Source organism: Gobio gobio, assembly GCF_949357685.1.
Source record: "Gobio gobio genome assembly, chromosome: 12".
Classification (NCBI taxonomy): domain Eukaryota; kingdom Metazoa; phylum Chordata; class Actinopteri; order Cypriniformes; family Gobionidae; genus Gobio; species Gobio gobio.
In genome coordinates this window covers 8159636-8231724 of record NC_137105.1, presented here as the reverse complement: position 1 = coordinate 8231724, position 72089 = coordinate 8159636, and the positions used below count along the sequence as shown (strand labels likewise).

Genomic DNA, 72089 nt, shown 5'->3' with positions numbered 1-72089 from the left:
GTTTGGATACATTCATCGACAGAAAACGAATCATTGTTATCCGCTTGTTAAGTCGTGACGTACTGAACACCGTTTCTTGGTTCAAGCCTCAACTCGTTTCACTTGAGAATGCCATCGATGGCCGTTTATGAGCGCTATTTATTCATATTAAACATCAAACATTTTAAAAAGTTAAACATATTAAATACTTACAGTCTTCACAACAGTCTCTGTGCTCACAGCGTCACAGACATTAATATTTTAACGATTTATAGAAGATGAATCACTGTCTGGCCATCTGAAATTTTGGTATGGATATAACGGTTATGATTATAATTGTTTTTTGTAGCATTAGACCACATTGTGTGTGTATATTAGCACCGTTTGTTGCTTGTGGTATGAGATAGAGCGTTTGGACCCGGAACGTCAGACTTAAAGGGTTAGTTCACCCAAAAATGAAAATTCTGTCATTAATTACTTACCCTCATGTAAGTAATTAATGACAGAATTTTCATTTTTGGGTGAACTAACCCTTTAACAACCGAAAAGCTCAACACAGTTAGTCTTATTGTTTAAATCTTGTTTTCTTGATTTACCGCAAGTACCATGTTTTACCATGCCTAATATTGATGTTACTTACTGGAGTGTGCAACAAGTCTCTTATAGTAGCCCTCGAGAGTACAGAGTAGCATTATACATAACTTTCAACACACTCAAATGTATCTAATATGGCATATAATAAGTCAAATTAAATCGCTAGTTAATACCACTAACAAGGCTCAAAATAGCCTCACACTAACACGGTAGCATTATGAGGGTCCCTACATGCAAACCGAAGCATTGAGAACTTTGTAAGCGTACAAACAGTTTAATAAGAAGATACTTTATAAAGACAGTAGCCTACATTACGCGTATACAGACAGGAGCCATCTTAGAAAACAGTCTCGACGAATCGAGCCACGAACGCTGTGGTAAGCTGAATTTAATTCCTATCGACATTGGGTTGTTTTTGCTTAAAACAACCCAATCGCTAGGTTAAAGCAACCCAATTGCTGGGTTTGTCCATTTTCAACCCAACTTGGGTTGTTTTTAACCCAGCATTTTTTTAGAGTGCATGATTGCGCGAAATCAAGGCGTCATCAAGCTACACCTTTGTTTAGAATAAGCGATTTCTAGCACTGAAAATTACATATTGTGCCTTAAAAGCACTTCTCCTAGTGCACTACTCCAAAAAACTCAAATGAAACATCCCCAAAACTGCACATCTCCACTGGGCCTAAGAGTTTGACTGTGTTTCTCTCACAATGATCTGTATGTCATCACAATGTTTTTTCTTGCCCTCTCAGTTAAAATGCAAAAAAAGTTAAATGAATTACTTTAGAACCCTTAATCAAACTCTTAATTTGTATAGATCCAACAGATGGGCTGCCACGAATAATGTCATCGTCAATCAAAGACAGAGGCGCTGCCAGTGTGAACAACAGCATTTGGGTTTTAATGCAGATCAGATGCCATTATAATGGATCTGACATCACTCAGAGGCCACTTCATGGCTGCATGCGGGTTGCTTCATTTGCAAATCAGACGCTAGACATTGACGACAAGCCTTTATACGTGACCTTCACATTTAAATTAGCTTGAGTGGGGCAAAGAGAGGAGGCTTCAAACAAACACGACTGCAGGTCCTCACATACGCCGGGTAATATCAGAAACAAAAGCATGTCCGCCCATGCACTTTTTGTCATAGGTGACAAACACAAAGAATAACCGTCAGGCAAATAATGAGACGCAAAAAGGTATGAAATGATCTGATCTGATTAAATACAGTTCACATTCATTTACATGGACAAGTGGTGTGATTAACTCTGGATGCTCCCATTGGTATTTCTAAGACTAACTGATGTAGACCGTTCACTGAATTAGAATTAGACTGGTATTCATGTAATCGAATAAAAAGGACAAGCTGGGCTCCTTTCAATCTCAATTTTGCTCTGTTTCGAGAGACTAAGTTGAATGGCCAATTTCCTTTTCTTAGGTCACTTCTGTTATAAAGCAAACTCTTAACTTTATAGTAATAATAATTAGCATTTATTGTAAATTCTATTAAAGGCTAAACAGACTTTCAGAAAAATAGTCTGTTGGTTTGCATGAGGACAAAAATGTGGCCTGGTTTCACAGATTAAGATTAAGTTAATTTAGGACATTTAAGTAGCTTTTATGAACATAAAAGCCTTAGAGAAAACAAAGGTGTGCATCTTGAGACAAAACAATGGCACTGATATATTTTAAGATATGTCAGTGTAAGTTGCTTTCAGTTAAAACAGCTCAAACATGCATTTTAGTCCGGGATTAGGCTTAAACCTTGTCTGTGAAACCCGGGTTCCCTTTCTAGGGAACTCGCACTGCGTCTAACGACCGCATCCCCAAAGTGTCGTTAGACGCAGGCTGTGTCCGAAACCTGGAAAATGCTGCCTTCGTTGGGCACATTTCAAGGTAGGAAGGCATCAAGGCACGTCCGAATCTAATCTTAGCTTCAATATCTGTCTCCAGATGTATCGATCTGATTGATTTTTGAAGCCAGCATATATGTATCCTTCGCTGCCTTTGATATCCTACAATCCTGGGCGTTCCATTCTGACAGTTGAGCTGGTAAAAAGAAGATGGTGTCCGAAAGTTGCGTTTACTGGTCAGTTTGTGCGTAAATGTATGGGGTTTTTTACCAACATTTTCCACTTCATGTCATATAGCGAGAATTTACTAAATGTAGTAATTCAATATTTGTTTAGTTCTCACCAAAGCTCTCTCTGTTTTGCTGCAGATCATTAAACGATTACACTACCTAAGTTAAGTGATTAGTTTAGTGAGGTGCCTTCATGCACAAACGCTGCCTTACAAGCCATTTTCTGATAAGGCAAGGCAACGAGTCAGCTGCCTAGCTTTTCTCAGGGAACAGTCGTAACCCGAGAAGGTTTATGTTTTATGCTATAAACATCTATATTACAGATCTAACCATATTGCATCTGAAGAGAAAATAGGAGTATGTGACCATTGTGTCATTATATATATATATATATATATATATATATATATATATATATATATATATATATATATATATATATATATATATATATATATATATATATATATATATATATATATATATATATATATATATATATATATATATATATATATATATATAGCACTTCTCTAGCTAGCATGTTTAATTTTCTAAATTAATTTTAAAAGTGTTTGTTTTCCAGTATAGATGCAGCAACCTTCCACATAGTTTATATGGCAAATTTTTCATGTCATCACCATGAATGAGAGAGAATTGTAGATCTTATTTAAGGTAAAAAGAAATAACTGACATTAACACTAGCTAGCAAGCCTTACTAGTATTGTGTACCTAGCCTACTATGCAATTATAGGTAAGCTGTTCATTCATTACATCATATTAACTCTTCTATTCTTAGAGGCTGCTGTCTTGTAATAATGCTGCTGTCTTGGCAGGCTATAATGCAAAATTATCATGTGACATGCAAGTTCAGTCATTCACAATCAGATCTGTCTGTGCATCTGTATTTTTTATGGTCTATGGGCCAGGGTCAGTCGGGTGACTAGCACTGTAGGCTAGTTTTGTTTTTGTTGGGGGTTTCGTTTTTTTTTGTAAAAGACTATTTCAAATTAATAGTATTAAAATAGTATTAGTAAAAAAAAAAAGTGTTAAAAAAAACTCAATACTTGATTCTGATTGATTCTTTCAGTGGACAGATATTTCCTAATACTCAAATTAAGCAACGCTTAGACTCGTGCTCTCTCTCGTTTTATACAAAAGCAACGTGGCGCCATCTAGAGTCTCAGTTATCGATTGCAGAGAAAATGACCTCAGAAGACCTCAATAATTGCCTAATGCCTATTATTATTTTTGTCATATTGTTGCAGTGTTCGTCTTGTTGATAGGCGGATTGTTTCTACATTGTAGGCCTAATTGACTACATTTTCTTAGCGGAAGTTTTACGAAATGTATAAATATAATTACAATTAGGCCTATAAAATATTTGATTTAAAAAAAAGATGAAATAAATCAATAGACTATTTCATGTAGGGGGAAACTGGGGGCAATTGTAACATCTCAAATTACACCAATCAGAAACCAGACTAATTTTGCATGTGCTCAGTGGAGATCTCCCTCTGCCTGCCAAAGGACAAGCTGCTGAGTGATACTTGGTAAAGTTTTTCTGCAAAGACTCATTTTTGAGGCATGAAAGTTTTTTTTTTTTTCATCTACAGAATTTTCCTCATACTGTCTTAACCATTCATGTCTATGAATTTAAATCTGTCTTGTTTTCATGACTATTCTGTTGTCTAACATTTGATATCTTTGTCAAACATTAGCTTTATTGTTTCTAGCTAGCATGGGGTGGTACAGTCAGGGGCAATTGTAACACTGCATTACAATTGCCCCCGACACCATCAAAATAGTGTCCAGCTTAATAAGGACATCAAAATAGTCCCTCCCCTCCCAATAATTTAAGAAAGGATTTTTGTGTTCAGTTTAAATATGTAATACATCTCTAAATATTGTGTTGTGGTAGCATAGTCCAGTGGTTTATAGTCATGGTGCCTCTAAATCTGGGGACCGGGCTTCAGATCCCACCAAGAGCAAATTTCTCATGCTTTCAAAATCTTCAATATCTATGAATCAGAAGTTGTCTTAACTTTAAATACAGCCATATTGGCATAAGATCAACATATTTATTAACATTTACTATTATTTTTGGCTTGTTATTATTTTTGTGTAGCCTACCATGGAAACTCAATATAGAAAATAGATGATTGTTTTTTTTCTAATGTCATAACAATAATGTGAAAAGTTTTTTGTGTTCAGTTTAAATATTTATGTATTCGAATGAACTATACCCTACTATGCTGTGTTATCATAGTCCAGAGGTTAAAGGTTTTGCCTCTAAATCTGGATCCATTTTACTGAGAAGGCCCTGTACACTCTCTGTTCACAGCATATTCAGACCAATGAGAACAGTAAGGGGAGTGTCACTGTCCTGAAGTTTATTGTGGTCCTTCGTATTTATACAAAGCTATTACATGTGTTGTTACAATTGCCCCCATTGGTGTTACAATCGCCCCCGCCTGTGTCTTTTTGACTTCTAATGTTTCAATCAATATTGTGACTCTAACATTGCTTGTATAAACATTTGGTGACTGTTAACAAGTAGAACACAGATACAAGTTACCAACGTAAAAAAATTATCCAAATATTTCAAAGGTTTTTGAGCAATGACCAAATTTGTTTCAGTTGCCCCCGGTCTCCCCCTACAAATATATATTTATTTTTGCTCAGGGATATGATTACCCTGTAATTGTTTAGGCTATTTTGCAATATGATCGGTTACATATTCATGTACTAAAAGCCAAAAAACGTAAATGTATTCCTGTGATCAAAGCTGAATTTTAAGCATTGTTACTCCACTCTTCGGTGTCACATGATCCTTCAGAAATCGTTCTAATATGATAATTTGCTGCTCAAGAAACATTTATGATTATTATCAATGTTGAAATCGGTTGTGCTGCCTCTTTTTCTGGAAACCATGATCATTTTTTTCATGATTCGGATGAATAGAAAGTTCAAAAGAGCAGCATTTATTTCAAAAGAAATCTTTTGTAACGCTATACATGTCTTTATTGTCACTTTTGATCAATTTAATGCAACCTTGCTGAACAAAACTTTTTTTTTTTTTTTTTTTACTTCCAAAACATTTTAACATTAGTGTTATATTATATTACTAATACATGTAAATCTTCCCCTCAACGTCATAAACAGCTGAATGACATGACTTTATTTTTTTTAGAGCTGATTTGCTGCAGAATTGAAACTATTTACATAACTGATTCTTTGAAACAGTCTGTATTGTATAAAGGGCTATAGACTTTTTGTAAACTTGCAAAGGTATGCATACCTGATGAAAACATCTTGTCCTTGTCTCTTTTTTTCTGGCAGAGTTGATATGAAAAGAGCCACCGCGCTTTTGGTCAACCTCACTGACAGTCATCTTTGAAAGATCTTTGCCCATCACTCCAGGACTGAACGGCGCAGTCTAACATTTACTTCTCTCTTCATTTATTTTCACTGCGCAGTGAATGCCGCAGGTCACTCTGGAACACCAGGCCGATGTTTATAATTATACCTCCTCAGATCATATTATCCAAATGGGAGTTCACATCATGGCCCGGGGCATGAGGGATCAGTCTGGTGCACAGTGTTCAAATGTCAGATCTCGGTTAAACACCTCTGCCACTGCGAGTTCTCGTCTGGATCAGGACTGCAGAGGTAATGTGTGATGTCTTATCGATTTCAGATAGGGCACCGGGGGTGCGGTCAGCTGACAAGTGTGACCTCAGAGGGTAATTGATGAATTAAAAGGGATCAGCAGGTCATCATTGATGTGAAACTTTTGGAAGGATTGGATTAAGTCACTAGATTGGCTGGCATTGTCTTTTAAGGCAGTCAGTGCTTATCAGCAACTCTCATTTCATCACTCTCTCATTTGATTATCTTAAAGACTGAAGGCTGAGATTATCACACAACTGTCTGCGACCTGTCGATCTGTCAGTTTTTCTGTGAAATACAGAATCCAATCTCACATGGTTTTGCAGAATATCACTCTTCTTAACTCATTTTTAAAGAACCCTTTAGGCTCTAAAAAAATGAAAGTTCTTAAATGGTTATTTATACTGGAAAAAAGGTTCTTTAGATTTTTTTTTTATGTTCTTCACAATAAGAAAATAATTGTTCTTTTAAGAACTGTTCACTGAAAGGTTCTTTGGGGAAACAAAATGATTCTTCTCCATGACATTACTGTGAAAAACCCCTTTTGGAACCTTAATTTTTAAGAGTGTGTAAGGAGAAATGTCTTAAATGATCGCATAATACTTTAATGTTTAATAGATTTTTTAATCTCATCCTTCTCTCGGGTCATTTTGAGATTAGATAAGAGTTAATCGGAGTGGTCCAAGACCCTAGGACTTTTATCGCACTTGAACCACGAAAAATTGACTGGATTCGAGGAGTTTTGTGCTTGAAAATTAAACAAATGTGAAGAATGTGCTTAAATTATTATTTAATTTATTATTTATTGATAAAAAAAAAGAAGAATTTTAGGGCTTCAGGTCATTTTGACCCGCGAGGAAAGGATTTGTTACAAAGTGCGAGGGAGGAATAAGGGGTTATTATTTTTCTATTGATAAAGTATCCTTACGATCTGTTTAATTCATACAATTAAAATGAATTAAACAAAATCAATTATTTTAAACTAAATCCATAAAATGATCCCATGATGCACCTCTAAAAGGTTCTGTATATGAAGCGCCTGACAGAACCCTTTAATCTTCTATATAGAACCTTTTATTCTTGCAACTGTATCTATTGTTGCATGTTGAGCAGATTTCCAGTGAGATCAAATGGAGTAGTTCACATGCACAAAATATGAAAATTATACACTTTCCCTTTCATTTTTTTCACTTCTCAATAAAAATATTTTAGATGCATATTCATGTGTCAGTTACACATTAGCATTGACTAAAAGGTAAAAGTTATTATTATTATTATTAATTTTCCTTGAATAAAAAAATAAACAAATGACTTTGAGAACAGCAACTAAAAGGAAAAGCTGAGCAAAGATATTTTTGTATTTTATTTATTAAAGTAGTTTATTGTACTTATTATGGTTATAAATTGCATTATGAGTGTGTGATAACATGCTGTAAGTCTGCTGTGCATAATGATACCCGGATGAAATTGTCATGGATTCGATTTTTAATGATGGATTGTCACTTAGTCTTCACTGCTGTATATGAAAAAGTACTTTATATTGGGGATGCACAATGTATTGGCCAGAATATCGATATAGGCCGATATGTTCATTTTTAATGGTATCTTTATCGGCCTGATAAGAAAATTTGGCTGACATATTAAAGCTGATAAATAATGTATTATTTCATTCAGCTGAGACATTTCAGATGCACACTGTTCGTCATGATTGTTTTGAATGGCTTGAAATAGGATTGGAACTTCAGTGCAACTACAGCCAACAGTAAAGTGCAACATGTGCAGCGGAAGTCTGTCATATAGGCTTCATAAACTTATAACGTGAACATTATAATTGTGTGCTTGGGACATGGTTTTAATGGTGAGACATTTGTTTTTGTAATCAGGCTCTCAAAAATTATATAAAAAATTTGATTAAAAGGTGCACTATGTAATATTTTTTTCAGTAAAATATCCCAAAACAACTAGGCCAGTGTTATATATTTTGTTCGGTTAAGTACTTACAATATCCAAAATGTTTCCAACAATTTGTAAATCGTGAGAAATTGCTGTTTTATCCAAGGAACCGGGACGTGTGAGGGAGTCGCCTGTCAATTGCGTCATATCTGCGTTACCCTCGTTTTCCGGTTTTATTTTGCAGAAACGCTTTACTCTCACTGCAGTGTGAACAAGTGTCATAGCAGCCGCCGAGCGAACGCACAGAGTAACGTTTCCAACACGCTAAAATGTGTCTAATATGATAAACAGAGCTGCGTTACCTCATACTCATGACCGGAAAAGTGGAGATGGCGCCGGCGACTGTGTCATAATAAAAGTCCCGCTGCTCGCGAGGCGTGTGTTGAGTTTATCTTATTAACAATCGCTCCAGCGGTTCCTCAGCTCCACAACACTCGTACCTGCTCTGCTTCATACTACAGTAACGTTAATAATCACATCCATGAACATGATTTCTGCCCGAGTCCAATCCCGATTCTTTTCTACCGGCTGTGAGGTGACGACCACATCTCCCAGGATTCTGCACTCAAATTTGGCGTCATCAAGCTAAGCCTTTGTTTTCAAATAGGCGACCTCTAGTGGACGGAAAAGTTACATAGTGCACCTTTAAGATTTATTGGCCAATATATTGGTTATCGGCTTTTAAATGTAAAGAGTTATCGTATCGGCCAACATTTTCGTATCAGTGCATCTCTACTTCATATATTGAAAACGACATGATATTGACCTATCGAGACCTTTGAAAGAGTTCAATAAAGAGTTGAAAGAGGACTGGACCACTTTGAGAATTAAATTTATTGACAATCTTTGGATTTTGGCGAAAGGCTTAGGCTCCAAGGTGCTCGAGCTGCCATACTAGACAGCTTGAGATACATCCTTGAGACACAAATCCCCAAGCCTTCATAATAACCAAAAGTTTCTTAGCACATAGCCTATTACAGAAGGAGATACAATGATAACATAAATACAGTTTCTACACAGAATCCATGTATGGATGTAAATGTCTGTGCGACAGACTGAGGAACATGTGTTTGAATGAGCTTGATTAGAGTAGGTAGCAGGTCATCTGAGCGTCAGCTGATATCGTTTAGCGATCGGTGTTCTGCCTGAACTACACTCGAATTCCATTCGATCACTCAAGATGTATAGAGAGAGAGAGAACTAGTTTGTTGCGATAATGAAAATCTGTTCATATCGTGATGTTCCCAGTAGGCTACATGGACCTGTTTGTTCCCAAGTGTCAAATTTTCTATTCAATGACCCCTCCATGCCCCATTAACAGTCAGCTTGAGTGTTTCTCTCTGGATGCTCAAGTACTGCACCAAAATGTGTGTGCTGTGTTGGCCTGGAACTGAACTGGTGCCTGTGTCTCGCATGAATTATAAAGCGCTTTCAGTGGGTAAAGGGAGAATAACTCCTCTGCTGAGCACTTCTGCTGTCTACTTTAGTTTCTCTATTGTAGTCAACATGATCTAGTCTGTCTGAACGCTTCAGGTCTCACACATATTCCACTCTTGGTTTTCATAATGAGGACAGGACTCAAGGCGGGAAAAGCGCAGATGTTCGCAGTCTTTCTCAGCACTTGTCTGTCTCCATTTTTTACCTCCGATTCTGTGGTACATGATCAGGACCTTTGTTGTAAAAACCTTTTAAAAAAATACTTTTTTCCCTCTATTCCCTCCCTATTCTAGCTTATGCTACTCTAAAAAATTTCCAAAACGTAGTATTTCAGGCACTTTTTGTGATTTTTTACCTCTTCATCACTTCCTGTATTCCTCAGTTGTAAGTCGCATTGGATAAAAGTGTCTGCTAAATGAATAAATATAAATGTAATACTTTAATTCGGCAAGAATGCATTAAATTAATCATAAGTGACATTAAAGATTCTATTTCACATAAACGGTGTTATTTTAAAACTTTCTATTCATCAAAGAAAAAAATGATCATGGATTCCAGGAAAAATATTAAGCAGCACAACTGTTTTCAACATGGATAATAGTAAGAAATGTTTCTTGAGCAGCAAATCATATGAAGTTTCAAAATATAAATTAATGCTGCTGAAAATTCAGCTTCGTATCACGGGAATAAATTACATTTTAAAATATATTCAAATAGAAAACAGTTATTTAATATGTTAATAATATATCTGTTTTAACTGTATTTTAGATCAAATAAATGCAGTGTGAGTGAGCGTTAGAGACTTCTTTTAAAAACATTAAAATCTTACCAACAGAAATATCAACATAAGTTATAGCTTATTAATGTAGTGATAGTGATTGACTGCTGTTTGCATCTTAGATGTGCTGAACAAAATATATCAGGGTTGAATTTAAATGACGGATCTGGCAGGGGATACTTATGATGATGAGGTCATGATCTATGTTAAAAATGATGCTGTGTTTGTGTTTTATGGGACAAGAGAGATGATGCAGAGCAACACAAAGAGCAGGTTGCAGTAGCTTCACATCACTGAATACATAAAAGAGCAGCGCGCTTTCACTGCACACCTGCAGAAGTATAATAGGCTGCCATGTGTTTTTATTTTTTTAATATACACCCTTTCAAAAGACCTAAACTCCCCCAAACTGCGGTGTGTTTCCGTTAGCTAACATCTTATATTTCTTTGTTTATAAGATACTTGTTTGATATAGATTCAATGATCACAACAAGAATATGATCTATGCATCTAATATATTTAAAGCCTGAGGCGGCATTTCCCGTTTTGCTCCATGTTTGCATCACAAACATACTTAGATATGTGGTTTTACTTGTTCTTAAATTTGATGAAGTTAAAAACAAGCATTCAAATATTATTATTTTGCATATGTTCAGGGCTGTTATGGCAACTGTGCTGTCATGCTATGTAACTTTTGGCTCTAGTGGCAAAAAAAAAAAAAACGTCATGTATTTTGCGGAAGAACATTGTTTTGATTGTGCTTCGGCTCTGTGTGATTGTGCGGAATATGACTTCACAACTGTTAGAGAGCTACATATAGTAGTTTATCTGTTCAATAAAATATCTTACTCACCTGTTGAATAATAAAAACGGCATCTCCGCATCGCTTTTACAGCATTTTACCTCAGTTCTCGCCATCTCAGAAATGCTTTTAACCTAGATTCTGTGGTACATGATCAGGACCTTTTTTAAAAAAAAAAAATTGTTAAATACTTTTTTCCCTCTATTCCCTCCCTATCCTAGCTTATGCTACTCTAAACAATGTCCAAAACGTAGTATTTCAGGCACTTTTTGTGATTTTTTGCCTCTTCATCGCTTCCTGTACTGCTCAGTTGTAAGTCGCATTGGATAAAAGCGTCTGCTAAATGAATAAATATAAATGTAATACTTTTATTCGGCAAGAATGCATTAAATTCATCATAAGTGACATTAAAGATTCTATTTAAATGGTGTTATTTTAAAACTTTCTATTCATCAAAGAAATAAATGATCACGGTTTCCAGGAAAAATATTAAGCAGCACGAATTTCAAAACATTTCAAAACAACTTTTGGCTCTCTAGTGGCTAAAAAAACAAGACAAAACTTCATGTATTTTGCGGAAGAACATTTTTTTGGTTGTGCTTTGGCTCTGTGTGACTGTGCGGAATATGACTTCACAACTGTTAGAGAGCCACATATAGTAGTTTATCTGTTCAATAAAATATCTTACTCACCTGTTGCTTTTACAGCATTTCACCTCAGTTCTCACCATCTCGGAAATGCTAATTCTCGTATTATTCTGAGCTCTGTCGCTCTGTCGACTCTCCCCTGTTTGGCATTTTTTAAAATAGGTGATTCCCCAGAGGTTGGAGATATATGGTGTGTTCAAGTCCTTTTGGGAAGTTTGTATTTACGAGGTGAGAAGTCGTGTTTATGGTGGCAGGTGCGTTCACTTTCAACGGATGAAGATGATGGTGTACTTTCCACTTCTAAAAAAATGAAGAACAAGGAATGTGCATCAAGAGTGTTTTTGCTTTTTTATGTTTTTAATTTCTTTATCTAAACTTTATTGTTACATATTATATTGTTATATTATAATGCTATCACATTTTGTGCATGCAGTTAGCTTACTTTGCTTTAAATAGAAAAGCCTGACAATATCGCTGCTAAATTGTGGTATTCTGCCACGTTTCTCACGGACACCAACTGGTAAAGATTGGGGCCAAAGTCCCTTTCAAGGAAAGTCTGTTCCCTCGGCGGCCATATTTGCAACACCTCTGGGTAGCTATTTCGGGCATGCAAGACCAAATCCTATCTATTTGAATGGGGGAATCCTGGAATCTCAAAAAACGCTTGCCGAACTCTAAATTAAATAACATAATTTCAAATCAGCAACTAAATCTAGCATGAACTGTCCCATAAATGTTGTTTCCTATTATTAGATAGCTTTAAAAAAAAAAGCTTATATTTCAGGCTAGATGAGCCAATGCGCATGTGCAGTCCTAGGCGAATCTCAGGTTTCTATGGGAACCGGAATTTCTAACAGCAGCGATACAGTACCAATTAGCGATTGTCTATTTTACTTTAGAAGGCGGGACTATTCTGCCATATTGCCATGGCAATGGTTTTCCCGCGGAATTGAGCTACTGTTGCCGCGGATTGTTTTTCATCTCTGTGGGTTGAAGCGACCCCAATTATGTGATATTTAGCCCGGGAATGCGAATTTTAGCTGGGAACCCTGCAAAAAAACACATATTTTACCCTCCCCCAAACACGATTTTTACTGGGGAACCCCCCTGAAACGCGATTGGGCTTGTTTTGGGCTAGTTTTCAGTAGCAATTGACCGGGTTTTGTTGTGAAAACCTGGCTACCCTTATAGTGGGGCTTAAAGAAAATCCAGAGCTTCCCACTCATATGTACAACATTGTGGTGGTGCCGTTCATGTGCACCATTAGTGAGCTCCATGTCAACTTTTTTTGTTGTGACAACTGACTCCTATTTACGGATATGACGAGACACAGACGAGTGACGTACACAATTTCCCGCGAAAACCCAACAGGTCTTAAATATAAAATAGGCTTATAATAGGCTCACTAGTAAATCACGGTAATTTTGAAAAAGATAACGTACATTTAAATAAAAAAATTACATTTAAAGCAGTTTGTTCTTAATATAATCTTTAATTTAAAAAAGTACAGACTTTATCTAGAATGTTTGTTAGCATATGTGTGTGTAACTTTGTAGACTACCCCACACTCATTTAACACGTAACATGATCTATTTCGATGCCAGGAGTTTCATATCGTGACATGTAGCCTAATATCTGTGTTGTGTGCTAAAGCACTTTGGAGTTTCACAGGGAAGCTTTCACACAATATATTCACAATACAACCGCCCACCCTCGACCACCAGCAATATTGAGTACAAATTCAGAAATATACCTCGTTTTATGATGCCATGGATTAAAAAAAGAAGTAGGCTAGATCTAAGCCTAACCCTGTCATAGCGCGGAGTCCTCGCGTGCACCGTGACCTCCGTCTTTTGTTTCTGTATGCAAATGCGCTTGATTAAAGCCAAACAACCCATACGAGCTGTACTCAATTAGTAAATCAAGCAGTATGTAGCCTACAAGATACTTTACACCCTGCATTTTTATCGTGTCTACATATGCGCAGCAAAGACTCGAAAAGCTTCACTTTTGACTGAATAAATGATGAACAGGGATTTCGGCTTTAGAGGCAAGATGTCTGTATAATTCATCGCATTCGAGCTTCACAGCTGAATACAAGCATGATGGATAGGGATGTGGTATTTTTCCTAAGCGTGCCAAAGGCCTGGATTTCCCAGGGGAGGGGGAGAGATGAAAATAAACATGATAAATCCTGGGATATTACTTGGTTCGTGTCGCAGTTTAAACCATAAAACAACAGTGCGTGTTGGAACCCATTAGTATTTGGTGAGAATATTCAGACAGGGCTATGCAATTATCACTTATTTATTCATGAGGCTCATTATGCTGTCTTTAATTAAAATACATCTATCAATGATTCTCAGAGCCAGTCTGACAGTATCATAGCTCAGTCAGATATCTCACATGTCAAGTGCAATTGCCAAACAGGAAGTTTAGCACTCCTAAGAAACACTGTGCAACACTTTTGAGTTATTGCTTATTTATCCAGAATTTTTTTTTGGCTTGAACCTCTGAAATTTTGCCCCAAACATCTTTCAGTGTCAACTTAATAACTTTACAAATAAATGAACTAGAAATTCGTAACACCCACACCTATATTTGCAGATGTACTGTACGTGCATAAAAGCAACATGGCTAAACTCTAGGCCTGGTTTCACAGACAAGGTTTACATTAAGCCAGGATTAGACCTTAGTTTAATTAGGACATTTAAGTAGCTTTTATCTATGTGCCTTAGAAAAAAAAACACTACTGGTGTGCATCTTGAGACGAAACAATGTCAAGTTGCTTTCAGTTAAAACAGCTCAAACATGCATTTTAGTCTGGGACTAGCTTAAGCCCTGTCTGTGAAAACAGGCCATAATGTGCTTAACCCTTGTACGGTCTTCGTTTGGGAATTACACTCAGGGTCTTTGGGGTCTCCACAGACCCCAGGCAACAAAATGTAATTTTGTAACAACAAAATTGTTTTTTTGTTTTTTTTAGAACAAATGTAATTTTACTCTGTTTTGTTTATGTTTTTACTCAACATCTATACAGTTTTTGGAGTATTTATAATAATTTTTTAATTTATATAAATAAATAAAAAATATATATTTTCACACAAAATCAGTTTTTTTTATGTAAAATTCACTTTATAAAAGACCTTTTAACTTTCATTCGTGGGGATAACATGGATAATTTGACATGGTTAAGTGTAAGATTTTGGCCCATCTTTTGGAAAATACAGTTTTAAAATAAATAAAAAAAAGACTTTTACCAGTGAATGGCCACAGAGCTCCACTATTGCTATTTGACTGGCTGAAATACATCTTTTCACAAGTATTTTTCAGTTGGATTCATATCTAAATGTTTTGAAATCACAATTATAACAATTCAAATTAATTAATTTTGTCAAAGTTTAGCATTTTTTTTGTACTGAAACATTAAAATGAAAATTACATTATGATTAGAATCAAACCTGAACAAGAGAAAAGTTGTCTTTAGAGTTTATCATTTATTTCAAACATCTGACTTTCTTATAATTCTACAAATTTAATCTACACTTCAGTTTCTAACTGTAACAGAACAAAAATTTACAGAAATGAACAGTTATTACATATTGAGTAAAAAATACACAACATGAACATCAAAATGCAATGAACTGAACAGCAATAACAAATGTATTCCTGTGTGTGTGTGTGTGAGCATGATCATTTTGCATTGCGGATGTTTTGTGCATTGTTGGAAGTGTGCCACTTCATTTGTGTATGCGTGTTCTGTGTTGTTTCTGTTTTTGAGGATGAATTTTGTCCATTTTCTAAGCTGAGTGTGACACTTTTTGTCACATGAACATGAAAAAAGACATCAATCCAACTTATTTTTTTATGTTTAGATCTAGAGTGTTGACAACCGTACAAAGTCTCATGCCATTTGGACAAAGGGAACTTTTTTATTTTTATTTGAGCAAACGTCCTTTGGGGTCAGAAAAGACCCAGAGTATAAACTAATGTTATTCAATACAAAACATCCCCAAACACTAGAAACATAGGAAACTGACAGATTTTAATAGTGATGCATGCATGTACACTGTAAACTAAACTTACTGCCCTACATTTTATGTGCAATCAATTCAACTTAATTTACATTAAACAGACTTTTTTTAAAAATGAGTTGAATCTTGTATAACTGTTACATTCATAATAAAGCAGATGTTCAGGTCAATTTAAATAGATCAATGATTAAAACAATGTATGATTTAAGTTATTATAGGTATAAAAATTATGACATGTATATAAAAAAAATGATTTCGATTTTTTAAATACTGAATCTCTATTATTTTGGGCAGAGATCGAGGACTGAAATGTTCATTTTTGAGCGTTATGATTCTACCTGTTGTCGGTCTCGCATGAAAATTTAAAGCAACATTACTGATCCTTCTCAAGCCACTGCTTCTCTGCCTGTTTTGACAGGCTAAAATGTGGCCCGTTCCTTGTTCTGCTTGAGTGGATGTTAAATCAAAGCCTCTCTTTTAACATTCTGCAGCTATGATAAACTCCAAACGCCCCATGACGGTCCCGTTGGCGTTACCACAGCAACTACAGCATCCCAGGTGCAATCCTTCTGCTGAAACTCAGAGCACCTGTACCACACATTTCAATCCCCTCATGACGCATACGAGCCATGATTGAAGTGGGTGTCTGAGAGCTGCACAACCTTCTGTCTGATTTCAAGAGAAAGGGCATTATTTTTTTATTCAATTTTGTACGATAATAAGCATCATTCAGAGATATTAATACATTCAATGAATAATATTGCAGGGAATGAACTTTACCGTTTCTTGTTGCTATATTGGACTGAAAGATTTCACATATGACTGGAAGGCCACACACAATCCCGCACACACGTTGTGTTTTCATGTTTTATGGGGACTTTCCATAGACATAATGATTTTTAGAAAACTTTCTGCAGTTTTACATTCTCAAAAAACATCACTTGGATGATTTATAAGCCGTTTTACTGATGGGGACAGAAAAATCACAAGGGACAAGGACTTTGGAAATTGCCATCTCTGTGGGGACATTTCGTCCCTATAACCAGTCCCCCTGAGCCACACACACACACACATACTTAAACAACGATCAGGCATAACATTATGACCAGGTGAAGTGAATAACATTATCTCTTCATCACGGCACCTGTTAGTGGGTGGGATATATTAGGCAGCAAGTGAACATTTCGTCCTCACAGTTGATGTGTTAGAAGCAGGAAAAATGGGCAAGCGTAAGGATTTGAGCGAGTTTGACAAGGGCCAAATTGTGATGGCTAGACAACTGGGTCAGCGCATCTCCAAAACTGCAGCTCTTGTGGGGTGTTCCCGGTCTGCAGTGGTCAGTCTCTATCAAAAGGGGTCCAAGGATGGAACAGCGATGAACCGGCGACAGGGTCGTCAAAAGGGGGATCAACACAATATTAGGATGTTATGCCTGATCAGTATACATACATATTCATATATGTACATACATACATGCATATATACATACACACACATTTATTTAATAAATTACATTATACATTCAACATAAAAAAACATTTGCAGTTAAAATTTTGATTCAAAACCTGAAAGCCCATGGGACAACTTGCTCCGATATCCTGCTTAATGTAACTCAATGCATAAAACTCCTGGACTGGAAAGTGACAAACGACACAGAAATAATTAATATAAATGAGGATATATCTATAATGCACCGGTCGACTCTATGCACAGGCTGGAGTCGAAGATTAGAAATGTTCATTTAAGTGGGGGTGGAGGGGGTCTGATTAAGGTTTCACATTAGGCGTGACGTAAGCAACCACGAACTCACGAGCTCAGACCCTGCGTGTCCCACCGCGCGCTCAAAACAGACGCAGCGCGCACTCCGAGCTGCAGCACGCGGAGCTTCTCTCTGCCTCTCGAGTCTGCAGAAGAAGACGAAAACCTTCCCGGATAAGATTACCAGCGGAAAACATCTGTGCGCACCATGAAGTTTGCGGCTTTGGTCTGCTTGGTGGTTTTCCTCGCTGCGGGTAAGTGAAATTCTCATAATGTACACAAAGAATCATCGCATAAGTCATTTCAGCACCACGGTCAGCGACACGGCAGTTTTGCTGCAGAACAAATAGTGAATCACGGTGGGAATTGTCGGGTTTCGCACAAATATAACACAAAGCTTTTACTATTCCAGATGTAGAGCCCATACCAGTTGAGCAGGACAGCCGAAGAGAGGATCTGGTATGCTGTAGCTTCAATGTTTATGAGAAAAAAAAACCCCCATTGCATTTATTTGTCTACTCGTTTTAATTATGTGCACACTTTCATTTCAGCTTACCCAGTGTTTAGTTCAGGTCCTTTCGAAGGTGCTCTACAAGACCGAAGATAATCCAGTGCATCCAGAATGCAAAAACATCCTTACACCAGGTACGTTGTTACTTTGCATTGTTCGTATTGTGTTGCTTCAATGTGTTTTTGAGGTAAAATAACATTGATTTATTAGTGGATGAACTCAAAGGTGACTTCTTATGAAAGGTTATAAGTATCTTACGTATACAGCCGGTAGGAATATCATTTGGACATATAATGTGAACACAGTCAGACTACATTATCGTCATAATGTCTAATCTCAGGACATTGTGTTTGGCGGAGGAGACAGTTATGGGTCAGTGGTTTCGTTCTAAGACTGTGGACTTATAATTGGACGTATTCATGCAGTGCATAAGCAATGGAGCGAAAATGAGTTACGAGTCATTTGCATGTTTGATTTGTGTCCATTTGTGTCCAGGTCATTCCACAGTTGAGAAAAACCAGGAATATGTTTCACAACTGGCTCAAGAGGAGCTGAAAAAACCAAGAGGAGAGTCTAAAGTCAAGGAGGAGGAACTCATTGAGGATCTTCTCAAAGCTGACAAGCGTGAAGAGCTGGATGACGAACGGAGCCAGGAAGAGTTCCCAAATGTCATGAAAAGAAGAATAAAAGACAGGCGTGAGGAAATGGACGATGAACGGAGTCAGGAAGAATTCCCAAGTTACATGAAAAGAAGAATCAAAGAAAAACGCAAGGAACTGGACGACGAACGGAGCCAGGAAGAGTTCCCTAGTTTTATGAAGAGAAGAATCAAAGAAAAACGCGAGGAACTGGATGACGAACGGAGCCAGGAAGATTTCCCAAGTTTCTATAAAAGAGGCAACAAGCTTAAAAGAGATTATGACGATGAGAGAAGCCAAGAGGAATTCCCTCAGAAAAGACATTTTTCCGTCCTTTACAAGCGTGATAACGCCGATGAGGAGCGCAGCCAGGAGGAATTCCCTCTATACGAGTATAAAAGGAGTCGTCTTCTGGCCAGCAGAGAAAAACGTGAAGAACCGGACTATGATAGAAGCCAGGAAGACTTCCCAAGCTACACCCGCAAAAGAAACTACGGGGATGGAGAGGAAGAGGACGAGGAGAGTGAGGAGATGGAAAAGCGGATCTGGAAGCCGTCGCATAGATACCACCACAAGAAAAAGCTCCACAAACGCAGTGAGGGTTTTGAAGAACCAGACTATGAGAGAAGCCAAGAAGACTTCCCAACCTACACCCACAAAAGAAACTACGGGAATGGAGAAGAAGAGGACGGGGAGAGTGAGGAGAGGGAAAAGCGCATCTGGAAGCCATCGCATAGATACCACCACAAGAAAAAGCTCCACAAACGCAGTGAGGGTTTTGAAGAACCAGACTACGATAGAAGCCAAGAAGACTTCCCAAGCTACACCCACAAAAGGAGCCATGGCGATGGTGGACACCACAAACAGAACGAGCAATCTGAGGACATGAACTCTCAGGAAAAGAGGTCTGAGGAATCTGAAGAGGTAGACGAGGATATTGCAAAACGATATTGGAAACCCACTCATAGGTACCACCATAAGAAGCATCACCACAAGCGTGGCGACTCCACAGAGCTTGAGGATGAACCCATCTCAGAGAAGACTCACAGTCTCCATGAGTCAATAGACAAGGCCATCAAGCTCCGTTCACCAGAAGAGGAAGAAAAGGAAATTGTCCATGAGCGTAATGAAAACGAGCTGAAGAAAGGACACCAGAGTTCGGCAGAGGAGCAGCAGGACAGGGAGGCAGCGTTGAGGTACCTAACAAAGAAGAAGAACGAGTTAGAGGAACGCCTACTTAACAAAGGAGACGTCTACGAAAAACGCTCCCCGTGGATTAACAGAGGATACTACCATCCAGCCTGGTACAAAAGAAGCCACAAGCTGGGTGAAAGCACTGACCAGCACCCCAACCGCAAACTAGAAGAGCTCGCCGAGACCCTCCGGTACAAAAGGGGCCTGCAGGAGGACTCACCTGGGGAGGAGAAGGGGGTCTCCCAACAGAAGCTTTTCACACCAGAGGAGGTATAGTATGATAGTTTCATCCAAGAAAAGTTTCAAGCCCCCTGAGAGTTACCAGAGGTTATGTGTCTTGCTCAAGGTTGATAGTTTATGGATTACCACTTGTTGGGTTTGAAACCACATGACCTTTAACTGCTAGGCCAATGGTTCCCAACTGTTTGTTAAAGAAACACTCCACCATTTTTAGAAATGGGGCTTATTCAACTTCTTTCCTACATTTAGATATGTGGGCAAATGCATTTTTGTCTCAATGCATGCATTGTTGGCAGGATCGCCGCTAGCTTAGTTTAGCATAATGAATGGAATCCTATGTTGCCAGCTAGCATGTCCCGAGTACAAGTGATCCAAAAAAAAGAAAACCCCACCTAATTACTTCTTGTGGCCTGCGTTTTCACAACGAATACAAATAGCGATGCAGATTAAGACTAGGCGATTTCCTAGGCAGATATTAACTATAGTATGGGGATTTCATGTGTTGCGTGATATCTCTGCGCCCAAGTAGCAGTGCTTCGCCTGTGCTTCCCCATAATATTGTCCCAAGTTAATATCTGCCTAGGAAATCGCCTAGTCTTAATCTGCATCGCTATTTGTACTCGTTGTGAATACGCAGGCCACAAGAAGTAATTAGGTGGGGTTTTCTTTTTTTTCTGGATCACTTTTACTCGGGACATGCTACCTGCCAACATAGGATTCCATTCATTATGCTAAGCTATGCTAGTGCGATCCTGCCAAACTAAAACAATGCATGCACTGAGACAAAAATGCATTTGCCCACATATCTAAATGTTGGAAAGAAGTTGAATAAGCCCTATTTCTAAAAACGGTGGAGTGTTTCTTTAAAGCCCCTTAAAAGTACGCTCTTAGAAAAAGTACCCTCAAAGGGACATCTTTTGTCTTGTTAAAAATTGAAATAACCTATTAAACATATACAAATATTATGCAATCATTTAAAGTCCCCCTGCAGTCAATAATTTATATCCCTTAAAACTAATTTTTGATCACCAAAATGACATTTCAGCATTTTTCCTGTGAAAACAAATTCTTCATGCCTTAAAATAGCTTGAATTTAATTATATAATATGCAAATTAGCCCCACCTCCACTCACTCGCACCAGCTCAGAATTCCTTATCCACTCTAAGCATATTAAAAACATCACACAGACATACAAACAACATTAAAAATTTGCACCACAGGGGGTCTTTAAGACATTTCTCCTTTTAGGAGTAGATCAAAGTACAAAGTTGTCCCTTTAAGGTTACTGCCCCAGTGAGCAATTTTTGACAATGTACACATTTTGGGTGTCTACCTATTTTGATTCAAAGGCTGCGTCCAAAATCGCATACTCTCGAGTAGGTACTTATTTTGAATTGGTAATTACTTCACGCACACTAAAAAAGTATGAATGTTATTTGGACGTACCACATTTGCCATGTTGTCCTTATCATGGGCAGGGTTTATGCAGGTTTCACCAAGTCAAATTTAAAGGTCCCATTCCGCATGATCCCATTGTTCAAACTTTAGTTAGTGTGTAATGTTGCTGTTAGAGCATAAATAATACCTGTAAAATTATAAAGCTCAAAGTTCAATGCCAAGCGAGATATTTTATTTAACAGAAGTTCCCTTTCAAAGCCTACAGTGAACGGCTGGCTTGGACTACATCCTGGTACTTCCTTCTTTAATTACGTCAGTAGAGCAGTAGAACAGACTAACCTCCGGCCACAAAGAAACGCGAAAAAGGGGGCGCGGTCTTGTTGCTGTCCCACGTGGAGAAGCGGACGTGTCGCGTGGAGAAAAGGAACTGTTGCGTTGAGTGGGTTTATCGCCTTGTCGTCGAGACGCTGTTATTTTCATCCAGGAGTCAAATCACCTTTGTTTGGCTTTCCCAGGGACGCTGTAGAGATTATTGAACGCATACATCTCTCCGTTAAGAGGCGTGACCTTTCCAACATGCGCTAAGCTGCTGTCGAATCACAACACAGGAACTGCTGGCACGTGCGCTAAGCTGCGGTCGAATTACAACACGGTAAGCGCTTGCACAATCAGAACTCGTTACGTATTTCTGAAGGAGGGACTTCATAGAAAGAGGAAATCACCAGCCGTTTTTAGGACAGTGAAAACAGCAGTATACAGATAAGTACATTGTGTGAAAAATACTGTGTTTTTTTACACGCGAAACATGAACACATGTTATATTGCACACTGTAAACACAATCAAAGCTTCAAAAAAACACGAAGAACGGGACCTTTAAGACTTTTTAAGACCATTATGAATTAAATTTAGGACCTATTTAAAGGAAATGAAGTCACAAAGTAAATTAATTTATTCAAATTGAACAAATCGATAAACTTGTATCAATAAACTTGCACTTCCCCATAGCTTAATCTCACCAGGATTTGCGCTGTATTTTTTTTAGATCAAAATGACTGAATTTGTGGTGGTAATTTCCAGAAATTTGCATAATTAGGATACCACATTTACTATATTATGTATTATATTAGATACACAATAGTCACACATGACAATAGAACAAACCACATGCATAAATCTTGCTTATTTTGGTATCTTGCCATTATTTTGCGGTGTAATTACAAATTATGCAGGATCTCAAAAAATGCATTGAGTTTTCATTGTATTTAGTAATCGCGGAAATGTGAAAAACTGGAGGACTATTTGCTGAAAAAAAAAATCCATTTAATGTGTCTGTGGTACAATCCGAAAGAGACTTGCGCCAATAACACGAAAGCTGAATAGCTGCAATATAAGTTACATATTGTTCTCATTTGTAGTCGTAATACAGCAAATTGTATTTGGACTAGCGAAAGAAAGAACTACAACAACTCGGAATGAAAAAACAATGAGCATTAGAGGTAGCGTTAAATGGACATAGGAAAATTAAGACCTGTTTAAAATGATTTAAGACCTAGAACAGAATAATTCCACGAATTTAAGACTTTTTAAGGCCTAAAGACTTTTTAAGACCCAGCGGAAACCCTGATGTGACCTACCAGCGTCAGTTGCGTCTCTTTACTGCCATTCATAAATCCTCTCCCGTGGCCTCATGGGATAGTAAAGTGTCCATTATATGCACACTTCAGAATCTGGCCAGAAAGAAGTAGGTTATCTGGGTATTTTTTGCCAACTCTTTTATGAGTACTGTGAATTCAGACATGCTTCTTTTGTCACATGTTTTTCACCTACTATATAGTAGGGAAGTATGTGATTTCGGATGCAGCCAACTTGTTAGTAGAGACACCAGGTCCTAGAGTGGGGTGTGCCAGATAACAGAGACATCCAGAACATGTACTATTGGGGAACCTTTGGGAATTGGTTTGGGAACTAGGTTACACCACCCCAGTTTAACAAATGGCCCACTGAGCTCTAAAGCCTACACTTGTAGTACAAATGGGAATAAAAACATGGACTGAGATGTTTATGAATATACAGGGATGCATTGCAAGAAAAGAATGACATTAATGCAATCAAGTGTTGCTTCATGGAGCTCTTGAAAAACAAGGGCAGATTTTCTGCCTGAAGTAGCTTATCTGTATCTCTGCTCGCTGGACTTGGGCAAGTTGAGTGACTAAGAGAGGACGTGGGTAGACTGTAAACCTTTTCTCAGTTTTTTATTACATGCAACTCAAACTGCACCAAAAAGTGGTAATTACCTCCCAGCAAAAATGCATCTCCAGTGACTACTCATGTCAAATGTTCTCCTATTACAAGGACATTTGAGTTATATGATATGCCTGCAAACTATGCAGTAACATTACTTTTAGTTGAGGGTGTAGAGGGATAGCTAGACTCTGTTCAGAGACAGAGAGTGCCAAGAGCATCATTCCTCATCATGACAGGGATATTGTATAACTAAAGGTACTCTTTTAACTCTTCTACTGGGACTGTGGAAAAAGGATACTTTGTCGACTAGAACAGGAGTGTCCAATTGTGCTGAAGGGCCACTGTCCTGCAGAGTTTAGCTACAAACCCACACTGTAATCCCAAAAAAGTTGGTAAAACTCAAAATTTGAGCCAAACAGATAAGAAATTTTAGGTAAGCAGAACTTGCAGTTTTTATACTTTGTTCTCATACATTTTAATTGCATAAATATGCGCTAAAAAATATTTGCATAAGCCAATTCATAAATTTAACTTAAAATTATCAACTTAATTTTTTTTGGTAGTGTAAACTTTGCTAGCTTTAACTAGCTAATTCAACAAATGCTACCTTGCTCATTGGTAACACAATGCTTTGATAACATTAGCATAGCACTTGCTGAATGAGTACGACAATATAAAACATCAACATACTGTATATCTGTTCTCAAACTAAGCTCATGCTCCAATAATCACCATGATGGAAACCCCCCAAAAACCCAACAGAACAGAAACTCTCCTAAACTAGTTTAGCAAAACATTCAACACTGCTAAATCTCCCACTTAACATTAATCTTGCACAATAACACTTCATTTTAACATTTACTCAACCTTTTAAAGTGTCACGGCAAAGCATGCTGGGAAATAGAAATCCCAGCCCAGTTTCAGTTAAATTTAACTTTGTCTAAATTAAAAGAAACAAGTTCATAAAACTCAAAACAATGAAACAATTCAGATTACTTAAAATGTGTCAGTTTTGTGAACTCAAAAGGAAAAAAAAAGTTCTAAGTACTCATAAAAGTTAATTTGATTGAACTAATTTATTTAATTTAAGTTGGCTCTACTCAAACAAATTCATTATTTTGAGCGTTGGGGTTTAAAGTGAATTTAAAACACTTGAACCAGTTACTAGGCGTACTAGAAACTTTACAGGTGTGTTGAGGCAAGTTGGAGCTTAACTCGGCAGGAAAGTGGCGGTCCAGGACAGAGTTTGAACACCCCCAGATTAGAGCAATGAATTGTCTTTAATTCAGAAGAAACCACCGTTCTGGCAAACTGCAAACACAAAACGGCTGTAAAGAGAAACCCCTGGGGACTGAGCAAGGCAATGGCTTTTAAGCATCACTTAAGAGTTATAAGTACTTCATTTAATTCCTGTTTTCTTTCATCAGATAAACGAACTTGAGAAACTGGGCTCTGTGGATCAACAAACGAAAGAGACAACTTAACCGTTCCAGCTGAAACATCATCTTCCTGTGCTGTCTGATTTGACTATCCATCCGCTTTATGTGTGCTCACTTGGGCTGCTTCATATGAATGCATTATTATGTGTTGTACCCAATTCCAACTGCATTAGTCTTTTGTTATTGGTGTGAGTCAGTGTACGTTTAATGCGAGTCTGAGAAAAGGCAAAACTAGCTTGATAATGTCATGCGAATTATTTCTCTCTTTATTACATAATCTAAAATGACAAACGCCCATGTACTGTTGACTGCATTTAAGAGCATGCTATGTGAAAGATGCAGTGTGTGTTTAAAAATTGCTGTTGTTCTTTATGGGCTTTAATTGAACCCCTGGATTGTTTGCATTTAATAAAATGTGTAATTATGGGACCAAAGCGGATGGATGCAGTTATCATTTGTGTTTTGATGCTTGAAGCCTTTTGAACATTATTAAAAACCGATAAATACAGTTTACCTTAGTAATGATTGACTAAACTTTATTGTGAGCAAAGCTTGGTTATTCGCCAAGTGCAGAGGATGGCGAAAAAAGTAAATGCATCTTTTACTTCCCCCACATCTTGCTAAAAAAATAAAATAAATAACTATGATGGGAACATTCTGTAGCTCTTAAATGCAAATATTGGCAAAACTAAAAAAAGAGAAGAAGAGAAGACTTTGAATAATAAAGTCGTGCAACCATACAGAGAATAAAGCACTGCTTGAATGTGTGTCAACGCTAATTTGGTTTCTTCTCACTTAAACAAGTTAAACCAAAGTAATTGCCTTGGCAGAGCTGTCACAAGATGAACTAATCTCCTCCAGTTTCTGCCTCTTGGCGGCAGGCTCCTCTGATTTGTGTGGATTCCTAGCTTTGGCCGCGTCTGTAGCGACTGTGGTTCCGGACAGCAGATACCCTCCACCTCCACTCATGAGCAGCACTGGATGAGTCCGGTTCGGCAACACCTGGAACAATGATACAGAAGTGAAGAAGTCATCAAAGTTCTTCTAGGGGTGGGCGGTATGAACAGAATCTTATTTCAGTCTTCTTATATAATAGTAATTGTATAGCAATCTAGCTGCTGGAAATGCAACAAAAAAGTTATACATAAACCAATATTTGGAAAACCCAGAGAATTAAATATATCACAAATGTTTATTTTTATATGGAACTTTATAGATGTACACTGCCATTTAAAAGTTTGGGGTTTGTAAGATGTATGTTTTTGTCAAACATAGAGTAATATTGTGAAATATCATTACAACTTAAAAGAAGGTTTGAATACATTTTAAAATGTAATTTATTCCTGTGATCAAAGCTAAATTTTAGCATCATTACTGCAGTCTTTAGTGTCACATGACCCTTCAGAAATCATTCTAATTTTGCTCAAGAAACATTTCTGATTATTATTAAATGTTGAAAGCATGCTATATATATATATATATATGAACACATTTAATAATATCCTTGATGAATAAAAGTACTAATTTCTTTCTAAAAACAGAATAAATAAATCGATAACTCTTTACAATAAGGTCACATTTGTTAGCATTAGAGAATGTACTAACTAACATGATCTAGCAATGACCAATTCATTTGTTACAGTATTTATTCATCTTTGTTAATGTTAGTTTAAAACAACCCAGTTGTTCATTGATTGTTCATGTTAGTTCCCAGTGTATTAACTTATGTTAACAAATACAACATTTGATTTTAATAATGTATTAGCAAATGTTGAAATTAACATTACCTAAGATTAATAAATATTGTAGAAGTATTGTTAATTATTAGTTGATGTTAACTAAATTAGTTTTAGTAACTAAAATGTTACCTAACGAAAGCTTATTGTAAAGTGTTACAAAAAAATTATACTGACCCCAAACAGTAGTGTAAAAAAAATATATAATTCAAAGCTTGGCATTAGAACAAAACCAACTGTGTAAAAAAATGAATGAATATTGTTCATTGAGATGAAGAGTTACCTGGTATTGCCGGAGCCAGGAATCTGTTAATCTGAGACTGATCGCTCCTCCTTGTTCCCTGAGCTTTGTGTAGCACTCAATCAGCGGCTGTCCAAAACAGATCAGATAGTAAACAGTGATAAAACAGCTATCAAAACACTTGACTCAAGCTGAATATGCTAATCATAAAAGCGATGATATGAGATATATATATATACAGTGTTGTGCCAGTTCACAGCTTTTCTGAACTAGTTAAAGTTCAGTTCATACATGCTCAAAGTGAACAGTTCACGTTCAAAGTTCACAATTTTAATTCTGAACTAGTTCAAAGTTCAGTTCATTTTACTTTTTTCGTGAGATATTCAAATAAATACTTTTTTTCACACTACGAGCTAGAAATCACTATACGTTCCTTGAAGCTGCTCATTGTAGACATTTGCTCATGACACTGCAATTGTGGGTTTCTTACCAGGTGATGAAACTTGCAGCAGTACAGACAAGGTAGACCAATTCTATACTTAGTGCAATGAAATCTACCAGCATTTAATTAACTTCTTAACCCGCACCGGTTCGTGGACGGGGGGGTTGACGGAAGTGGGGGGGTGTGTACTTTTATCTACTTTTGTTTTATACAAAATATTCAATCAACTATCACAAACTATGCATCATTTGAAAGCTAAAACACTCAAGATTCATGTTCTGAACTTGTTTTTGCAATAAATACACCAGAGAGGAAAGGGTTAAATGAAACACTAAAGGACCGGCCATGTAAACATTAGAAAAATATCAGCGTTACTCATCTTTCATCTCCTGTCGTTCAGATCAGATCGGACGAATCCAATAAACACCCGCATACATCTCTGTGTAAGAGTCCATTCTTCAAAATGCATCCCACTTTTTAATCCAAAACAACGAAAAAATAGGGAAAAAACTAAAAATCCTCCGTTGTTTGCAAGAGAGTTTTGAGTTAGCGTGATCAATCATGTCCATTTTCAATGAAATGTCGATTCTATTCCGTGTCTGGCAAACTCCCCCTGCTAGAATGGCTTCTCCCACGTATTTTAAACCCTCCCCCGTCTCTCTCCTTCAATCAGAGACTCTTCTGGGATGCATCATATAGAGGAAGTGCCTTACAGGCTTGGTGAGCTGTCAATCATTGCGCCCATGGTTTTCGTTGGATAAAGGCACTCGGTGCCCAGCCAATGCCTTTTCAACAAAGGTTTGATTGATGGACTTAGTAACCAATCAAAAGGCATTATCTTGCGCAGTTTGCGTAAGTAGGCTTTGGTGAATACTGTTTGTGCGCTGGCTGCACGTTCTCCATGGCGCAACTGCAGTGGAGCGCGCTGTCTCTCACTGACACTTATTATCAGCTAAATGAGTTTTTTACACTTTGTAATCTCTGTAAATAGTTGCTTTAGTTTTTCAGTAACTATTTATCCATTATAATTAGTAGTATATTGCAGTTTATTGCAGATTTATTTGAATGAAAAACTACTCTTTACAATAGCAAATGTTCTGAAATAAATGGCCTTTTTGAAATGACGCCTAGACTTTTCTTGACATAAAAGCTCACAGAAGCTACATTACTGAGAGAATCATCCTCATATTTGAATCATGACATGATTAGACATTCAGTTTTATATTTAAGTTATTTTCAGGCTCTTAACATTAAATTATAATATTTTTTTCCCTAATTGAAAACAAAAAACAAAAAACGTGAGTCACTTACATGTATATTTACATGTATATTACTCTGTTCCCATATTACTTTGAGTTATTATGACTCTTGGGTAGCAATATTTCAAGTGTCTAGTTTAAAATAAGACCAGGTTTATGAATATAGACCATAGGGTTTAAGAGCTGCAGACATTTTCATTTGGGTATATCGTTTTCAAAAAATTCCACAAAAATGGGGCGCTTGTTAAGAGGTTAAAAAAAGAATATATAATATGAAATATGTATATATTATTTGATATTTATGATATTATATATACATATGTGTGTGTATGAAATGAGCAAAACTCTTGAATGAAGGTAATGAAGGCAAAACTCAAAGGCACAAAAAACTTCCACTAGCCATTTTTTTTAAAAATTGCAGCGCTTTCTCTCACTCTCGTCTTTGGTCTGTCTCTCTCTCTCTCTCTCGCTCCTCTAGCCCTCCGCGCTCTCGTCGTTGCCTGCTACGCGGCGTTGCTATGCCTACCCCGCTCTGCTGCAATTCATCACGGGTAACGTTGTGCGGAAGCCAGTATGCTATTCAACTATTCTCAGCCGGACACTACGTTGCCCGCAATGCATTGCGCACACAATGTCAAAACCATTTCTGTCTGGCGATACATGATTTAAGCGGCACCAGCGAGAATACAGGAGGGAGGAACTTTCTCTCGTTGCGTTTCAAAAGAGAAAACAGATGTCACTCAGTTTTCAATGGAAAACAAATTCCAACGTTCATTTACAGTGATGTCTGCCGTTCATGACACATAATGTGAACTAATTCACGTTCAAGTTCTTTATTAAAAAATGTGTTGCGTTCAGTTCAACATTCACGAAAAAATGAGCGTGTTCAATGAACGCGTTCTTTTGAACTCGTTCACGCACAACACTGTATATATATATATATATATATATATATATATATATATATGTATGGTATTTTTAGGCCTTTGGAGAGCTTGACAATAACCCAGAAAAAAGTTGACATTTCGCTAAATGACCACTTTTGTGTTCTACAGCATGACGATGATAAAATCTTCATTTTTGAGTGAACTGCCTCTTTAACACTCTTGTCAAATCAATCACTTTACCTCTCTGTACTGGCAGTACACAACGAACGGCCGTGATGGTGCTACGAACTTCAGCAGAGACATTAACACGGGACAGGGGTGGAACCGACTAGCAATCACCAACCTGAAACAAACGTTCAAATCAGTGTCACCCGTTATTAATTAGGAGGATCACTAGAAGACTGCATACAAGTCAGCTTAAGATCAATACAAAATATGACACAAGACTCATCAATATTACAATAAATCATTTACATGCACAGTCAGCCACATGCATCATGTTATGAACCACCAGGAGATAAAGTGTTGGCCAATAGACTTAAAAATAACATTTTAGCAACACATCTAAAAGAGCATTTTTTTTAGCTCTTAACTAAACAAAAACATACCCATCTGCATTTCTCCCCTCCAACAGAGCAGCAGCTGAGGCCAACTTCTTCCTCTTCTCCTCCAGCTTCACCTTTTTCTCTTGAGCCTGTAAGGTTAGAACGGTCAATTAAATTAAGTGTGAAATGTTAGAACATTTTAAGAGACTTTTACCACCCCGAGTAGTTTAATTTGCCCAAGAAACAATGTTCAACAGTTTGTTTGTTTTTTTGCTTCTTTCTGTTTTCTTCACACATCTCATTTCACACATTTCACCTCAAGCTGCTCTTCATTTAAACTTTTGTCTCCTTGGAAACCAATTAGACTTTTGAAAATACTTTACTGAGGGCAAAACCACATTTTTAAACAGTTTGCTTTTGATTAGCTTTTTGTTTACATGATACATATAGTGAATAGTATATTATATATATATATATATATATTAGTGGTGGGCCGTTATCGGCGTTAACGTGAGACTCTTATCGGGCGATAAAAAAAATTGCCGTTAATCTATTCTCAAAGTTGGGTTGGGAGCTGGATCTATACTACGGAAGCTATGATGACTTTCACCTTGATATTTTAGCGCGGATGTATACCTAGACGAATTGCACTGTAGGGGGCGAGAGAACGAGTCTTCGACCCTGTGTGTATGCCTACTAGTGTTGTCAAAAATATCCATATTTCGCTATGTATCGATACTGAAATATCTGAAACGATACGATACTCATTTTCTACAGTATCGATACCAGCTGCGGTCTCCTCTCCGACCGACAGCGAGTTGACACACCCCCGCCTCCTCTCATTCAGTCCGGTTAACCCTCTGAACATGGCGAACGGGTCTGCTGGACTTTTGTTAGTATTGGTGTGAGCGGTCTGAATTTTGCGCGTTGTTGCACATAACGTTAATTCTACTAATTCCCGCAGATTTCGCGCTCGCATCTGAAGCGCACACACACACATACACCGTAATAAAGCCGCCTCTGACATACAAGTGCAAAAATTAGCTCCTTTTTTCCAGTTTATTAATGGTCAAATACACTCAAAAATGTCTCAATGCCCATCTTGGTGAGTTTTAACGTAAACACAGTCGTAAACAGCTCACAGGAACAGTGATTGGGATCCATGCGTGCGTCAGTTCTTAAAGGGACAGAAGTTATTTATTATTCAAACTACAAAAAGACAAACGATCACTTACGAGTACACATATTCTGAATGCCTTCGACAGAATTCAAATGAGCCATTTTAATCTAGATTAATTTTGGAATAAATCTAGATTAAAAAAATGAATCTATGCCCACCACTAATATTATTTATTTATTTATTTATTTATTTATATATATATATATATTGTTCAGTTTTAAAAGTAATCATTAATATTTATAAAATGAATATGGTTCCACATTTTACAAAGGAAAAGTTTGGTTGAGGACAAAATATAAACAGTTTTAAATAGTTTAAATTATTTTGTGAACAAAATAATTATTCAATAGATATACAATTTAAAAAATGGAAAGATTTGGTCTTGGACTAAATGCCGTTCCCTTTTAATAGTTTGAGTTTATTTAGCTTTTTGTTTAACTTATCTCTATTTTTAAGTAATATTTAATATGTATAATTATTTAAATTATATTCATATTTTTAAATGGAAAGTTTTGGTCATAGACCAAATACAGTACCTTTTTAAACCATTGGCGTTTATTTATTTTTTTGTTTAAAGAGCACCTATCATGGAATTTTGAAATTTACCTTTCAAGTAGTGTGTAACATAGATCTAAGTGAACAAAAACATCCTGTGATAGCTTGAAATATGACAGTGCACCGTATATATAGTTATTTTCTTTCAAAAGTAAGAGTCGACTCGGAGTCATTTTTAAGAATCGTTAGAAGACCGAAGCTTTTTCTCTGACTAGATGACGTCAACTTGTCAAGTTATTTGAATACGATACGCCCACTTATTGCGCTCCAAGACGCCAGTGAAAACTACAAAACATCATGGAGACGAGACGCTGTGTTCTGAAGTGCGACTCAAAAGCAAACTTTTTTCATCTGCCCAAGGATGAGCATTTGAAGACTAAGTGGCTTGAAGACAAACCATACATCGTCGCGATTGAGTGTTTATTATTAGTCGTCAAATGTATGTTTCGCGATCTCAGGAAGCTTTTATTATGGACTTTTATTATGGCACATGGTATCTTCTTCGTCTGTCTGTACCATATATGGATTACATGTGCACAGAGCGCCCTCCGGCTGCCAGTATGAATTGAAAACAACACATAAGAGACTCAATCGCTCATGATTAGGCTATTTCTGCCCATTTTGAGGAAGTATTGAATAAAAAATACTCCTCTGTTTAGAAATTTGACACAGACATATGAGAATCTATCAATATGTCTCCTCATCTGCACACTTTTGAACTAAAAGCCCTGAGGGATGTTGATTTGTCGCGAGTCTTCGTGAGGAGTTTTTTTATGAATGAGATCAGCTGAGGCTCATATTACAATCAAACAGTACCGACGCGGTTTTCATATTCATAACTCCTGACACATATTAACAAATTACTGTCATTATAAGACTTTGATGGGCGTTCCGTTTCCGAGAATATCTGCACAGACTATACCAATCACAACTGACTGGGTCATCTGACCAATCACCGCAGATTAGCGTCACGTAAAGGCGGGGTTTTGAAAAGTGAATCACTAAAGGAATAATTTGAGAATCGCTGTCAAAACAGGTAAAAATAAATGCATATTATAAGAAAACTAAAGTCTTTTTTGTCATTGCATGCATGCAAAACTGTTGTTGGGGACTTCTAAAACAATATTTGGAACATTTTAAATGCCATGATAGGTGCTCTTTAAATGATCTCTATTTTTAAATAATATTTAAAAAAGTAATAATTCATATTTATAAAAAAGCAAAAGCAACAAATATAAATGAAGGCATGGAAATATGTTTCCAAAATAAAAAAGCCTCAAGCTTTATTTAACTAATATATATATATATATATATATATATATATATATATATATATATATATATATATATATATATATTAGTGCTGTCAGTTAAACGCGTTATTAACGGCGTTAACGCAAACCTATTTTAACGGCGTCAATTTTTTTATCGCGAGATTAACGTTCTTTTTGGTCTAACAAACTTTGTAGTTTTTTCACATGCTGTTGCAACAACTAGTAACGTTAGAAAAACTACAACACCACTCCGGATGTAGCTAGACCGGAAACAAAACATCAGGCACGCTGCGCCTGCGGCTGCCCGCACTCGTTTGGGCCATTAAAAGAGTAGACGTGGATGGCAAGCGTGAGACGCCGAAATGAGAAACGTATTAAGCCATGGTTTAACTCAGGGGTCTTCAACTAAAAGTGCTTGTCTTGAGCGCTGCTTTCTGCTCTGATGGTGCGTAGCCTACACACCAGACGCGAATGAAGCGTTTTGCGCGAGTGATTTAAGTCAATGCAAAGACGCAAATAGACATTCTGCGGCGCGGATTAAGCGGTGTGCATGTCGCGTCATTCGCGTCCGGTGTGAGCGCACCATCAGTCTCTTCTTCACTGCATGCTTGACCGCGCGTCTGGGTCTGAACGTAGTAACTGAGCATTGCAACGTTAACTGTTTCATTATGTCAAAAGGCTTCGCGGTCCGGATGGACGCATCTCGCGGTCCGGATTCGGACCGGAGTTCACTAGTTGGCGACCCCTGGTTTAACTGCACTATAGGCGGAGTCCTAGTTTACCTTGCATGTGCACTTTGTAATTTTATTTTGTATCACCCTGTTTTGATCCCTTAGAAAGGGCTGTTGAAGGGGCTGTTTGTGCAACAAAGTATTTGTTTCACCCTTTTATTGATGGGCAGTGTTACATTGTGTGAGATTATTTGCTCCAAGTGAGAATGTTGGTGTGAAATCGAACACTAAAGTATGCCAATGTTGTTTTCAATAAAACAAACATTTGAACAAAGCAAGCCGATTCACTTTTCTATGTTGATAAGAGCATTAAAATAAGAAAAAATAATGGGACAAAAAGAAATCAAGGGACATTTAGAATAAATAAAAATGTGCGATTAATTGTGATTAATTGTGAGTTAACTATGACATTAATGCGATTAATCGCGATTAAATATTTTAATCGTTTGACAGCACTAATATATATATATATATATATATATATATATATATATATATATATATATATATATATATATATATATATATATATATATATATATATATATATATATATATTTATATTTATTAGGGCTGTCACGATATCAGATTTTTCACACCACGGTTATTGTGGCCAAAAAAATTCACAATATCGATATATCGCGATATCTATAGAAACCTTGGGGGAGAAAGTTATCAAATTAATTGGTAACACTTTACAAATAAGGTTGTATTAGTTGACATTAGTTAATGCATTAGTTAACGAACTAACCATGAACAACAGCTGTTCAGCATTAGTTAATCTTCTTTGTTAATGTTAGTTAATATAGAGCTGTTCATGGTTTGTTCATGTTAGTTCACAGTGCATTTTAGCAAGATTTTAATAATGCATTAGTAAATGTTAAGAAATTAACATTAACAAAGATTAATAAGTGCAGTTCATTATTAGTTCATGTTAAGTAATGTAACTAATGTTAATTAAGGAACCTTATTGTAAAGTGTTACCAATTAATTTTTACTTTGTTTATTTAGTTTTATTTTTTACCCAACAAACATAATTGGATAATGATAAACTGATGATGAATAAATATTAACAAAAATGTTATTGGCCATGACTAGATTGCAAATACAAATACAAGAATAGGCATTATTCATTAATTAAAAGAAACTATGAGACCGCGACCGTCGACTGGCTCTGACTGGTGACTCTGACCGCCGCATTCCTTCAGCGCAGCTGCAAGAGTTATGGCCTTTTTACACCTGCGTACATCATTCGTTTTCTCTGATCATATATCATCATATTGTGAAGAGATCAGGAGTAAATGTCTTCCGAAATTCTTTCTAGGCGGATTTAAATCCGATCACTCAGATGATCCACCGCTCCCACCATGCGCTGCGCGCGAGTGCTGAGGGGGCACTACAAGAAGATGCAAGAAAAGATGCAAACGGCCGCCAGTGAAACTGAAAGTAGCCAAAGGCTCAGAATCAGATGCTCAAAAACACAATAATCTCCATTAAAACGAATGAGACTAATGCTCTTACCAGTGCGTAGGTCGCTCGTTCTCCTATTACGGCCTTTGATCTTGAAATGAGCCGATAAATAATATACAACTCATATCTGTTGCTTTCGTTGTCGTAAACTGAATTTGCATAGCCTATAGAGTGGAAATTGAAGATTGGATTTATATTCATTTTGCGGAGAGGTATAAGGTAAGACAATGCATGTTTTTATTTTTATAGTTTAGATTGTGTAGCCCGTTTCGTTTGCAGGCCCCGTTGCGTGCGAGCCTGCCTCAGCTTGTCAAAAATGCGTTTGTACTGTGGTGGTGATAGTAAACATATAAACTTACATTGTGATATGCTTGAAGTGTTTTATATATATGGATTTTATTATAGGCAAGACAAGTCAAGTGTTGATTTGAGAGGATAAATTGATCAAACATGCGGTTAACTCACTGTCGGCCGCGGGCCGCTTGGTCATTAGGAAAAAAACTACAACTTTACTTTAACTAACGAAAAATTCCCCCCCCCAAACATTTTTTCTAAATTAACTTAATAAAGAAGCGAAACGAAATATAACAAATTTGACATTACAAACAAAGCTGAACTATTTTTATGGCTGCAACAGTGTGTAATAGAGAGGGAGGAAAAAACACGGCTACAGTAAGACTCGTATTTACGTGTCATGTTATCATACCAGTCCTGTTCATTTTAAATATTGTGGTTATCGCCAATACCGGTATATTGCCACACCCTAAATTAACACGATGTCGATATTTCGCGTTTTGAATATCACGGTTATCGTCAATACCGGTTTATTGCGACACCCCTAATATATATATATTTTTTTTTATTTTTTATAAACCCCTGGAACATAACAGTAGTTGCAGAAACACCTAAACATGACGTGATATATGAATGTAAAACTCTCTTACCCTCTGTTCTCGCAGTTTTTCTCTCTCCACTCTCCTCATTTCTTCTTGCGGGTCGACGCTGACCTCCATACTCTGAGATTCTGAATTCTTCTCCTGAGACACACCTGAGCTTTCCTGAGAGGAGTCAGACCCACCGATCCTGCTGCCATTGGCCTGAGAATCAGTGTCCTTCTCAGACAAATCCAGGGTTCCCGCCAGCAGAGCGTTAACTTTGCATGAAGGAAACTCATGCAGTGTCTCGTGGAAGTGTGACGGAAAACCGAAGCTCTCCATGCCGGCTCTTGTTGGCCCTCCACCGGGATACATCTGAATCACTGAGCCAAAACCTGAGAAAGGAAACATTTAAATCATCAGCATAGTGTAATAGTGGTCAGCTGATATGGGTTTATCAATGAAGCGTTTGGTATTAATATTACATGAAGATAAAACTGTGAAAGGTAAAGTGTGATTACCTCCCATTCTCTCCATCACTGAGCCCAACACAAGACCAGCACAGGTCTCAAAAACAATGATTTTACTGCCAGCGTGAATGTTACCCAGAGTCAATATCTGAGCCAATGTGTCGTACCGCAGGTGACTAAAAGAGTGTAAAACATATTTACAATACACTATAAATGCTTGTGAAACATTCAAATCCTGACATGTACTAGTACAGGGTTCAAACGAAACATTAATTAAATCATAAAATGTTTTACATTTTCAAAATACATATATTCAAGTAAATGTAGGTCAAAGGGGTTTGGATGACAAAACCTTTACTAGTATATACATCGATCAAGGCATAACAGGTGAAGTGAATAACACTGATTATCTCTTCATCACTGCACCTGTTAGTGGGTGGGACTCAAAGTTGGAAAAATGGGCAAGCGTAAGGATTTGAGCGGGTTTGACAAGGGCCAAATTGTGATGGCTAGACGACTGGGTCAGAGCATCTCCAAAACTGCAGCTCTTGTGGGGTGTTCCCGGTCTGCAGTGGTCAGGATCTATCAAAAGTGCTCCAGGGAAGGAACAGTGGTGAACCGGGGACAGAGTCATGGGCGGTCAAGGCTCATTGATGCACGTGGGGAGCGAAGGCTGGCCCGTGTGGTCCGATCAAACAGACGAGCTACTGGAGCTCAAACTGCTCAATAAGTTAATGCTGGTTCTGATAGAAAGGTGTCAGAATACACAGTGCATCGCAGTTTGTTGCGTATGGGGCTGCATAGCCACAGACCAGTCAGGGTGCTCATGCTGACCCCTGTCCACCACCGAAAGCGGCAACAGTGGCACGTGTGCATCAGAACTGGACCACAGAGCAATGGAAGAAGGTGGCCTGGTCTGATGAATCACGTTTTCTCTAACATCACGTGGATGGCCGGGTGCGTCGCTTATTTGGGGAACACATGGCACCAGGATGCACTATGGGAAGAAGGCAAGCAGGCAGAGGCAGTGATGCTTTGGGCAATGTTCTCCTGGGAAACCTTGAGTCCTGACATCCATGTGGATGTTACTTTGACAGGCTGTGGCCCTTTCAGCAGGACAATGCGCCCAGCCCCAAAGCACAAATGGTTCAGGAATGGTTAGAGGAGCAAAACGAGTTTGAGGTTTTGACTTGGCCTCCAAATTCCCCAGATCTCAATCCAATCGAGCATCTGTGGGATGTGCTGAATAAACAGTCCAATCCATGGAGGCCCAACCTCGCAACTTAAATGACTTAAAGGATCTGCTGCTAACATCTTGGTACCAGATACCACAGCACACCTTCACTGGTCTAGTGGAGTCCATGCCTCGACGGGTCAGGGCTGCCTTTAAGGGGGACCAACACAATATAGAAAATATCATAATGTTATGCCTGATCGGTGTATATCAAGTACACCTAAAGGAATGCTAAATAATAAACGGTGCAAAAATTTCAGGTAACTTGTGGGTTTGAAAATGACATGAGGGTGAGTAAATGATGGTTTTCCTAGATCTCATACCATATTTTCCCTGGTTCTCGGCCGTGGTACATCATGGCAAGGAGTCGAGTGGAGGGTTTCAGGACTTTTATGTCACTCTCGTACCTGTGCGCATAAAGGCAAAGTGCCCGTTGACATTTTTATTTTCCGAGTGATTGGTAAAATATGAAAAAAATGTTTATCAAATGTTTAAACTCACTTTTTCTTTTTCTTCTTGATGTATTTCGCTTGAGCAAATTCAGTTTTGTCCTTGAATGTTGTACTGTTGTCTATGAGCTGCTGAACAATCTCCTTAAACGCACATAAAAGGACACGTGAGAAAAATGTCTCACCTAAATATCTTCTATACGGGTATGAATAACATCACAAAATGTTAAGCTTGCTGTCAAGAACTGTGCTGTAACTTTTTTAAGCAACTGGACTTACAGTATTTGACCAGTGAATGATTAAACAGCAAAAATCCCATAGGCTTACACTGAAGGAGGGACCAGATTCATATTTGGACTAGTGTTGTCACGATACTGGAATTTCTAACTTCGATACGATACCTTAAAAAAAAATATCGATATTTGATTCCATTTTCGATACCAGGGGGAAAAAATATACTGTCAATTAGATATTTCTAATATAATTTATTTTTTTGTCCATCTATTGAAAGTCTTTCTATTTTCTTCTGAAGAGATCACTTTATATGAAAAAGCTTTTAAGGTTTTTCTCATATATAAACATTGATCAATTACCATTACAATTATCTCACAAATATTTGCTAACAAATTGTGTTGCAATAGCTTACATTCAAATTGAATTTAAAAAGACGAGTAAACAGTAATAAAATAAGAACAAATAAACAAATGACTAACAATAGCACAAATAAATACAATAGAATAAAGATACAAATGAAATAGACTGCTTTATTTTTTCAGGTAGGTCTAACAGTAATCAGGTAAAGAAACTGAATAAAAAAAAAAACCTAATTTGGACTACATTCATCCCTAGAAAAAATTGGCCACGTTCTCACAGCAACAGAATACAGTTGTCAGTCTTGTATTTGAGCCCAATATACGGCTACGTTCACATACAGTTCAGTTATGTACAGGAGTGACAACCGTAGCCCTTTACTCGGGTACATACCTGCCCCTTTAACCCTTGCTCTTTCAGTGTTTCAATATCATCTCTGGTCAGTTTTTGAGATCTGCCATCATCCACTATATGTCTGTTATCCTGGCCTGCTTCCTTAGAATCTATGACAGCGAAGAGGAAAAACGTCAGTGAAAAAATAAATGAATACAAAGATAACACAAATCTGTATTATCATTACCTAAAGAGTCTCCTGCACGTTTGACTGCCTTGAGTTTGAGTGAACCGCCGGCTTCGATTTCAAACATGGTCCCGTACAGCTGCCCAACCACATTGTCCAAGAAGAACCACTGCTTCTCAAAGATCACTTTCCTAAAACACACAATTCACAGAATGTCAAACCAAAGCAAGTGAGGTGAGCATGAGCACTTTAAAGGGTTAGTTCACCCAAAAATGAAAATTCTGTCATTAATTACTCACCCTTGTGTTGTTCCAAACCCGTGAGAGCTCTCTGACCCCACATAGAGAGCAATTTATTGAACACTTTCAAGGTCCAGAAAGGTAGTAAAGACGTTGTTAAAATAGTCCACGTGACTCCAGTGTTCAACCTTAATTTTATGAAACGACGAGAATATGTTTTGTGCTTAAAAAAAGAACAAAAGAACAACTTTATTCAACAATTTCTTCTCGTCTGTGTCTCCTACGCTGTTGATGTTGGCTAGCTCTTAAACCAGCATCACACACACACACAGCTTCAGCCAATGGTAAGCTCTCTAGCATAGCTCTGATGTAACTTGGCTGTATTTACTACAAGCGTAGGAGACTGACACAGTCACAGACATAAAGAAATAGTTAAATAAAGTTATTTTTTGCGCACAAAAAGTATTCTCGTCGCTTCATAAAATTAAGGTTGAACCACTGGAGTCACTTAATGATGTCTTTACTACCTTTTTTGGACCTTGAAAGTGGTAATTAAATTGATGTATATGGAGGGGTCAGAGAGCTCTCAGATTTCATTCAAAGTATCTTCATTTGTTGTGAAGATGAACTTACGGTTTTGGAACAACACAAGGGTGAATAATTTTCATTTTTGGGTGAACTAACCCTTTAAAATCGACATGAGACGAAGTTGCAATAGTCTTTTCTTCCTTATTGTGAAGTATATCTGAGTGAAACGGCTTCTCGAATAAAAACAAATGTAGGGCGGGACTTGATTTCGTCCCTGGGAAATTGATTGGATGGATTTGGTTTGCTATTGGTTGATTTCATGTGAGTGACAGGTTGCCCCGCCTTCGCGTCAGTAAACTAGGGGAGATTATTTTGATGAAAGATTACGAGGTTTCGAATAATGATGAGCACAAATAAGTAATTTATAATAAATACAATATAATATTCCATAAAAAAAGCAAGTCAATTTTGATTTCATGGTGCCTTTGACAGGAGTGAAATGTGAATATTATAATTGTTTATACTATCAATTGTCATATATATATATATATATATATATATATATATATATATATATATATATATATATATATATATATATAACCGATTAGATTAATAGCTGCTCATTCTATACATTATATGGCGTTACAAATAAACTGTGGTCTTCACAAGTCTAAGACCACTAGTGAAAATGCAAACATTTATTTTCTTTCGGAATAGTTTGAGTGAAAAGATGAATAAAAAAATCTGCCTTTCGCAGATTAATGACAACGAAAGCAATAACTTACATGTCTATTTGTTTTCAACGTTTCTTTTGTTTAATTTAATCATTTTATGAGCAGGTTTAATTCGTTTTTTAATCCCATCTTTTTGCAGGTGTACAAAAAAACCTGAAACCCTGCAATGACACATTTAATAAAAAGTTGTTCAACTCACTTTTTATTCTCGATCTGCACTGATTTGAAGACATCTCCTCTCTTCAGCACTACATAATCTCCGTAATTTATTGGGCTCTCAGCATCATTGACGTTTACACACTCCGCCATTTACTGTGATCAACGTGGATGAAGATAGGCCTGAGGATGTTTAAAAACTAGTTTACACTTTAACAAACCGGGAAGCAAAAGTGGCAAATTCTGCAAACAAAACAGTAATTTCCACACAAGCTATGCTCCTTTTCCCACGTGTGTTGTGTTCTGTCACTTCCTGTTCGGAGAGGCCAGTTAATCGAGTGCTGATTTCGAGAGCCACAGTCAGGAAGACTAGTAAGTCACAGATCAAAGCGATTTTAGTCAGGTAAAAATAAAAGTGTACATGTGTATGGGGTGACCATATTTTGATTACCGAAAACCAGGACACTTGGCCCGGCAATGAGATACTCAAATGATACTCGAAGTTTACTCAAAGATTCCTTGTTAATTTCAATACATTTAAAGTATAACCTTACCCCCATAGATATTTTGTATATTAGGGTCAGGACAGGACTTGAAAACAGGACATGTCTTGGGAAAACGTTTGAAGGACGTTTGGTCACCCTATTTAATATATATTTCCATTTTTAAGTGAACAAACCTCACATTAGGTTTATACTAATAAATACATGGTTGTCTGACATGTACAATGACTATATCATGGAATTATCTCTTTATAAGTCTAATTTATTATGCGTTTTAATGCTTATTATTACTACATATCAATACTTCCAACATTACAGTGCATGTATTGCAAGTACTGTGTTCAGTATGTATAATATAGGGGAAAGTGGGGTGAGTTGTGCCAGTTTTTACTCAAAGTGACTTTAAAGTGAGGCCAAGACAGTAATGTCTTCAACTTAAGAATGTACATATATTTCAGGATGTGGTGCATCCCTGTGAACAATAACTTTGGATCTGAAGTTTCAGAAATATAGCTTTTGGGGAAAAAAAGTGGTCTCAATGCCTGGTGAGGGGTAAGTTGTGCCGTTGGGGAGAATACTTTGTGGTAAATTGTGCCAGTGATTTCTGAAGTAAAACAGAACATTTTAATGTTATGAACTGTAATGCTATATGAAAGCAAGACAAATTCAATACAAAATTACTCATTTAAGATTTATTTAGATATTGTCACCCTATTAAACTGTTGGAATAAGTTGTTGGGAAAAATCAGTGTCAGTGTTAGCTAAATTAAACAAATGGCAGGTGAGTCAAGCACTGATGAGGCATGCCCATCTCCTCACTTCTCCAGATTATCCCCTGTGGGTATGTAGATCTAGGTGGTCTGGATCTGGCCTTACTTACACTTGCCAATGCTGCAGGGGAATATAAACTTCTGCTCTCTTCTGGCTGTACCACCAAGTTTTTGGGGTATGGGTAGTTTCTTGAGCACATCATCCCTAGGGATGACACCTTCATCATTTTCTTTCAATGTAAAGATGGGCTTTCCATCCACAGACTTCTTTCAACTTTGGCACAACTTAACCCAGGCCCTTTGGCACAAATCACCCCAGACCCACAAGTTTGAAAAATGAGCATGATCCAGCAGTTAAGAGCTAACATTATGTTAACTGTATAGACTCATTGTGTAGCCTGCTAAAGCACTAAAACATGTGAAATGTTTTCAAACTTGTATATAATTGTTCAGACACTACAATCAAAAAACCTTGATCAGAGAAATTTTACTTTGAAAGGAAAAAAACTTTTTTTTGAGCTAAAATGTGCTAACCTCTCATGCCACGTGTCTCCCTTCTTTAGAGGATGAGTAAAATGGATGGCCTGGCTTTTCAAAATTATGTGGTCACATGACCAATTTCTTCTATGGTTCTCCAGAAACAAAGGGTGGAACTACTTCCCCCTGGCACAAATCACCCCACTCTCCCCAACAGTTGGATCATATTTGGTTCTATTATTCAAAACTAACAGCTAATTTTATATCTAATTTACAAATACCTCATATTCAGCACACGTTTGACTATATAGTTCGTACAAACATAAATAAAACACCAAATATTCCAAATCAAGTATGCTAAATTATCAGTATTAATTATGAAATTCAGACAAAAGTCAAAATTGGACCTCATAATGGAAGTGAAGATTTATTTAGACTATTTTATGATTTCCCAGCCAACATAAAGAAAACAAAATTACATTAAAACAATAAAGGAACAATAAAAAAATAAAATAAAAAGGATTTTTTTTTTTCTTTTTTCCAGAAAACAAGCCAAAAGCCCCAAGACATTTTGGTGATGCGTTTAATGTAAACTCATTTAACATTCAAAAACGGAACTGTAAAAACACTTTATTAGTACATAACTTCAAAGAAAATGGTACAATGGTAAACTAGCAAACTCATTTAAAGCCAAACTCCACCGTAATCATACTCTTTATCTATTATACAAATTCATGGATGGAAATGTGCACCGTAAATGATGCATATTGTTCAGATGCAAAAACAAAAGAGTCAGCAAATGTTTTGTTTCAGATCCAAAATATGGATTGAATAATCTGATTTATTTTCTCTTTTGAGCACAAGGCTTGTGTGTGTCTTAATACAAATATAAAACAACTTTGGCAAATTGAAAAAACACTATACAACTTGTTTTCCTGCACCCCTAAGGGCCATGTCAGAGTCCTGCCGTGTTGACGTGAGGTCAGTCTTGTCCTCCCGTGAGTTTGTGGAAGAGTTCTTCATCTAATGTTTCATTCTGGTCTTTTGAGCGCGTTGAAAGGAAAATGTATCCTCCGATGTACTCGTGAACCACTTTGCAGTCGCAGCTCTGGCAGGAGAACGCAATGGACACGCTCTGGTCAAACTCAATGGCCACCTGTAACACGAATAAACACACTCAAAAAAAGTCATGTTTGCACCAGCCACGCAGGTTACAAAGGTAGTTTGAAGCATTTTATTCACCTGTTTAATCTCCCAGTTGACGTTCCATTGTTTAATGCTGGAAAACCTCCAGGTGGTCACAGGCAAACCAGTTGATATGTCAATGCGGATCAGCCTGTTGTAGGAAACTCCCAGGAGCTCGTCTTTCTTGCTCCCTCTGAATCTGTGGCACGCAAAAGACAAAGTTTCATGATGAAAGGGCTCAAAAACCATAGACAGACATGAGTAATACCAGGCACAAATTGATCTGTAGTTCAGCAAAATTACCTGAAGGTAACATTATGTCTAATTTCTCATTTTCAGCATGCGTTTGAATGATTCAGTGACCATATAGTTAGCTCAAACAGCTGTGAAGTATCTGGATATTACATTTCAAGCACCAAAAATGGTCAGTGCTTGATTATGAAACTGACAAAAAGTCCAAAGTGGACCTCATAATGAAGGTGGACATATTCGATGAGAACAAAATTACAATTGAAATGGAACCTTTAAATGGAAGGACAACACTATTAAATCCCAATTTTAATATATTTTTTAAAAACAAGCCGAATGCACTTGGACATTTTGATGATGTATTAATGTAAACTCACTTATTATTTGAAAAATTGAACTGTAAAAAGCACTCATTGCACAACTTCAAAGAAACCTAAGATTTGAATCACATTTCATGGTTGAAAGACTCAAAAACCCAAGGCCTAGAAAAGTCCCTGAGCAATACCAGTCACAAATTAACCTGTTGTTCAGCAAAATTACTTGACAATATGGCACTGGAAATTTGATGTCTAATTTATGTTAGAAAAAACTTGTATGCTTGAATGATTCGGTGAGTACATGTTTTGTACAAACAGCTGTACAGAATCTGTTTATATGAATTATGAAATTGACACAAAGTCAAAATTTGACTGCACAATGAAATTTATGTAGGCTATTTTCAGATTTTTCAGTCGACACACTCAATGAAAACAAAAGTACACCTTAAAATATTTCACTTTAAATGGAAAGACAACTTGATTTAAATTTTTCAGGAAAAAAAGCATAGACATTTTGATGTAAACTCGTTTAACTTTAGAAAAACTGAACTTCATTAAAGGTCCCATGGCATGGCATTTTTCTATTATTTTATAATGTTTCCTGAGCTGTACTTATATTGTTAGTATGACTTTTACATCATAAAATGTCATAATTTAGAAATAAAAGGCATTTTGTCTATACTGCTGTTTGCCCTGTGGCTGAATGCCCTGCTTCAAGAGGCGTGTCTGCTGTGAGACTTCAGTAAAAACACCCACTGTTGTGATTGGCTGACATCTTTGCATTTTATATGAGCGGAGGGGGCGTGGTTTATCGAGGCACGAGCAGGCACGAGTCTGCCAGGGAGACGGATGGACCTGAGTTCACTTCACATCAGTTCTCAGCATGTCTGAACTGTTTTAGTTACAGCATATACTTTAGGTTATTAGTCTATTTCTAGTCGGAGGGACTGTCACTCATGTCAGAAAGTTAGTAACTTTAGTAAATTATGGATCAGCGCTGACTGGAGACGCGAACCGTTTAGAACGATTCAGTCCGATTTGGTGAACTGATTCGGTTCACTAAAAAGAACTGGTTCAAAAGAAAGATCGTTCGCGAACCGGACATCACTAATGTATCAGAGACTGAGCTCAGCGATTGCTAACAAAGTTATTTATAGTAACTACTGAGTTATGAGAGCGCTGTCAGTCAGCGCGAGTTTATTGTGTTTGTATCTGAGAGTTCTGAATAAACAGTCACACCGAGTCCGTCTCTTCATCATTATTCTACCAACTTTGTAACACATGCAAAGTACCATTACAGCTGTCGAGATGAACGAGTTAAAAGTAAGTGTTGATAATAGCATTATTTTTAAAATAAAATAAAAGCGTCAGTGACGCGCGTTGAGTACACAGCGCAAACAAAGACACAACAGCAGTAATCGGATGTAATCCAGTTTATTGTGGGGCTAGGCTGGCTAGCCCGGATATGCTCAAGCTTACCCCCCTTCTGCTTAATCTCACGCCGCGTTTGGTGCCTCCGCTGTGGGCCAGATGCAGTACTGTGGGTCGGGGATGTTGAAGGCCGAGCTTCGGCGTGTGTGAGGTTTATCTCTGCTGATGTTGAGCAGAAACTCATGACTGTATGCACATTTTAGAACCGATAGACGCGACGAGGACGTACAAAAACACTGACTCACAAGATATAAAACACGAAAACACCGTTCTGTCGGGAGAGAGAAGCCGCATTGTGTGCACGAATAATAAATAATTAGCTACACATCAGAAATCACTGATCACAGATCAGAAGGAACTGAAAAAAGACTTCTGTTTTCATTTGTACATCCAAACACTGAGAAACTGCCAGCGTTCACTCGTTCACAAGCAATGATGCAATGATCTCTCGACGAGCGTTTGCATGGGCGTGCCAGATTCTCTGGGCGGAGGAAAGGGAGGAAACCGTGCCTGCTTGGACGTCAAACCAGGAGACTTCAGGATTGGCTAGTCTGGCCTGTCATTTTCTCAAAGGCAGAGAAAGACAGCCACAACTCGGTTTTACACCGATCAACATTTCTATCCACTTGGGGACAATATTCAGGCTAGGGGAACTCATATTAATGTTGAAAAACCTCATAAAATGAAAATTTCATGCCATGGGACCTTTAATACACAACTTAATCATAATTCATGGTTGAAGGGCTCAAAACCATACTCAGGTTTAGTATGTCCCTAAAAATGCATTGCACAAATCAATCTGTTGTTCAGCAAAATTACCTCACGATATAGTACTTGATGCCAAATTCAGGCAGGGACTGCCAAGCTTGGATAAAACGCATTTTAGCCTCCATGAGGGAAAGCTGGGAAATATTGTGATGGACCTCCAAGAGTCGTGTGGTCAGCTAAAATAAGAAGAAGAATAGAATAAATATACATTTGCTATTACTGTAACAGATCTCAAATAACAAATGATGTGATGGCATGGTGAAAACGAGCCATATCCTTTCCATTCTGTGTCGAGACTGTAATTTCACCTGTTTGGTCTTGTACTTCTTTGCATATCGGGGAGAAACGAAGCACTCGGCATTCATCTCCATGGACTCTACGTCAGGCGCTGCCTGGCCAGGAGGGGGCGCTAGACTCTTCATCTGCAGGAACGACTGGATGTTCTTCACCTCGGTGCGGTACGAGCTGTAAGCCATCGTCTTTCCTTTAGAGGCCAAAATACAGGCAGCTTTCCACTTGGCGTACTGCGTTTCCTGTTTGCATTTATTTTTAGCAGAAAAAACAAACAAATAAATGCAAACCCCTCAATTTAAATGCTCATAAAGCTTCTGATTGTAATTTAAGCCTGTAAAGACGTATATGAAATATGAAATATATGAAATATGAAATAATAGTCCGAAAAATCTATTTTTAAGTCGTTATATGCATATATATTATGAAATATTATTACAATGTAAAATAACTGTTTTCTATTTTAATATATTTAAAAAATATTCCTGTGATCAAAGCTGAATTTTCAGCATCATTACTCCAGTCTTCAGTGTCACATGATCCTTCAGAAATCATTCTAATATGATGATTTGCTGCTCAAGAAATATTTATGATTATTATCAATGTTGAAACTTCTGATCAATTAAATAAATCCTTGCTGAATAAAAATCTTACTGACCCCAAACTTTTGAACATTCATGTATAAACTAGTTTAAATTGACTACAGATATAGAGTAGTTTATTGAACCTTTATACAAAATATTTTTTTTGAATTCTGAAAACAGTTTGCATTTGTTTTGTTTTGTTTCATATTTGATACATCAGGTTCTTATAATGAGAATTTATATTTGAGGAGGGAAAAAAAACCCATACATTTTACTCAAAGGCCCAAACTGAGCAGAAATATGCAATTTGGTGCAGTTATCGTTATTTATATGGCCAAAAAGTATAAGATGAAATTCAAATGTTTCAAATCAGTACAGCAGACTAATTACAAAAAATGCATATAAAATACAGTTGTCACTCTGTTTCTCCCAATAATACGTCTTAATAATATGATACTAAAGCTTAGTTTTATGATCAAAGGTCTTTAGTTTTAATTATGGGGTGATTGTTCTTATTATTTATATTTATAATATAAATGGTGATATAATTATAACAGAGCGGAATATGATTACATAGATAGTAAATAATAGAGAGAAAATAATAATAATGATATTATTTGATATACATGACCACTATACTGTAATTTACAACAAAATTGCTCTATTAATTTAGTCTTAGCACTGGTAATTATGTCTTGTTATTATTATGTAGTGGAGATTGTTATTACTATTACTGTCCTTATTGTTATTGATGTTATTATAAAACTGTGATCTAACAGTTTAATACGATATGGTCATATTTTATATATTACATGATTATTATAAATACCGGGACATATTTGAATGTTTATGATAATGAGGATTATTCCATTGCATTATTGTATTTATTGAGATGGTCATAATGTAATTGGGTATTTTGTATATAAATTATAATAATATCACATAAATGATTAGTAATTTAAAAGACAATGACAGCAGCTATATGGTGTAATAAAAGGGAATTAATTGGGGGTGGGAGTAAATAAGTTCTACTTCTTTCCACTCCCTTTCGAGCAAGCATTATATGTGTAAATTTTGTGTGTATATATGTGTATATGTAGTATATGTGTGTATGTATGTGTGTATGTATGTATGTGTGTATGTATGTATGTGTGTATGTATGTATGTGTGTATGTGTGTATGTATGTGTGTATGTATGTATGTGTGTATGTATGTATGTGTGTATGTATGTATGTGTGTATGTATGTATGTATGTGTGTGTGTATGTATGTATGTATGTATGTATGTATGTATGTATGTATGTATGTATGTATGTATGTATGTATGTATGTATATATATATATATATATATATATATATATATATATATATATATATATATATATATATATGTAGTATATGTGTGTGTGTGTGTATGTGTATGTATGTATGTATGTATGTATGTATGTATGTATGTATGTATGTATGTATGTATGTATGTATGTATGTATGTATGTATATATATATATATATATATATATATATATATATATGTAGTATATGTGTGTGTGTATGTGTATGTATGTATGTATGTATGTATGTATGTATACATATATGTATATATATAAACTATTATATTTTTCTATGTATATTGTATTAGCATATTATTGTATTTTGCTCAAAATAAACTTTAATTTATCAATTGTAGGGAGCAAGCATATAATGCAATGAAATACAATGATGGTTGAGAGATGCCTGATGCCTTATATTTGACAATTTAACACAAACTTTCTAAAAACTTATAATCAAGTAGCCTAAATTCATCATGAAATATTCATAACAATATAACCGTTTACTTTATAAAAAGTAAAAAGACACGTGTGCCAAAATCTGCATGTAAAACACAAGTATAAAACTCACATTGTCACAGCGAATATAAACCTCGTTCATTCCGTCAGCTGCTGGCAATAACAGCTTAAGGCCGAACTTCCTCTCGGTGACGTTGACATCAGGAATCACCTCACACCCTGTATGATTATAGATATGGATTATCCCGCTAAAGCATGGGCTATATTAAAATGAATGATCTTCTCTCTGATTGGTAGCTCACCTCGTAGATGGAGTTGCTCAATGGGCTCTTTATTGGCAGACTCTTTGTTTTTGAAATAAGAAATGGTGGTGTCCCTAAAAACAAACCAGTACTCCTTATACGGCTTTAACGTCAATCGTTTGGGCCTGTAGAGCAAAGAAATGAACAGGTAAGTAAATATGCACTGTATAGTTATTGCAGATCTAGACACAAATGTCACTGAGCATTTTAGTTCTACTGCCAAAAAAAGGTAGCAAAAAGTACTGTTTTGCACATGGAACTATGGTATATGAATATGCTATCATCCAGTACCATGGTATGCATCTAATTGACATTATTGTATTCTCATCTGTATCATAGTCCTAAGATTTGTTTTGAATAACATGTCCTTTTTACACCTCAAATAAACCATTTTTCAAAAGATTATTTGTTAATAATTTGCTTTGCTTTCAAAGAAAAATCTGTAACATCCTACACTTTTACACTGAAATAGTAAGTTGATTTATTTTTCTTGAACAATTTTAATAACCTTAAACTCACCTAAACAGTTTAAGTCTATCTTCCAGCTTTGGAATATCAGTGATATCTTCCTGGAAAGAAAAGCACAAGTTAATATTCATACATTACTAACTCCTTTCATTTTGAAAGAAGTCTTGAAAGAAGGCTGCATTTATTTGATAAAAAAATTATGAAATATTTAAAACATTTTTTTCTATTTGAATATATTTCTAAATGCAATTTATTCCTGTGATCAAAGCTGAATTTCAGCATCATTACTCCAGTCTTCAGTGTCACACAATCCTTCAGAAATCATTCTAATAGGCTAATTTTTTGCTTAAGAAACATTCTTTTTTTTATTATCAATGCTAACATTTTTGTGGAAGGTGTGATACATTTTTCCTCAGGATTCTTTGGTGAATTGAAAGTTTAAAAAACAGCCATAAATGTATTTACTGTCACTTTTTATCAATTTAATGCATTCTTGCTGGATTAAAGTTTTAATTTCTTACTGACCCCAAAATTATGAACAGTAATATATAAACAAGCTTAAATATCAGCCAGATTCATTCCAGATATCATAAACTATCTACTATACCAGGTAACCTAATATCAGTCAGCTAACATCTTTATGAAGAAAATCTAATCATAATATCATAAAAATCACAGATACCAGGATTTTATCAGCGTTCCGTCCTTCCAGGGTGGATTCTAAGTTTGAGAGCGCAGCCTCGACTTCATCAATCTCTGGTTCATTGGAATTGGTCAGTGGTTCCGTTGACAAGGTCAGTTTACAGATGTGATACTGGAAAAGATTCAATCATTTTACATCTGAAACACCAATTAAGATGCATTGCAAAAAACAGCACCCATAACTCATTTTGGTTAGTCAATAATAGAGTTCAAGAGACTGAAAATGTATAAATTTCTCCTTTAAATATTGGTACATATAAATAGCGTTTTAATGGAGAGTTCTTAGTAAATAACTAATGAAGTAGATTACAAACTTTACTACATGCTAACCTCACAAATGCACAAATTCAATGGACATAATGCATGAGGCAGGTGTTTGAATCAATCATTTTAGAAACAAATAATGTGCTAAACGGCGGGAAAATATCTGTGCAAGCATTATTCTGTCATCTGATATTCTGTTTAGTTTTTTGTTCAGGCATGTATATCATCATCCTGCATTCAAAACAGATTTTCCCACCTCACACTGATTATAGACATAGATTACAGCACAAAACCTCAGTGTATGTCTGACTATGTGCAGATACAGATACTTCAGTTTGGTTTATTAGTGCCATGTTCACCTACACTTTACCTCACTGCGTAACTGAACGCTATCTTGTGTTGTGGAATGTGGAATGTCACATCCTTTGTCCTCGAAGTAAGTTATCTCATAGCTTCAGGTGAGAAAGGATGGCGCTAAAGAATTGACCGTTACTCAACACCATTCGAGATATGTCATGACGCTAAATACTATATGTTAGAGCATTCTTGTCGGATGAGCCAATCAGTTTTATTATAGTAAACGAAAACTAAAACCATATTTCTCATTTTTATTCATGTAGCTTAACATGAAAAAACCTAAAACTAACTAAAATGAAAACAGAAAAAATAAACAAAAATACAAAATATTAATAAAACCTATGATAGTGGAGCTAGATAGTGAATGTCTGTCTGCATAACTTTTCTTGCTCTCTGGAACTCAGAAATAAGTAGAAATTACCCAAAAATATGTTCTAAGTTCACATCAACCCCCCCAACCCCAGAAAGTTCAAAACATCTATTGTTTTAAATGATTAAAAAAATTGTTTGGTTATGCAAACATTAAGGGAAAATTACATTCTATAATTTTACAAACATTATGGGAACGTTACTTGTGAATGTTCTCTGAACGTTCTGATACAAGAAGTAGCTTTAAAAAAAATGTTAGATGAACATCTATTTTTTCAATGCATTATGTATAATACCATTTTGATGATTTTGAGAACGTTTTTAAAGACCCGATAACTCTGAATGAACTTTTTTTTTTTACATTACTGGAAGATTGTTTGCTCATAACTTTGAGAGAACTTTGCCAGAACTAAGTTCTAAGCCATAACGTTCCCTGTGAGCTGGGGAGCTGAGAACAGGTGTCCTGTACCTGCAGAGATGCAAACATGAGCATCTCTTCTTCAGTGCAGTCGATCTCCTCCAGCAGTATCGCCCATCTGGCCTGTTCGTACAGCTGTGTGATTCTCACTGCATCATACTACAAGAAGAAAAAGACCATTGCTAATTTAGACATATCAGGCCATCTAACGTTGTCGTCCATAAACATCTTACAGAGGCTATATTATGCCTTTTACAAAGTCTTGATTTTGTTTGTGTCACACACACACACACACACACACACACACACACACACACACACACACACACACACACACACACACACACACACACACACACACACACACACACAATCAAACCGTCTCCATTGACTTTGTATTGCGTGAAGTGACCTCCTTGTCATTTTTGACTTATAACAAAAACACAACAATGTCTAAAAGCTGAAATGTGAAAAGGTGTACAGCAAACAAGCTAAAAAACACAGAAGTTTTTATAAGCTGTCGACCCAAAAAATGAGTGTTCAAGGACACAAAAGTAGATACAGGCCATTGAGACAGAGCGCGACATGTTATATTACACTGAGAAGTACACCCACTGGAGGGGAACGTAATCAGCGACAGGAAATATAATATATAAAACTGACATTTGGATATTGGACTTAATAGTGACAACATATTTACTGCACACATAGGCATACTGAGTGTCCGGATCCCCAAATTTACCCATTCTTCCTGCTGAGGCATCCATCTTATTGCCTTTATCCACTTTTGTCTCCTTAAACGCTCGTTTTTTTTGGGTCGACAACTTATAAACATCAAGTTATGTGTTTATTAGCTTGTTTGCTGTACACCCTGTCACATATCAGCTTTTAGACATTGTTCTATTTTTTGTAATAAGTCAGAAATGACACGGAGGCAGCCTCACGCAATACAAAGTCAATGGAGAGCGTTGGATTGTCCCCTGTGTCCTTTAGTTTGCCGAACTTTCCACTACCATCAGCACTTTTATGGGATTGTGCTCTCATGCTAATTTGCCCTGTTGAGTAAATCTGGCCCTTATAGAATAACTCCCTTTAGACTAGGGTTGGGTACCGGTAACCGGTATGTACCGGACCGAATCAGAACGCAGATTTCGGTGCCTCATTTCGGTGCCACTTAAATTCAAACGTGCTTTGGCTGGCGTCCAGTCAGAGACAGACAACCCTCAGCGCTCGTGACATATCACAGCAATTCAGTGTTTTCAACCACATAATGTTTATTTGAGGTTTCAGACATTTAAATGCACATAAGTACTAGCAAAAACACACACTGATGTCTGTGGGAGCGGCAAAAACAATCCTTTCAGACAGTTATAACTTGACTACGTGTTTTATTCATTTCAGATACACATTATTTAGTAAACTAAAGTTTACTCTATTCTTCTCCCAGTTCAGCGGTCACTTACTTTCATGTATTTTGTGAGACGTGGATAAGTTACGTGATGTAAATCCGACAGATCCGATTCTCTGAGGCGCAAACTAACATGGTGGCACCCATCGCTCAGTATAGATCAACTAACACAGATTCACTCACACATATTTGAAAATCAGAACATCAGATAGTTCATTACATAGTTAGCAAGTTTGTGAATATTTTTAATAAAAAAGAAAAAGTGAAATACAGCTGAGCTGTCATACAGCACTATTGTGGCAGCTGTTTGTCATGTGAGAAGCATGACGCGAAGCCATGGAAACAATAAGGTGATGTTCTAAAATATTTAGCCAGAGAATATGGTCATATTTCTGAAAATAATGCTGAACCTTGAAGCTGGTTTGTAGCAGACCAAGAATACAGACTACTGCTGTTATTGCTGTAACTGTTATCTAGAGTTAAATTAGGCCTGTTGTAGTTGGGTTAGGTGGCTAGTTTTATTGTGAATTTGTTAAGTAAATTGTGTTTTGTATTTATTTATATTTATATATTTAAGTATACTTTAAACTTGTAATAAAAAGCCATTCTTTAATCTCATCCACTTCGTTTTGTGGCTCTTTTTTTTTCTTTTTTTAAGTATCGGTTCAGGCACCGGTACCGTTTTAAAAGTATCGGTTTGGCACCGGTAATCAAAAAAAAAAGAAAAACGATACCCAACCCTACTTTAGACTGACTTTGTGCTTTGTAACTTTACAGACCTTTTTCATGCTCAAACAGCAACATTACACACTAAAGTAAGTTGAAAATGTAAAAAAGCATAATAAGTCCTCTTATATATATTGTGGTATAATTTAAAGGAATAGGTCTCTCACCTTTGGGTTGAGGTCAAAGAAGCAGTGGTACTTGAATCGCAGCAGGAGTCTGTCGTTTTCCTGAATTCCCTGTTCCATCAGCGAGCGAGAGGAATCCAGCCACCTGCAGATCAACATCTTAGTTAAAATACCAATAAATACAGCAATATATAAAGTCAACATGACAATTCTTTTTTTTGTGTGGAATATTGCAGTTTTTATTATAAATTATTTATCCGTGCACTTTTTTTTTAAATTCATGTGCCTCATAATCTTTAATAAAAAAAAACCTCCCCTCCATTTTGCAGTGACATCTCTTCTTTTCTCTGATGACGTGTTTACTGCTGTGAGGGCAGGACAACCTGTCACTCACATGAGATCAACCAATAGCAAACCACAACCATCCAGCCATCCAATCAATTCCTGATGGACAAAATCAAGCCGCCTTACATTTTTGCTCATTCGAGAAGCCGTTTCACTTAGATAAACGTCACAAGAGTGTAGAAATGACTATCACAACTTCCGTTTCATGCCAACTTTAAAGCAATGAGTTATTCAAGGCGTGTGCTACTGTGACTTTACCATAGTAAATGGATGTTTCTGGGAATTCAATGAAATAGAGCTTTTATAAAACAGTAGAAACTGCAATATGCTAAAATAAATGTTCAATAAATTTGTAAAAAAATTATATATACATTTAAAAATAGTAAATAGTTATAAACAATGCAAGAAGGTGCGTGGCTATTGTAACGGCGCTGAACGCTGTTGAATGAATGTCCAATCATATTTTAGAAATAAATTGAAGTATGAAGATCTATTAATAAAGACATTGAAGGTCTCTATTCTTGGTCGAACACTTTCATTCAAAAGCTGAAAGAAATTACTACTTTTATTTAAAGTAGCCTTGCTTAATTTAATGAAAAGTGACAGTCAAGACATTTATAATGCTACAAAAGATGAAATGCTGTTCTTTTTTATCAAAGATTCCTGACAAAATGTATCGGTTTCCGCAAAATATGAAGCAGCACAACTGTTTTCAACATTGATGATAATCAGAAATGTTTCTTGAGCAGCAAATCAGCATATTAGAATGATTTCTGAAGGATCATATGACACTGAAGACTGGAGTAATGATGCTGAAAATTCAGCTTTGACCACATGAATAAATTACATTCTAAAATAGAAAACAGTTATTTTAAATTGTAATAATATTTCACAATATTACTGTTTTACTTTAAATAAATGCAGCCCTTGTGAACATAAGAGACTTCTTTTGAATGGTAAGTAAATGTGCCTGTCTGTGTCTTTCTCTTACCCAGCATTAATGGCTGCTTTATCATCCATAGTAAGAGGCTTGTACAGTTTGGCCAGTTCCTCCGGTGGAAGGTTGGGCTGGCTGGCCGTCAGGGGACTATCTCCGAACCACAGACTGGTGGATGATGCAGGAGAACCGCTCTCCGGGTCATAGGTCGGAGTCATAGTTTTACTGTACAGACCAAGTCCTCCTGTAGAAAGTATAAATGTAAACATGTAAATTATTATTTGTTTAAAACTTACACATTTATCCAAACACAACTGTTGCTAATTATCTAGAAGCAATCTACAGTATTTTCTAAAACAAAAATGCATATTAAAGTGTTTAAAACTTGTACAAAAGGAAATATTCATTCATAAAAATATGTTTTATTTTATAATAAGATTTTTTATCTGGAAGCGTAAATGCATAATGCTTTTATAATCACTGAGCATTTAGTCTGAAATGTAAACTTTATTGACCTATTTATTTTATTTTAGAATTTAGTTGGTATTTATTTATTTTTGAAAGAAAAAATAATGTATTGATAACAGTCTAAGAATGTATATTTATATGAATGTATTTTTTATCGTTATGTAATAAAAAAATATCCACAAAAAAAGCAGTATCCTCATGGCCATTTGCAGCAAATAAATACCTCCCGCCATTCCGCTGGCGATGTCCATGTTTAATATCTCATCAATGGCTGATTCTGCACCCTTGTCTTTTTTCTTTTTCTTCTTTGGTTCATCTAGTGGTTTCAGAAGAGAAAGTTCTTCAGATCTTCTGATGTCTGTGAACCAAGACAGAAAACACATACAGTCAAACCAAAAATTATACAGACTACCTGTAAAATTGATACAAATTTGGGACCAAAATGATTCAGACACTTTGACCTGACTGAAGTGTTTTTTCTTGAATTGCTAATGTGCCCTTTTACACCCTTTTACACACAAAATGAAGCATTGCTTGGTCATTTGTTGACCTAAATTGGTTTTATCTAATTGTGTACTTAAATTTAACAGTTGACAGCTGATTGGTTGATTGTAATCCATTACATACCTTTCTGTTATCTGACATTATCAAGATGAATTTGACACTCTGAGTTCTTGTCATATTTTATTACCATTTTCTAAAGTATAGCAAATAAACTGTGATAATGTGAGAAAATGTTGAAGGTGTCTGAATAAATTTAGGTTTGACTGTAATTTAGTTTAGAATCAACAAATGTGCAGAAGTAAATAATGGAAAAAAACACAGCATTTTTTTCATGTGAAAATGAATTAACTGGAATTGTAAAAAAAGAAAAGAAAATTGTAAATTCATGAATATACAGTACTGGTCAAAAGTTGTAAACACTACTATTTTTAATGTTTTTGAAAGAAGTCTCTTATGCTTATCAAGCCTGCATTTATTTGATAAAAAATACAGGGAAAAAAGAATATTGTTAAATATTAATTCAATTTAAAAAAATGGATTTCTATTTTAATACCTTCAAAATAAATACATTAAAATATAATTTATTTATGTGATGCAAAGCAGAATTTTCATCAGCCATTACTGAAGTATTCAATGTGACATGATCCTTCAGAAATCATATAGTTGTACAGAGGCATCTTTACACAGCTGAGTTAAGGCTGTTTTGTGCCTGCTCAAAATTCAGTGTAAAGATGCAATGCAGCATAAAAGCCAGACTAAATTATGACTGATCTGATCCACCTCAGCCCCTAGTATAACAATAAGCAGTTAAAATGGTTGCGTAAATGCAAAGAACAGTCTGCGTAAAGACACCTAACTGCCACTTCAGAAGTGTTTCTGTGCCACCTTTGCCGTGTAAATTTGGTATTGTTTTTAAAAACCCAGATCTAGTATCAGGTTCAATTAAAAGTATTAATCATAAATGTTTGTTTTTAATAAGTGTCTGAGGGAGTTGATGTGGTATCTAAATGACGAAATAACACAAATCTCTATTAATATTACAGTATATTCAATCATTTTACACATTTAGGTGAATTCAGGTAAATTGCTTCCTTTTGCCATTGAGATGACTGGAAAAAAATTCCCATTTATACCGAATTAACCCTATTTCTTTTTCATGTAATTCATATGCAATAGGATTGTAATGCAATATTATATTAATAATATTTTATAATATAACTTACTGAGTGCTTTGCAGATCTCAGCCACGGCTCTGAAGACCACACCAGAGAAGCTAACAGGGAGCTTGATGGTCTTCATGTTGGGCAGCTGGATACAGAGGGGTTTGTGTTGTGGAGTGTAGCGCAGGTCAGCATCCGCTTGGACTCCATACTTATCCAGAGTCCAGTGTGTCTTCAGCAGCCAGCAGCTCTTCTGCTCCCACCAGATGGCGTGATCGGACCAGTCCTGAGGAGCCTCTGACACAAAGAGAACATCATACTCTGAGAACATGAGTCTGAGACAAGGCTCTGATGACATTTATCTCTACACACACACATATAAAGCCCAACAGCAGGGCTCCACAGTGAAACAGATTTTTGTGATAGTATAAACCTTTTGATACCTAAAAAGAGACAAAGTCCCTTTATGGCAAGTCATTTCACTCTGCGGCCATTTTTGAAACACCGATCAGGCAGCTATTGCCATCCCTTTAAATGGGGAAACATCGAATTCTCCAAAGCTGTTCACAAAGCTTACGATTAAATATCATATTTGAAATCCCCAATGAAATCTGACAACAACCGTCTCATAAAATGTGTTTCCTAATGCACTCCAGTCATAAGCAGAGCAGTCATAATCTGCTGACTTTCCCAATCAGTGATTGCCTCTTTTATTTAGAAGGCGGACTCATTTCGCCATAGTGTGCATTGCTCATTCTGACCTTCATAAGCTGTGTCCCAATTCAGAGGCTGCATCCTTCAAATGCCACAGCCTCTGAATTGGGACACAGGCTATAGTAATAGGAGTGCACCGTCTTTGTGTATCAAAAGTCTTTGAAGGAGCAGACAGTCACTGTTGCAAAACATTTCTTATTACTTTATCATGGTATCTATAAAAACATCTGTTCTATTACATGTATTTGTTTTAATGAAAAGGCTGAAAAGGAAAACAGGTTACACTTTATTTTAAGGTGACATTGTTACAAACAAGTACATTTAATATTAATGAACTAAATGCACTTACTATAGGGTTTAGGTTATGGTTTGATTTAGGGTTAGTTACTTGTAATTATGCATAATTTGCTGTTATTACTACACTAAGTACATGTAACAAGTGTAACAACGTCACCTTAAAATAAAGGGTAACACTTTATTTTCCAGTGTCTTTGATACACGTTACATGTAGTTACAATAACTACATAATTACATCCAACTAACCCTAAACCAAACCCTAATCCTAACCCTATAGTAAGTTCATTGTTCATTAATATTACTCAGCACTTAAGTGTATAATTACACTGTAACAAGGACACCTAAAAAATAAAGTGTAAACAAATAAAGTAATACCGGAAAATCAAATCAACATTTATTTTTTATAGCACGTTTAAAAACAACATAAGTTGACCGAAGTGCTTTACACTCTCAACATTACTAATAATAAAACAATTGACAATACAAACAATACTAGTCACTTCTCAAACTCCCAGCCCTTATGGGCAGTTGTACGCAAGAGAGAAGAGATGTGTTTTCAACACAGATTTAAAACATTCTAACCAGAGCCGCTGAAAAACAGAGTTATGATACTCCCATAGACTGAACTGAGGAATGCTGAAGTAAAGCGTGTCATGGAGCGACCAATAGTTCCGAACAACCAGTAGTTCCAGCATTGAACCCCATTCATTTCAGTGTATCTCAAGCACACTCGCTGGCAAATTGATGAAATTACTGCATATTTTGAGATTTTATGGCATTAGTTGACCTCTCAGGAATAGAAGTGGTATTTTATGAAGCGCGTTATAGTTAATGTTTATTGTTATATAATAAAGTTAAAATGTTAAGACTATAACTGCAGTTAGATAACGTGAGCAGCACTGCGGCAGCTACTATATCCAGATGCTATCTGTCATATTTCAACAGTTTTTAGTCTCTCTGAGATCTTTCTGTCGAAAGCGTTTCTATGAAGTAGCCCATTCAAGGAATAACGTATGACGCCTATGAATAATGAATATGAATAACGCCTGGATAAAAAGAGTTGAATTAAATTGGTTGCCCTGTTTTTTTTTAAACACTATTTAAAACTTCTTTCTTGGTTTAAATTCTGTATATGCTAGAATCATTCATTTATATTCACCTGTTGTGTATGCTTATGTGAGAATCATAACATTCGGACGTTAACAACATTTAAATTATAAAAGAAATTACAAAGTAAAACATCTGTTCTATTACATGTATTTATTTGAATGAAAAGGCTGAAAAGGAAAACAGGTTACACTTTATTTTAAGGTGATATTGATACAGTGTAGTTTTTTTAAACACTATTTAAAACTTCTTTCTTGGTTTAAATTCTGTATATGCTAGAATCATTCATTTATATTCACCTGTTGAGTATGCTTATGTGAGAATCATAACATTCGGACGTTAACAACATTTTAATTATAAAATAAATTATCACTAAGTAGATGGCGGAAGAGGAAAACTTATTGGCTCATTAGCCATTTATTCTCTTTTTTTATGCATTTTTATAGATTATCAAATCACTATTATAACATAAAAATATCTATTTTTGTTACTTTATTTGTACTGAAGCGTTAAATAATTGGGCTAATTGTAGGGAAAATCGCAAAGCCTCATGAAAAACAAAAACTTCTGACTAAACTTCACAATAAATCTTTATTTAAATCGTCTCTGTGCTTTGTTTGTTGTGATGAGAGGATTTGTGGATAATGGGAAGATTTGTGTAAAATGTAAACTTGCACTAAAATTCATTCAGCGTTTTGAGACTATATAAAACTTATGTGATATGGATTCTCATTCCTGGTAAATTAAACATATGATTGGTCATTATTTTCAACAGAAATGCCTGTGATAGGCTACAACACTCAACGCTGTAAAATCATGCACTCACATGAACCCAAATAAAATAACCAGATCACTAAAAAAAAAAAACATTAACGTTATCTCTTCTTTATCTCTGTCCAGAATAAAATGCTACTGTAAAGCCTAGTCGATGCACATATTGTGTTAATATTTACCAGAAATTGCTGCAAATATAGTGAAACTGCTGTCTGTCCTGTTTAATCCTATTCAAACAGATTGACAGCGCGGAGTTGTTTGGAACTATTGAGAGCTCTATGAACCCTGTGACCGCGTGGCGGCGAAATCAAAGAGTGTCGCAACTCTCTTTTTCTATGGCTCTGATTCTAACGAGTCACATGATCAAATATGCGGAGGAAGGCTATTCCAGAGGCGTGGCGCTGCCACAGAGAAAGCACAATCTCCTTTAGTCTTCAACCAAGATTTAGGAACACTCAAAAGGAGACTCTGCGACGATCTTAAAGGTCTGGCCGTACAGTGATGTTGTAACAGACCAGAAATATACTCTGGAGCAAGACCATGTAATCCTTTAAAAACCATTAATAAGACCTTATATTGCACTCTAAAGTCAACAGGGAGCCAGTGCAGGGAGGCCAGTACAGGAGATATACTAGAGCGTTTCCTCGTGCCAGTCAGCAGTCTGGCCAATTTTTTGACATCCCCAGATATAAAGAATTGCAATAATCCAGTCTGGACAAGATAAAAGCATGAATCACAGTCTCCATATCTTTAAAAGTCAAAAAGCTCTTCAATCTGGCAATGCTCCACAATTGAAAGAAACTATCTTTAACCACAGCATTAATTTGTCTATCGAATTTTAGCTCAGAATCCAATATCACCCCAAGATTCCTCGCCTGCGTGGTGACGTTAGTGGCTAAAGGGCCCAGGTGAGGTGTTTTCGGCAAGCTTCGACGGACCAAAGATCACCACCTCAGATTTAGACTCGTTCAGCTGTAAAAAGCTAGATGCCATCCAGGCCTTCATCTCATCCAGACAGTCAAGCAAGGCTTTAAGTTTGGGTTAAGTTTGGTACTTTTTGAGTTTATGCGGAAAAGTTAGGGTAAAGCCCTAAAACACCAATTTCAAATGAGCTTTTAGTTTAAACAGGTCAATATTTATAATTGTGTTAAATTTTGAGTAATGGTATTGCTAAGTAAAACTTAAAAAATTGTTGACAAAGTTTAAATAAAATAAAATACAAATATAAGATTAAATATTTAAAATGAACTAACTTAAAAATAAATTAAAGCTATACATTATGTATAAAAAATAATAACAAAAAGCACTCAACAAAAAATGCTAAAACATAAATTGAAATGAAAACTGAAAAAAAGAGATATTTACAAAATGAAAATAATAGTTTTTAAATAATACTGTTATTTGCATTTTTATTTGTAATTTTACTTTGCACATGTTAGTATAGGACTTTGAGGAAATTATTATTAAAGAGCTGAACTGGAACGTATTTCTGTGGAGTGGTTTAATGTGTAGTTAAAGGGGTCATAGAATGGTACATGCACTTTTACAAGTTGATTATACGGAAATGTGTGTTGGCAGTGCCTGTACACAACCATCCTATATTGATAAAAATAGATCCAGTGTTTTTTTTTAATCTCCTTATATATTTTCCCCTGTCTCAAATCGAGCCGTCCGACCGTGTGACGTTACACGGTGTACGCCCCTCCTAAGATTGTTGATTGACAGCAGCGTTTCAACACAGACCCGCCCTGAGCGAGCTGTCATCAGTCCGCCATTGTTGATACTCTGGAGCAGAATGGCGTCTAAGCGATTTTGGTGTTGTGTTGTTGGGTGTAATAACGAACACAGCAGTCATTTTGATGTTCCTAAATCCGAACTGCTGAAGACCCAGTGGCTGCAGTGCTGAGTTTTGTTTTAGAAGGGAATATTCCCCCCGATCAACGTCAATGTTTGCGCGAATCATTTCTCAGCAGACTGCTTTATAAACGAGCGTCAGTATAAAGCAGGTTTTGCTAATAAGCTGCTCTTGAAAAAAGGATCGTGTTCCTGCTGCACCTCAGGAAGATCGAAGATCTGAGTGTAACGTTTTATTAACCTTTATATTAATCTTTGTAAATCGCTTGCACGCTTCACGATGAATGAGGCTAATGTTTACAGGGTAAGTTACATTACGGCATGCTTTCTGTTTATGACGTTCTCAATATAATTCATAATCCCACGTTTATAATGAACAACGCGTTATGTTTGTTATTACAAACTGTGTACTCGGGTGATAAAGTTAACGTGGTAACACTACACTAAGCTTACTTTTGTACATGGTTTATAACGGTGTCTGTTACTGATTAAGAAGTAATGTAAAAAAAAAAAATCTTATAACATAACATCAATCTGTCAATGAACTAACACATCAGTAAACACATAGCAACTACGCTACTCTGCCAGTACAAAGATAGATCAAAATGACATGACGTTAACCAACCATTCAGAAACGTCCTGTTCGAACTTCGATGGGTTCGTCATCTGTTCCTGGTCCGACTCCGGTTCAAAATGATAAGGTTGCTCAGATGTGTCTTCAGAGACTCCCGTTGCCATTATTTCTCGAAAATATACCCTCAAATGTTGTCAAGGCAACCCTCCACATGTGTTGTGGTGTTGTGTCGGGTCGAACCAAACGCCCCACAGAGCAGAGGGGGCGGGGTGAGCAAAGCTCATTATCATTTAAAGTCACATACACTGAAATGACTTGCTAAAAACTGAGCTGGTTTTGACCATGTAAATTGAGTGTTTTCTTACAATACTAATGAGAATTTTTAATTAAAGTATATTACAAACTTTTCATTTAGACACTAAAGAATCATATTAACTTGCACAAAAATGTCATTCTATGACCCCTTTAAACTACAACCACGACATAAACCAGTTGCCACTGAGTAATACAAGCAGCATGAGGCTTGTTTGATGACACGACAAATTCACCTTGATGATTCTTCTTTTACTCACATTTCCTTCATCCTCCACAGTGATCATCCTCTGACTCACCCCTGTAATTACCTACTAGAGAAATTCTGGGGTGCCTGTACTATACACCTATTACGTTGACTATAAACAGATTCATGAATGACCATTTCCAATAAAAGACCTACATGGCAAAGCATAGTAATTACTGGGTGATGGAAAGCAGGATGTTTTGCTAACGTCTCTCTGGCTGACACAGTCACACAGTGAACTTCAGACCCTGCGTCGGCAAACAACACCTGAGTCAAAGAACAATAGCTCTGAGCACGAGGCTATACAAAGGTACGCAAGGCAAACATTGGGCGTACCTGTGCATTTCAACCAGTGTTTAGGACTCTAGAACTGTACTTGAGCGGGATCCAGATTACTTCGTTTTTCGTTCCTTTGTTTCTTTTTTAACAGGGGTTTCCCATAATCTCTGACTGACTTTTCAACCCATTAGAACCTTGCTAAACACAATTCTTAATTTAAAGAGCTTTGGAAATGTTCTTAAAAAGCGTTAAGCTTTTCAGAACCCCTTTTAAATCCAAATTAAAATCCTGAATTTGTATTAAAATAGCAAACAGAGGCTGCAACAAAACAGCAGTTAAAATGAAATGAAGTGTTGTATTATTATAAAAAAATTTTTAGTATGAATTACCCATAAAATGTTATCATACACACAAAATATGAAGTATTTCCATTTATATATATATAAGTATTTGAATAATCAATGTTTGAAGTGTGACCTACAACTGTTTTTAATTTATATATTATTTCATAATATTTCATAAATTAACTTACGTTTTATTTACTAAGAAGGAAAAAACATAATATACCAGAATACTTTAATTTAATCAATATATTATATAATTGATAGATGTCAATATTTAGTTTAATAAGATATATTAGTGCTGTCAAATCTATTAATCGTGAAAAATTGCATCTAACATAAAAGTTTTTGCTTACATAATATATGTGTGTGTGTGTATAAGAGTATATATATATATATATATATATATATATATATATATATATATATATATATATATATATTTATATATATTAGACTTTTAATTTTTGTTTACTTAATATGTATATATATATATATATATACATTTATTAAGTAAACAAAAACTAAAAAGTCTAGTACTGGTATATAAATATAATAATATACAGTATATATATATATATATATATATATATATATATATATATATATATATATACACACACACACACACACACACACACATATATATATGTATTAATTAAACAAAAACTTATGTTAGATGTGATTAATCGCTGTATGCAAAATTTTACTCTGTGAGTGTGTCAATTTTTTTGACAGTACTGAAATATCTTCATCAGTTGGAAAAAAATGTATTGTACATATCAAGGTATAAATAATAATATACCAAATGATTTTTTGTCCAAAAAAAAAAACGTGTGACTAAATTACAATTTAGTAAATTTCTCTTCCTGTCATTCCAATTCCCATTCATAATTCAACATTCTTTGTGCTTTGGCCGATTCGTGTTCATACTCCTGTGTTGGTTCTTCAACCGAATTACTCACTGATCTTCTCCACAAGTTTGAGCATGAGACCCCCGACGTGGAGATCCCCCTTGACCCGCAGTTTAAACTTCATGCCCTCGTCTCCCTCGCGCTGGTCCACCTGGATGGTGAGCTCCCAGGAGTGTACCGTGGATGTGGCCATGATTCTGCCTGCAATCAAATCACAGACAAACACAGAAACAGTTACTAACCCCCACAGGCACATGATATAGTCCGATCCAGGAAACTATTAAAGTTATTATGTCGCAATACTTTTTTTTTTCATTTCAAACAGCATATTCTTGTTTTATGATTTGAAAACAGACCAAAAAGTTTATTTTTTTATGTTTTGCTTGAAAAGTGTGTTTACTTCACTCGTAACACTTATAAGGTCTCATTAGTTAAAACGAGCTAACAATGAACACTTCTACAGCATTTAATAATCTTAGTTAATGTTAATTTCAACATTTTCTAATACATTATTGAAATCAAAAAGTGTTAATATCTGTTAATATTATATAATGAACCACAGCTAACATAAACTAACAATAAACAGTTTGTATTTTTATTTACTAATGTTAACAAAGACTAAGGTCAAACTTAGATTAGGGTCCAATTACCACTATTAACTTTTGCCACAATACACTTCTAATTACTGCTTATTAATAGTTAGTAATGTAGTTGTTAAGTTTAAGTATTGGGTAGGATTAGGAATGTTGAATATGGTCATGCAGAATAAGGCATTAATATGTGCTTAATAAGTAATAAACATTCAATATCCAAGTAATATGCATGATAATAAGAAACTAGTTAATATTGAGAATTGGACCATAAACTAAAGTGTTACCAAGACTACTAAATACTGTAACAAAAGTATTTATTAATGTATTAACTAATGTCATCATATTGTAAAGTGTTACCATAACTAACATTAACAAAGATTAATAAATAATACTTGTCAGTTTATGTTTGCTAATGCATTAACTACAAATGAGACCTTATTGTAAAGTTTTACAACTATTTGTTTTATTATCGATTAGTCAAGAAAATGTTTTATATAGCATTACAGTTATACAGAATAAATGAAACAAGGGGTAAACCTTCTATTTTTGATGTAAGTCTATGTTTACATATAGGCTACACAAAATCAGTACTTATACATAGTACTCCTATGTTTTTTTTTGTAATCATAAATATACCACTTTTGTTGTATGGCTTCTTAAGATTTTGAATATGAGCGCACATGACGTACGGATTGTTTGATGGTGTTTTTGTCCTTTTATGGAGTTTGAATTGAAAACCCCTGAACACACTCGATGACAGAAGTTTATTTTTTGGGTGAACTATTCCTTTAATGTCTCTAATGACAACATCTACTAAAACAGTGCTCACCAGAGGGAGTGACATACAGAGAACTAGGGTGGAGGAGGGATGTGATTACAGAACAAGGGAGACTTCAGCTTAAAATTCCTGACAAGCTGAGGCAAGACCACAGGCAGAAACAACAGAACGAACCACACAAACCCACCATCCTGCTGTCTGTTGGGTTACACATCAATAAACAACAAAGCCCAGGTCTTACACACAAAAACACAGAGTCAAGATCTGCTGTGTAAACTACACAATCCAAGACTTTACAGATCTTTTTGTGTGACTCAAGATGGGAAAGCAGTAATGTTTTTACAAGTTGTACGAGTTCTCAATATTGCTATTTTGAAAGATCAGGTCTGCCCATGTTCACTAAGGAGGGTGGGGGAGAGCGAGATGTTTGGCTAGATTAGAGATAAAACACTCTCTGAAATAAGACAACTATTTTGCAGCCCCAGGGCAAACCTGGTAAGCGAGCAGGTTAACATCCACAGGCGTAGAAAACAAGAATTTACACCTCCCTAGTGTAACACTTGAATTCAGATATAAACAAGTAGGACATTTAAGTCATTATAGAAGATACAATATGCAGATCTGAAGGAACATCAAGAACTTTTTAATCTGCAAAGAACCATAAAGTAACTGAATAACCCATAGCCTACTGTAACTGAAATGCTACAAATGTCATTTAAAACCATTAATGAAAGAATATACTATTACAAACATTACAGAAGTGTCAAATATCTCGAACTACAGTGATATAAATTAGCACATGTAGGAATATATCTGCATAGATTTACCTCAGAAAAGACCTGAATTTCTTACTTTACCCAAAGGAAAGAGTACAGAATGTTTTGAAATGCATATGATCCCTCGTTTTTCACTAATTCCATGATATAAAACATAGGCTCTTTCTTTAATGGATATGCATATCTACTTTATCAAGCATCTTTAAAACTCATTTGAATAAATTTTATCCAATAAAATAGCGTAGAGCAAACGAAACAGGAAACAGCTAGGCTGTATAATAGTCCAAATGTAGTAAAATATGAATTATTTCACTCACCTGAATGCGTTCCCGAGGATTTTCCTTTTGGAAAGTGAAACAGATCTCCTGTCCAGGTGGGCAAGCTGGAGAAAGCCCCGCCCAGTATTCTACTACGACAAAGGCCGGGCTCATGAATATTAATTAGATTGTGCCGCCCATCTCGCAAACTCTCCAATGCTAAAGGCTTTACTCGCATATGTTAATTGCGTGTCGGTGACGTAACGGTGTTGGATTTCAACAGCCAAGGCTTGTCTTTTATGAATATTGATATTGTCTAATAAAGATTAGCAACACAGTCTTCACCATAGTAGCATAATAACTGTGTGTACAGGAAGGGCCCGTAACGGAAGTGACTAAACAAGCCCCAACGCAAATACCTGAACACGAAGGTTGAATTGTTGCCCAAGCAATGACCACTTATGACTAGCCTGTGTGTTGTGTCTGTGAGATTTTTGCACCAGTTCCTTCCAGCCAACAAAACCAAAGATTTAAACCGGATTAAACCGCCAGAAAGGTTAGCTACGGTTACAATGGCTAGTCGCACTTTTTAATTTCATTTTGAACAGAATATATTATAATTTACAAGATATCACACCTCTGTTTTGTGAAATCGTTTGCTTGGTAAGTTTATATAGGCTACACTTTTAATATCTTGTTATTTAATGTGATATATGAATGGATTTTGTTAGCTTTGTTTTAAATATAGCCTGCATTATAGGCTAGTTTAGCATAATTGCCACGTTATTTGGTCCCAATTTTTTTATTTTACATATTAAATGTATTATTTCACAAAATTAGGCTATAACAGTGATAATTAAAATGCTAATAAAGTATAAGAAAATGAGAACAATGAACTGAATTTAAAAATGAATAATTTGTGATTATTTTGATACAGAAAAGTTGTATAATAAAATATAAATCTACCGTAATACCATAAAAACAGATTTTTATTTCCTAATCATTCTTTGCTTTCTTATTTGGAGTTCATCTGTCCAGCAGAGGTCAGACTTGGAAAACTAATATGCTATCATGGAATTGCCATGATTTTGTCTGTAGTTTTTTGGCATTCTTTGACGTATCTTGGAGTGAGTCCCATGCAAATACCATATATGAATGGTAATCAAAATCATAGAATACCGTACATTGATGAGACATACACTGACACATTTTGTTTTCATGAAGTGGGAGAAATAGACTGTTAACAAACTTGACAATACAACATTTTAAAGGGATAGTTCACCCAAAAATGAAAATGATGATTTACTCACCCTCAAGCCATCCCAGGTGTATATGACATTCTTCTTTCAGACGAATACAATCAAGTATCCAAGCTTTATAATGGCAGTGAATGGGGGACAAGATTTTGAAGGCCAAAAAAGTGCATCCATCCATCATAAAAGTACTCCAGAGGGGGGTGAAGCGAAGCAATGCGTTTGAGTAAGAAAAATAACCATACTTAAAATTGTACAAACTAAAATAACTAACTTCCAACAGACGGCTGTACGCATTGATTTACGGTGAAAGAGTAACCCCTGACCTGACGCATGACATATTGACAAACATGGAAAAAGCAAACAAAATGCCGGTCATGAATTAGAGTCTAAAATGAGAATTTTTAAAGAGAAATGTCTGAGGATTTCAATATAAGAGAAGAGGAGCTTGAGTTGCCTAGCCCTATTTGTTGAACCGCGAGAGGCGTCAAAGCTTACGCTCCTACATCTTATGTCATACATACCGAAGCTAGTTATTTAAGTTTATAGTTTTAAATATGGATATTTTTCATACATAACCGCATTGATTCACTTCAGAAGGCATGTATTAAAGGGATAGTTCACCCAAAAATGAAAATTACCCCATGATTTTCTCACCCTCAAGTTGTTCCAAACCTACATGAGTTTCTTTGTTCTGTTGAACACAAAAGATGATATTTTGAAGAATGTTTGTAACAAAGCAGATAGAGCAACCATTGGCTACCATAGTATTTTTTTCCCTACTCTTTTCTTTTGTGTTCAGCAGAACAAAGAAACTCATACAGGTTTGGAACATCTCGAGGGTGAGTAAATGATGACAGAATTTTCATTTTTGGGTGAACTATCCCTTTAACCCCCTGGAGCCGTGTGGAGTACTTTTGTGATGGATGTAGGGCTGCGCAATATATCGAAATATCGCAAGTGAAAATATCGCATGGGCACGCAATATCTGAATGATTGTAATAGGCTACTTCAACATTGTGAAAAGTGTACATTTTAGGTTGATGCATATAGCAGAGAATAGACTGAGCACACGACTGTTACTTATGTGACTTACTTGACATTAAAAAAAAGAGTTATTAAACGCAATAACTTGCGAAAAACAACTCTTTGCAGTCTCGTGCTGTCAATTCTTCAATATCGCACAGCCCTAGATGGATGGATGCACTTTTTTGGCCTTCACACTCTCGTCCCCTATTCACAAGCTTGGAAGAGCCAGGACATTTTTTAATATACCTCGATTGATTTCATCTCAAAGAAGAAAGTCATGTACACCTAGTATGGCTTGAGGGTGAGTAAATCATGGGGTAATTTTCAGTTTTGGTTGAACTATCCCTTTAATCCAGGCTTCCTCAAACTCGGGTTCTCACTGTCCTGCAGAGTTTAGCTCCAACTCTGATCAAACACACCTGAGCAAGCTAATCAAGTTCTTCAGGATCACTAGAAAATCACAGGAAGGTGTGTTTGATCAGGGTTGGAGCTAAACTCTGCAGGACAGCGGCCCTCCAGGACCAAGTTTGAGGAACCCTGCTTTAATCAATACAGAAATGCCCTAAAATGTTTCCAAGCTGCGTTTCTCCAGCACAACACTAGGTGTTGCTGTACAGCTGGTGTTCTGCCAGAGTTTAGCCACAATTTCGACTAAAGACTCGCATAGTTTCTGTCTCCCTATGGACATTATTTTATGGTTTGGTAAACCTTACAGGGAATGTGGACTTGACCAAAATATCAAATGTCAAGGCTCAGCCTAAAGACCCTAAATATGCGCCGTTAAAGCAGACTCCCGTGGGAGAAGTGTCCTCTTACATTTATGCTAATTCAAACCATGTCCAACGCTTATGATCTTTTGTTTTCTATTGGAAAAGCGCAACGTTAACACTTGTGTTCAAATTCCTACAGGAACACTATTTCATCATAAAGAAAAGGGCAGTATATCACACAGGCGACCCTTTCTCTGAACTCAACCAATTACTCCGTTTATTGTAGTTTGATCAGGCACTCAGCGGCATCTGCGTGTCAAATAGAGAATCTATTGTGCAGACGATTAGATCCTTCCCTAGCCAGTGTTAAAACTCAGGTCGGGTCCGATTGCGATCTAAAGCCTCAATCCCTGCTCGGAATCCACACACGGAGGCCGGTGGGATCAAGCTACGCTCGCGGTGCGCTCTTTCCCTAAGTGGATCAGTCCATTAAGAAAAAAGAAAAGAAAACATTGTTGTTTACATCCTCCGTATGACCTCATTTGACCTCTCTGCTCCAGCATTCCTGCCATAGTTTTGACATTTAAGCGCAAGTACACGAGGCGGACAGGGAAAACAAGGCTTAATCACACCCAAAGGGCGAGCGGGAGATAACAAAACAACTTCTTAACCTGAGAGTTCAGAGGGGTGATGGATGCCACTCCATCCGCGCATCAGCCTTTTAATTTTCTCTTCTCGCCTTTAAAGACGCTCTTCCTGCGAAGCCGGCGGATGACTCTTTGAAAATGTTATTTTAATAATTACGAACGCCGGGAGGGCCTCTTCGCGAGGTCATTCCGT

General features: G+C 36.4%; 3 protein-coding genes across 4 annotated transcripts; 1 reads left to right on the top strand and 2 right to left on the bottom strand.

Moving 5' to 3' along the window:
* The first annotated feature begins 17828 nt into the window (after window positions 1-17828).
* chgb (chromogranin B) lies at window positions 17829-25923 on the top strand. The gene is made up of 5 exons (XM_079831003.1): window positions 17829-17994; window positions 18153-18199; window positions 18292-18385; window positions 18747-20353; window positions 25395-25923. Exons 1-5 carry the CDS (start codon window positions 17949-17951, stop codon window positions 25449-25451), a joined length of 1851 nt encoding a protein of 616 aa, XP_079687129.1. The 5' UTR covers window positions 17829-17948; the 3' UTR covers window positions 25452-25923.
* On the bottom strand, window positions 23028-41881 carry trmt6 (tRNA methyltransferase 6 non-catalytic subunit). 2 transcript variants are annotated; one of them, XM_079831005.1, is made up of 12 exons: window positions 41796-41850; window positions 41569-41708; window positions 39926-40056; window positions 39739-39848; window positions 38807-38898; window positions 38629-38712; window positions 37123-37247; window positions 36671-36996; window positions 30580-30665; window positions 30212-30314; window positions 27426-27512; window positions 23959-26408 (listed from the first exon to the last, which is right to left on the bottom strand). In XM_079831005.1, the coding sequence occupies exons 2-12, from the start codon at window positions 41676-41678 to the stop codon at window positions 26211-26213; spliced, it is 1452 nt and encodes a 483-aa protein (XP_079687131.1). In that variant the 5' UTR covers window positions 41679-41708; window positions 41796-41850; the 3' UTR covers window positions 23959-26210. The 2 variants fall into 2 exon arrangements, with proteins under 2 accessions (XP_079687130.1, XP_079687131.1); XM_079831004.1 differs by having other exon boundaries at window positions 23028-26408; window positions 41569-41881.
* Window positions 41882-43678: 1797 nt separating this feature from the next.
* fermt1 (FERM domain containing kindlin 1) lies at window positions 43679-68363 on the bottom strand. The gene is made up of 15 exons (XM_079830342.1): window positions 68318-68363; window positions 65905-66054; window positions 58504-58737; window positions 57000-57134; window positions 56363-56552; window positions 55069-55171; window positions 52819-52926; window positions 51340-51471; window positions 50709-50758; window positions 50190-50314; window positions 50000-50106; window positions 47534-47758; window positions 47277-47401; window positions 44518-44659; window positions 43679-44431 (listed from the first exon to the last, which is right to left on the bottom strand). The coding sequence occupies exons 2-15, from the start codon at window positions 66044-66046 to the stop codon at window positions 44258-44260; spliced, it is 1992 nt and encodes a 663-aa protein (XP_079686468.1). The 5' UTR covers window positions 66047-66054; window positions 68318-68363; the 3' UTR covers window positions 43679-44257.
* Window positions 68364-72089: the final 3726 nt, after the last annotated feature.

What these genes read in the sequence shown, in the direction of transcription:
- chgb (XM_079831003.1), top strand. Translation starts at nt 17,949, where the DNA reads ATGAAGTTTGCGGCTTTGGTCTGCTTGGTGGTTTTCCTCGCTGCGG. An exon ending in GGTGGTTTTCCTCGCTGCGG is followed by an intron (nt 17,995 to 18,152) that starts GTAAGTGAAATT and finishes TTACTATTCCAG; the next exon opens with ATGTAGAGCCCATACCAGTT. An exon ending in AGCTTTTCACACCAGAGGAG is followed by an intron (nt 20,354 to 25,394) that starts GTATAGTATGAT and finishes TTCTTTCATCAG; the next exon opens with ATAAACGAACTTGAGAAACT.
- trmt6 (XM_079831004.1), bottom strand. Translation starts at nt 41,678, where the DNA reads ATGGCGGAGTGTGTAAACGTCAATGATGCTGAGAGCCCAATAAATTAC. An exon ending in GTGCAGATCGAGAATAAAAA is followed by an intron (nt 40,057 to 41,568) that starts GTGAGTTGAACA and finishes TGTGTGTTTTAG; the next exon opens with GAAAGTGATCTTTGAGAAGC. An exon ending in ACGTGCAGGAGACTCTTTAG is followed by an intron (nt 39,849 to 39,925) that starts GTAATGATAATA and finishes TCGCTGTCATAG; the next exon opens with ATTCTAAGGAAGCAGGCCAG.
- fermt1 (XM_079830342.1), bottom strand. Translation starts at nt 66,046, where the DNA reads ATGGCCACATCCACGGTACACTCCTGGGAGCTCACCATCCAGGTGGAC. An exon ending in TCATGTTTGCATCTCTGCAG is followed by an intron (nt 51,472 to 52,818) that starts GTACAGGACACC and finishes AATCTTTTCCAG; the next exon opens with TATCACATCTGTAAACTGAC. An exon ending in TCAACTGGGAGATTAAACAG is followed by an intron (nt 44,432 to 44,517) that starts GTGAATAAAATG and finishes TTCGTGTTACAG; the next exon opens with GTGGCCATTGAGTTTGACCA.